Source organism: Sorex araneus, chromosome 3, assembly GCF_027595985.1.
Source record: "Sorex araneus isolate mSorAra2 chromosome 3, mSorAra2.pri, whole genome shotgun sequence".
Lineage (NCBI taxonomy): Eukaryota > Metazoa > Chordata > Mammalia > Eulipotyphla > Soricidae > Sorex > Sorex araneus.
The window spans coordinates 218,213,519-218,285,607 of NC_073304.1; the positions used below are offsets into that span (position 1 = coordinate 218,213,519).

A 72,089-nucleotide genomic window follows, 5' to 3' on the forward strand; every position below is an offset into this window, starting at 1 on the left:
TTGATCATGGACAAATGTTGTCATGATCCAAACAGTGATAACTAGATTTGGACCCTGCTAGGGGGAGGAATGATTAATCTGGCCTGAGTGCTGGAGTCTGAGTCTGTGGCAAGATGTTGCCAAGAGAGCTGCTTTGCAAGCCTCAATGTATCTCTTGCTATGTCCATGCAAAAATAACTAGTATTAAGATGTTAATGAGTGTTTGGAATGAGAGGAGAAAAAATCCTTAAGAGGTATCTTGCAAAGGACTTTGGAATGCCTGGCTCCAGGAAGGGCTTTCTTACGTTGATTTTGCTACCTGGCTGGGGGGTGTAGCCTAGAGGGCAAGGTGGGAGAGACAAGTAGGAAGAGAGAGAGAGGGGATCCAGACAGGCGGCAGTAGATCCAGAGAGAGGACGGAGCTGGGAGTGTGGGAGATGAGAAAGATGGAAGATTGAATAAACGGTAACTAATCAGCAACCAGCTTGGTCCTCGATCTTCCTTCACCTGTCCTTGGCCAATAGCCGTCCTGATCCAGCCCATACACAGCGGTTCCAGAGCACCAAAAACGGGGGGGTGAGACAGAGCCGCTCGGAGAGCCTGCAAGTGCACATGCCCATTGGCGAGCTTCAGTTTTTTACAGTAACCCAAACATGAAACCTTGTAACTATCTCAGTGATTTAATAAACATTTTTTTTAAAGGCATACACTTGTTTCAATTTTGTTCAAAGTCTTAATAACAGGTGAAAACATTGGTGGTTTGAGTGCTCAGACCTGGAATGAGCTTTGAGTCAGCTGAAATATTTTGTTTCTGTCTCTCCAGTAACCTAGTTCAAATCTCCTTCAAATAAGAAGCAAACTGAGGCTGAAGAGACAGTCCAGAGGGCATGTCACTTGCCTGGCATGGGGCTGACCCAGATTCTATCTCCAGTACCCCTGAGTCCTGCCAGGAGTGACTTGAATGCAGAGCCAGGAGTAAGCCCTGAGCACTGTTGGGTGTAGCCCCCAATGAAAAATAAATCAGTAAATAATTTCAGTAAAGAAGTAAATAACTTCAGTCAGAGTCATCCAGTTGGTACAATATGGGTTGCCTTAAACGCAGTATTAGGACATTAGCATGAGCTGATGTTGGAAGGGACCCCAGACCTGACCTGCTCAGTGTCTGCATTTTCAAAGTATGTCTTAATGCCTTGCCTGCCTATTGAAGTTGGAAAAGTGTTGTGTGCTTGCTTAGTAGCTCATTGGCTGGGCTGGTGTGTGGGTGGGCCAGGGGAGGCATTCACAGGACAGAAGCTTCTTGGAGAGACTGGGGAACCGAAGATTCTGGAGTTGTGGTCTCCAGCGGGGCAGCGGCTGCCTTCCCAGGCAATGTATGACAAATACAGAGTCTTGGGCCCTGAGTCAGAGACTGGAGCTCGGACACAGCCACCTGTGCCTGGGAACTTCCAGAAGATTCCGGTGCAGGCAAAACTGGCAAGCAGACGTTTCCGCAGGGCGCACATTGCAGTTCAGTGTTCGCTTTTGTGCAGCGGAGCCCAGTGTGGGCTCTGAGGTTCTGTAAGACCTGGCAGTAAGTCATGCTGCTCGAACTGTTGGCTCTCTGTCAGTTGAAACACATTCATTTTCTTTTCCAAGGTAATTTGGACAAGAGAAGGAGGCAGAAAAAGGCACTCAAACATCACTGGAGTGAAACAAACTGGGAGCGAGGAACTCAGGGCACTGCCCTTTGGAAGGCATGCCTCCCTTCCATTGGTGCAACAGTGCTGACAGTCTCATCTGGGGCCACACCTGCATCCAGAAGCTGCTGTTTCTTATCTTCAAGCGGCAGTGGGGCCCATGTTCTACACTCACAACCCCTCCGGTGGCAGGCCTGGGTATTCAGGATTCCCAGGATTCCCAGCCTTGCAGGAGAAGCGGACCGACCAGTAGATTTAAGTCCGTGTGCAGGGGCAAAGTGGAGACACAGAGGAGTGGATGACACAAGGATGGAACTCAAAGAAGCCCCGGAGTAGCCTGGATGTGGTCACACTCCCGAGCAGCATTCAGGGGAGAATAGATTGACTTTCCAGGTCACCCCAAGAAGCAGCTCAGGGGAGGTAGCTCTGTGAGGGAGGAAAGTGAAGGTGGGTGGGGGGCGGGGTCTGGTTGAAGAGTAACTGGCTGGGCCTCTCTGGAATGGTGGGAGAGGGACAGTTCAGGGCAAAGGATCAGGAGTGAGGGTGGGGGAGAGTAGGGGATGTGTGGTGTGGGCTAGAGCTGGAGCTGAGGGAGGAGGGAGAGTGTGGGGAAAGGTCAGAGTACACAGAATGACTCATCTCTCAAGAATGGGTGCTGATACTACTTTACACGTAAGGAAAGTCCTGCAGTTTGTTGCTGAGTGGATGATGAGTCGGAAGTGTGCCCCAGGGGTGCCCATAGGACTGGGAAGGGAACACTGACCAGTAAGACAGTGGTGAAGTGTCACTCGGGGGGGGGGTGCTGGAAGGGGGTGAAGTGCTGTATATGAGGCTCTAAAGGAGAAAAAAAAGTGCCTGCTACGGAGGCAGTCGGGGGAGGGAGAGGAAACCGGACATTGGTGGAGAGAAGCGAGCATGGGTGAAGGGATCAGTGTCGGAACTTGGTATGGTTGAAACTCATTCAGGAATAACTTTGTAAATCACAATGACTCAAAACACACACACACACACACAAACACACAAACCCCAGAAGAATGGGCTATGTTAACAGTGTCAAAGTGGTTAAACTGGATCCTGGAGGAATCTCAGACAACTTAAAGAAGTTAGTCCAGGAACCTGCACTGTAGCACTGTTGTCCCATTGTTCATTGATTTGCTCGAGGGGGCACCAGTAATGTCTCCAGTGTGAGACTTGTTATTACTGTTTTTGGCATATTGAATGCACCACGTGTAGCTTGCCAGGCTCTGCCATGCTAGCGAAATTCTCTTGGTAGCTTGCCGGGCTTTCTGAAAGGGACAGAGGAATCGAACCCGGGTCGGCTGTGTGCAAGGCAAACACCCTACCCGCTATGCTATGGTTCCAGCCCCCAGGAACCTGATCCTTTGAAATAGGTACATGGATCATACTTCATAATCTCTGATTTTAAATGATCTCCCTGGCTTTCCAAGGATTTTTTTATTGCAATCTTTGAGAGGGTAGGGTAGTATTCTTGGGCACACAGGCATGTAGGTTTGCACGCAGAGAAATTAAACTGAGAGCGCTGAAGAATAGGCACGTGTGAGGGCTCAGAGTGAGGCCCCTAACACCTCCCAAGTAGAGGAGTTCCTGGGAGCGAGGAACTCAGGCAGCCTGGGACTCGGGGCTTCAGCATTACATGGGTCCTGGGGCTGCCCCATCACTGAAAGCCTGAGAGCCTTGTGCCCTCCAGTATTTGCCTCACCTGCTCTCCAGGACTCCCCTAAATATACAGCAGAGCAGGGAGCTAGCTGGGGACTACCGCTATTGGGGGGCAGAAGCAGTCTTTGTATCCTTAGAACGAGACCCTTCAAGTCTAGTCCAAGACTTGGCCTTTGTCCTCCAAAGATCCTGAACAATTTCTCTGATGTCTAAGTTTGGAGGCACATTAACCACCAGGCAAAGGTGTTGTGTATGACAGACAAGGACAAGTGACAAATGACAGAGTCTCTGATGAGTGGGGTCTACGACACTCGCTCCTTCAGCTCTTGCTCAGTCGTGAATACACTGGTCACATCTCTGAAATCACATCTCTGAAATCCTGGACCTTTGTCAATGGAAGTTTTAGGGTCCAAGAAGCAATGAAAGGCACATCTTGAGATCTCCAGCCCATCTCCTCCATAGTAAGAACAGGGGCATTGAGTGTTTGCCCACAGCCCCAGGCACCAATAATCTGTTAAGGAGGTGCTTTAGCCCAGCAATGCCCAGTGGTGAAACCCCCAGAAGGGCCATCTGAACAAGTGGTTGGAATACCCTACGCTCAGAGCACGTCTCAGGGGAGGCTGGCACCAGCATCACACAACCCATAGACGCTGGTTCATAATGAATGTAGGAAGGCCTAGAAGCGTCCACTTGTGTTGGATTCTAGTTTTAAGCATTTTAGGCTTAACATTAGGTTGCCCTTTCTTCCTCCTGCAGAGAGCTCAGGTTAATTGAATTACACCCACTCTAGTGCTCCAGTGGGCACACCCAATTCCATCGGGGCACTCCCAATCCTTTGCGTTTAACTTTAACCTCTCCTTTGTGTTCTACTCCCCTTGTTAGTCACAAATACCTCCAAATCAGACACGGTAGCTTGTAAAGTCTAACCTTCTGATGGCTCTGGATTTTATACATGTAAGTGAAATATTGCCTTTCACTTTCCTTTATGCCCTTTGCATATTTTTATTTTAGAAAAATGTCCTTTTTGTATAGACCAGGAAGGCAGTCCTATGCTTTTGTAATATAGGAATTATGTGACTCTAAAATATTTACTCCCAGGCATCTGTCACATTTACTTGACTTAAGCCTCAGTTGCCCTTAGATTGACCTTAGTTCCTTCCCTATACCCTGAAATGTAGGTCCTGCCGAGGTACTTGAATAGACCTGGGGCAAGCCGTAAGCTACTTTGGCTTTGACATGGGGCAGCCTCAGGTGCCTTATACTTACTAAGTATGTAAGTTAAGAGCATAGTTATGGAATAAACTCTGAGAACCCAAATAGAAGTAATTGGATATGAATTCTGTTGAGGTGAGGAAAAACTAAGCTGGCCTGAGAACTGTAGTCTGGGAAATATAGTGAGATACCCCCAGGAAAAGCCACCCTTTACCATAAGTCCAGAGACCACTTTAAGCTTAATCTAGGGTATAGATAAGAGTCTACATCTCTTACTGTGTTTATACAATATGATGAAAAATATTGTTAGGAAGTAAATTTAATATGATTGTTTAAATGGATTTTGATTCGTCTCTCCCTCTCAGAGAGCCCGACAAGCTATCGAGAGTATCCCTCCCGCACGGCAGAGCCTGGCAAGCTACCCATGGTGTATTCGATATGCCAAAAAACAATAAAGTCTCACAATGGAGACGTTACTGGTGCCCTCTCGAACAAATCGATGAGCAATGGGATGACAGTGACAGTGACCGTTTAAATGGGTTACCAGTAAAGGAAAGGAGAAAGCAATATGCCCTTTAAGAGAATTCTGCTCTTGGGCAGATCTAGAAGGAATCTGGAGTGCTGGAGCCCCTAGTAGAAATCCCGTCCTTGGGTGGATTTCCTAGGAGAATTCCCCCTGAAGGAGGGGCTTTATGTTTGTTCATTGTTTATGTTAATGTTCAACCACACCTATATGTAATTGCTGCCCCCTAACCCTTCATGACTTCTCTATGGTAATGCTGATAAAGTTGAATAACATGCCACGGGTTACCAGCCTGTGAACCCATGCCTTTGTTCATAGTGTGTGTGGAGTGGGTGGTGGTGGTGGGGGGTGGAGAGGCGAGGAGGGGGTGGGGGGGTGATCATCAGCTCCTGAATGCACCAGGGGACCCCTGTCACCATAGGATTGTGACTCAGACACACTTGATCTGCCTTTGATGAGAAAGGAAATGGTTTTATCATTGTCCTGAAACATTCTTCTGCTTTTGATGCTATGTGTTATAGGTGAAAATGTCTCTTGCCACATTCCTCCATTGAAATAAGAAATCTATTGGTACGTTTCTGCAGGCAAATTATATAAAAGAATCACCTCCTAGTGGCTCTATTCTGGGGAAGAAACAGCTCTGTATCCCAGAGAAGTGGACTTTCATGTTTTGTTTTGTTTTTGTTTTTGTTTTTTGGTCACTATTAGCTCGTTTCTTTACTTTGATATAAATGATAAGATAGAAGCTAAGAAGCATCTTTTGGATTCCATGTTTTGACTGGAAAGAAGTATTTCTTGGCTTCTTACTCCCTCTGCTGGACGCTCAGCTTTCTGATGGGCTTATAGAATTTATAGCTGGAGGCCTTTTCTTTTTTCCGGTAGGTACTTGAAAATCCCAAACCTTTAACCTTCAGATTAAAGGGCCTTCAATCCAGCGTTTCTATATGGAAGCTGCATGCTGGACTCGGCTGGAATCATGGGGTAGGGGAAGTGGGGGGCAGAGGCTGGGATCAGGCTGAAGGTCTAGAAAGTAATTCCAGGGTTTGCTGGGTTCAAGGTCATATCCTGCAAGACAGCCTTTGGTTGCAGTGCTGGGACTCAAAAGCGACAATGACATGTGTTTTCAGCTTTAAGTCATCAAGGACCCTTTAAGGCAAGTGTCTCAGTACTGGGAAGTCTCCTGACCTGGTCCCTCAAGTGAAACAATTAGAATATGCCTCAAGGTCCTTTCCCTTATTACTGTTCCACTTCGAAGGCTCGCTGCAGTTCCGCATGCTTCTTCTCCTAGAGCTGACTTTCCCGAGAAAGGAGCCCGGAGGGAGCTTTATTTGAGGATCCCTTATAGTCACAAAAGCCAAATTCACATTCATTTTACTGCCAAACCCACACAGGAACAACCTGGAGGTCAATTACCTTAGTATTCAGAGCCTCTCCTTGCCAGAGGAGCCATCCTGAGATTGCTAGCCCATGTATTTGGTGTTTTTGGTTGTTGTTTGTTTTGATTTTTGGGCCATGCCAGGCAGTGCTCAGGCCTGCGTCCTGGCTTTGTGCCCAGGCATCACTCTAGGGAGGTCTCAGGGGACCATATGTGGTGCTGGGGAGGTCAGTCGAGTGCCAGGGGAAATGCCCTATCTGCTGTACTATCACTCCAGTCCACCAGCAGTTCATGTTGTGTCTGTCCTGGGGCTCATCCCGGACAGCCCCTGGACCCAGGATCCTAGTCACGGCTGGGGTCTGTGGCTGCTCCCCTGTGAGTTCTGACTCAACAAGCACCCCAGCTTACTAGGGCCTTAGAGAATGAGAAGATAATTGTGATCTTGATTTTTAAAATCTTCTCTTTCTAGAACTGCTTTTATTAGGATACCTGGTATCCAAAAAGGAAAACATTTAGAAATTGGGATGCATCCCATGGAGCAGAGCTTCTCACGTGATGGAAGATTTGGCTGAAAGGAATCTGGAAGCAGCTCTAGGAAACGTTGGGATGTTGGGGTCTCTGTGCTGGGTCCCAGGCACAGAGTGGTCCATCATGAAGGGAGGCCTGGCCTCCACTTCACATTCTCAGGGTTTCTGAACGCAGTTTTACCCAGGTTGACCATAGGAAGTTACTGCCATCCTGGGAGATGTTAGTAGAAGATCGGCAATTTCACATGGTTCAGATTATTGCCCAGTCTCCTTGTTTTTTTTTTTCTTTTGTGAAGAGGAATTAAGTTCTTGCTTCACCTATGACAAATCTTTGGGCCTTGAATTACAAAACAAGCAGGAGGGGGCTGGAGGGTAGGGAGAAAGAGGAATAAGGCCACATAAGGACAGTGGTAGAAGGTCACTTTGGTAGTGGCGACGGTGCAGTAGCTTGTGCTTCAAAACCATGCACATTGCTACGATTGCAATCATGTAAACCAAACTATCATAACTCACTAATCTATGTTAAATTGAGACATAAATGTTGTTGTTCATTATGAAACGTATTTGGATTCAGCGAGGCCTTACGGTAGGCTGCAATTTTATTTTTATTTTCAGTGGGGAGGTTGACTTAAGGGAGATGAATTAAAACCTCGGGGTCCCATTTTGCTGATTATTCTTGGTCACCATTCCTGGTCTACGAAGCACTGAGGTCTAAGTTGCTACCAGGTCTGCCAGGCTGGGACTGTGATGACGGGTTCTGTGTTCTTTAAGCACGCTCTGTACAGCAGGGGGCGCTATTGCTCTTCAGATCTAACAAGGACTCGCGCTTCCCCCCAGATCTGCCCCTAGTGAGTCACCCACGTTCTGTGAGTCACCTCCATCTGCCTTCCCACACAGTTCAAAAGAGACATTTTTGCAAACACCAGCCTTACTTCTCGGTGGTTACCAGCACGCCAATTGCCCCAGAAGCATTTGGGACGCTTACAACGTTGTATTTCAAAGCATACAACTTGGAAATCTGCAGAGCAAAAGCGGATTCTTTTGACTTTGGGGGCATATGCCTAGGTTTCCGGGGGGAAAGCTTTTCCCCACTTTTTAAGGTAGGGCCCCTGGTGATCCTCACGTGTGCCACGCGTGTGCTTGGCAGTGTGAGAGGTTGTCTCAGTGGCAGGAAAGGCTCCTGGGGTGTCCCCTTCCTAGGGGACTGTCCCAGTGTTGATGCATGTTCCATGTGGTCGATCCTGCTGTCATCGCTGTCCTTGGTTCCTGCTCTGGCAACTGCAGCTGGGCAGGCACTCATCCTCTTTGGAGGCCTGGTAGGAAATCCTTTAGGCTTCGGGATCTCTGCTTGACATCATACTATCAGCCTCATTAGTACACATGCATGGTGAATGTATGCTGCTCAGAATGTTGTGGTTTGATTTTGTTTTCAGGTCACACCCAGTGATGTTGAGGGCTTTCTTCTGGTTCCATGCTCAGGGGTCACTCCTGCTGGGGCGCAGGGGAACACATGGGTCCCTAGGGATCAAACCCAGGTGCAAGGTTTGATCCCTACCTATCGCTTTCTGCTTGGACATTTGTTTCAGAATTTGACAACCCTTTAATTCATAGATCTGCAGATCTTTTTAAAAAAATCCAGAATCTTAAACAGGTCTGTTATTTTATATTCTTTGGAAATCCAAACTCTTTTCAAATTAATTATGAGCACAAACACAGGAAACCTAGTAATTCTCCCCATACCCCCCACCCCCACCCCTTTCTACCTCAAAAGCAGCAGGTACATTTGCCTAGAAAGCTCAGATTTTTTCCTCTCTCTGAAAAAAGCTAGTAGCCCCAAAGCAAGGAGAGGAGGATAAACGTGCAGGAAGTTTTTCAGTAGATAACACAACCACTTAGAAACCAGTGCTGCTGGAATCGTGAACTTTAATCTTTTCACGCATCATGTCACTTAATTCATATTTTTAAAAGAAAGATGTCACTGTATGAAATAGCAGGCATGGACTGGCCTGGCCTGGTATATCCCAGGAAAATCTGGTTTTAGATTTTTCTAGGACTGGCTCCAAGAACATTTATTTCCCACCACCTCCCCCAGCCCCCCTGCCTTTTGATCTGTTGAAAGATACACCAGATACTGGAGGGCTTGAGGGCAGAGATGCCAACGGGGGAAATCAAACAGACACATTGTCTTGGAAAGGCAGTCCACAGCTTAGCTGGGTAGTCGCCAGGGCAGGCACTGGAGCCCGTTTGAGTTGGTGGCCAAGACTACATACCAGCTCGGACTGGTCCTTGGCCTGGATTATTTCTTCCAGTGCAGGTGGCTTCGAAGGAAACCATGGGAATGTGATTGTTGCCTCCCGCCTTTAGTCCCTCTTCACTCCCTTCTCCTCCCCTCTGTGATTCTCTCCCTCAAAAAGGTTTCTGGGCTGGGACTGACCACGGATGAGAGGCTGGGAGACGTGGCCGGGAAATGACAGGAGTCGTTTACATGGAGGTGATGTTACAGCAATGTAAGAAACACTGACACCAAGCCGATGGTGTGTGTGTGGGAAATCGAGGGGCCCACATTGGAGTGGCCCCCCAGATCTCCCTGAGGTGAAGGTCTAGGAGCACCTTCCAGGGCCGCTGGATCCTGTCAGCATGGCAGAGATTGTTTAGAAAGTCGCTTTCTCAAGGAGTATGGGAGTCAGCTAAGAATCCTGCCCCTTCCACACCCCCAGTGGGGTGAGGTGGAGTGAGGTGGGGTGAGACAGGGTGGATCCAATTTCAAGGGTTCCCAAGAAGATATGAAAGAGCATATTTGTGGCTCAAAGTCTTGATCTTCCAGCGTGACTCCACCCCATGGTTCCTCACGACAGTTCCTTGTCGGGCGGTACCCCGACTTGGGTCTCTGGTTAGCATGAAGGTTTAGTTCTCCCTGGCCTCCCATCCCCCCATTTTTTTTCTCCAGTTACCTAAAGAGTCCTGGAGCCTGTCAGGAGGCTTTGGTTTGAACACTGGACCTCCTGAAGACTGGGGGAAGAGTTGGCAGGGGCGAGTAGCTCCTGGGGGCTCATTTCTTCCCTCTGCTTCCTGTCACGAGGGAGGGGAGGGACTCTGGACTTCTGCTAGTCAAAGGCGTCCTGCTGTCTGCATCACCCTGGCTGACTAAATGGAAGTGGTGGAGAGGGTGAAAGAAAGCTTGAGTGCCGCCATCTCCTTGCATGGGGTCATTTTGGACTTAGATGCATCCCCACCAGAGTTGGGGGCTTGTCATAGTAGAGAGTTCTCTTCCAGAACCTTCCAACCACCTGACATTGAGAGGGCAGGAGAGGTGGCAGTTTGAGAAGCATTCAATGGCCCATGTACCCATCAGTAAGACCCAGGTCTTGGCCTCCTGGACGTGTGGGAATGAGAGTCATTATCTCCTTCCTCAGGGCTGGAACTCAGCAATGTGGAGCCACTTTCAAGCCTCACCCCTGAAGCCACTGCAGTTCATAACTTTTGGGGCAGTGACAATTACCCTCACGTACATTTGCTTTTTTTCCATTCACTGAAAAATGAATCTTCATGGCTTCCTTAAAGATCTGGAGTAAAGTTTCCTTGGAATGCCTTTCTTTCTTTCTTTCTTTCTTTCTTTCTTTCTTTCTTTCTTTCTTTCTTTCTTTCTTTCTTTCTTTCTTTCTTTCTTTCTTTCTTTCTTTCTTTCTTTCTTTCTTTCTTTCTTTCTTTCTTTCTTTCTTTCTTTCTTTCTTTCTTTCTTTCCTTCTTTCCTTCTTTCTTTCTTTCTTTCTTTCTTTCTTTCTTTCTTTCTTTCTTTCTTTCTTTCTTTCTTTCTTTCTTTCTTTCTTTCTTTCTTTCTTTCTTTCTTCTTTCTTTCTTTCTTTCTTTCTTTCTTCTTTCTTTCTTTCTTTCTTTCTTTCTTTCTTTCTTTCTTTCTTTCTTCTTTCTTTCTTTCTTTCTTTCTTTCTTCCTTCCTTCCTTCCTTCCTTCCTTCCTTCCTTCCTTCCTTTCTTTCTTTCTTTCTTTCTTTCTTTCTTTCTTTCTTTCTTTCTTTCTTTCTTTCTTTCTTTCTTTCTTTCTTTCTTTCTTTCTTTCTTTCTTTCTTTCTTTCTCTCTCTCTCTTCTTCCTTCCTTCCTTCCTTCCTTCCTTCCTTCCTTCCTTCCTTCCTTCCTTCCTTCCTTCCTTCCTTCCTTCCTTCTTTCTTTCTTTCTTTCTTTCTTTCTTTCTTTCTTTCTCTTTCTTTCTTTCTTTCTTTCTTTTTGATTTGCCAGCTGATTATTATTTTTGAGAACAGTAATGACAATGCAGGTGTGATGTCTACAAAGCCCCACATTAAGGCAGGTCCTGTCGCAAACCTGCCATTCAGGTAATGACAGGCCGCCTCCTGGAAAAACAAGCTGGGGCCTCTCCAAGGGAGGCTGTGTGGTCACGCAGGATTCTTGAGGAGGTTGGAGTGGCTCTGGGCCAGAGGGTCTCGGTGGGTTTGTGAACTGTGTGGAGTGTGGAGAAGATTTCCAAGAGCGGGAAGAGTTTTCTGGAAGACACGTGTTTTCTTTTGGCTTCTCAGTTCAAATCAAATCACCTTATCACAACAGCAGCCAAGGTAATAATTACTCTGACTCCTCACCCTGATATGGGCAACAGGAACTGCACTTGGGTGAAGGGACTATTTTCTACCTTTTAATTTCCTTCTCTGAAGTTCCTACTTCAAGAAATTCCTTCCTTTGCTTTCCAAAGAGCGAAGGGCTTCAGAGGAGGACCATGATAAGAGCCTAATAGGAACTTCTTGATAGGGCTTTAATTCCAATTTGCATGTGAAATACATAGAAGGGTAACAAACCAATAACATACAATAACATAACATAGGTGGAAACAAAGCATAGGACACCAATAACAATCAGGAAAGCATCTGTCCAAGCTGTTTTGGCTTAATGCGGTATGAGATGTTATTTCATGCCTAGCATGATTGGTGTTTTTCTTCAAACTTGAGCCATTGTTTGGTTCGCTGGATAAAAAAAGTGTTCCTCAAAGAGAATTCTTTTGGGGAAATTTATAAGTGAATATTCCCATACAAATAATGGCTTTTGTTTATGTGTGTTTTAGCTTGTGTTTTTGAGCCACACCTGGTGATGCTCTGGGGTTACTCCTGACTCCGAACTCAGGAATTATTCCTGGGGGGACCAAATGCGATGCCAGGGATTGAACCAAGGTCATGTGCATGCAAGACAAGAGCCCCACCCACTGTACTATCATTCCAGCCTCGACGAATAGTGGCATTTTAAAAACTCCGAATGCAATAAGCAGTGTTGGTCAGATATTCATCATCTGTGATAAACCTGGTTAGAACTTGTACTAGTTCACTGTGGTCAGAAAGAATTTGGGTTAAGGAAGAAAATATTCTTTGCATCCACATGTCATTCATTCTGTTTTCCACACTTGACCAGAAACATCTCCTAAGGATTCTTACAAAATCCATTTGCTTAGAGCAAGACAGTGCTAATCGGATTGTATTTTATTTGGGGGGGGGGGCACACCAGTAGTAATCAGGACTCACACTCTGGCTCTGTGCTCAGAGATCATTTTTGGCAGTGCTTATGGATCCATAATGTGGACTTTATGCAAGCACTTTAACTTGTGTACTAATTCTCTGGCCTGGTAACAGGATTCTAATGACGTCATCTTTCTTGATGCATTTTAATTTTGTTTCAGTGCATGTTAAATCTATTGAGACTGGCTTAGAGCTAAAATATGCAAAGTAGGGGATATGCCAGATTGCTGATGAATCCAAGTCTTCTACACTCTTGTTACTCAAAGTGTAATCTAAGAATCAGCCATCCCAGCATCTTTTGGGAGCTTGTTAGAGATGCAGAATCTTGAGCATCCAACTTAGACACACTGGAAATGCACAATTTGCAAGTCTCTAGGTTATACGCATGTCTATTAAGGTTTAGGATGTACTGATATAGATAAGGCTGGGGCTGGATATTGATCCCAAGCTACTATCTCCTAGGGTGTTGAAAACGATGAATATTGCTTCACAATACGTTTTTATAGTAACACTGTGAATAATATATTTTTAACTAATGACTCGTAAACATGTTTTGTGGAACAGTGGCTCATCTGTCATTACCACCTTTTCTTTCTTCTTCTCTTCCTTTATTGTTCTCTGTGTATATGAGGAGAAACAGTTTTGATAGAATGTAGGAGTGAGTGTGAGGTCTCAGGGGTCCCCAAACTTATTTGGTTGGCACTTCCTTTTCAGAAAATAATGTCACCCCCTCAAAAAAAAACCCTTCTTTAAAATGAACAAACTGAAAATGATCAGCAATTGTATCCCAGGGCAACTACCCCACCTCCTATCATTCCAGCACACCCCTACAGTCAGTATTCCTGAAACTTAGCTTTAAGTAGACAAAGGGATAAGACCACGTGGTTTTGGAGCTTGCTAAGCTTTTCCCTAGTGTTGATTGACAGAGTTTTAGGCTAAGGAAAGTTAAGAAAGCATCTTTATGCACAGCGGATTGAATAGTTCAATGTTGAGGTAATGGGAAGGTAAGTAATTTTCTGATATATTTCTGACACAAGTGCATTATTATCATGTAAATTTTCTCATCCCTAGACTGCCATCAAAATCCATCAGGAAAAGTTTGCAGAAAGGAGTTGGCTTGGTTAGATTAAGCACAACTTTTAGGAAGCATTTTTGACTTTGTATAAGATATAGCTGAAGGAGCCAGGAAATTGGGTACAAATTCCAGTTCCTTCATTTTTAGTTATATGACCACAGGCATATGAATAAATTTCACTTGAACCTAGGTTTTCTCAATTGTAAGGATGAGGAGAAGTAATGCCATGTAGAATTGTGATGAATGTTCAATAAAGTAAGATACCGAAGGCAGAATACAGTCAAGAATGGCTTTGTTAAAATTTCTAGTATTTGTGTATATGTATACCACATCATCATCATCATCATCATCATCATCATCATCATCATCATCATCATCATCATCCCGTTTGTCGTCGAATTTCTCCAGCTGTCTCAGTAACGTCTCCATTTGTCCCAGCCCTGAGATTTTAGAAGCTTCTCTCTACTTGTCCTTCCCAAGAATGCCGCATTGGAGGCTCTTTCAAAGTCAGGGGAATGAGACCCAGCTTGTTACTGGTCTTGGCATATTAATACACTATGGGGACCTTGTGAGGCTCTCCCATGTGGGCAGGAAACTCCCGGTAGTTTGCCAGGTTCTCCCGGAGGGAGAACTAGGCTATAAGATGTCGGGAGCTTCCAGGAACTTGGCTTTAAGTCTCTGGATTCTGGCCATTGATGGAATTCCACGGTGCGAGGTGTGGGGGGGCAGTCCCTAGGTTATAACCGCCTAGCTACTGGGAAATGGGAAATCTGGGAGGAGGAGGCCCAGTCCCAATCTGTGCAGGCTTGGAGGTCTCAGCCCTGGGTCCCACACACCTGGGTTCTTCTGCCGGTACCTTCATGCATGAGGCTCATCCAAATGTGTGGAGAGGGGCCTTGAGCATGGCTGTGGCTAGGCTCCGGAGGTCTTTGGCCGCCAGGAGCACTGCTCAGGGTGGGGAGGGAAACTAGAGCCCACCTCCTCCGAGAGGCCCCGGGGAAGACAGCCAGGCGAGGGGGCAAGAGACTCTCCGCATGTATGTATACCACATACATGGTATTTTGTTGTGCATACACATTTTTAACATTAGCAAAATGGACTTATAGTTTTTACTAGATGATGTCAAATTTTATTAGATATCTCCTAATTTGGGCTGGAGCGATAGCACAGTGGGTAGGGCATTTGCCTTGCACGCAGCTGACTTGGGTTCCATTTTTTCATCCCTCTCAGAGAGCCTGGCAAGCTACCGAGAGTATCTCGCCCGCAGGGCAGAGCCTGGCAAGCTACCCATGTGTTTTCAATATGCCAAAAACAGTAACAACAAGTCTCACAATGAAGACGTTACTGGTGCCTGCCCAAGCAAATTGATGAGCAACAGAATGACAGTGATACAGTGATACAGTGATCTCCTAATTTAAATTTCAAAGAGAAATTTTGGTGAGAAGCATGAGCCACGGGCCACGTATTAGAATGATTAGCAAATACACATTCACATACAGTGTTAGTTCTTTGGTAAACTGAATTAGGTCATCAGATTGCAAAGAATGTCAGAAACACTATCTTCATTTCCTTTTTGCATGATCTCATTGCAAATATATTTTAGAAACTCTCTAATCCTCTTCAGAAAGCTGGTGACATGGTGATGAAGCAATAGGATAAATGAGATGAGGAATGATGCACACACATGGGAATGCACTGAGGTATGGAGTAAGTTAGAAAAACCCCACATTGCTATGATACAGACGTAACCAACAAAACATTGGAAGGCTGTATGTAAACAATAAAAATAATAACAGTGCTTATTGATGAAACGTTGTGGGAAGATGAAGTAGAATCATGGGATTTTGGAGAATGATTTAGAATTTGCAGGAGTGACTTAAAATTCTAAGCTTTATAACTAAAAGCTCCCTGATAATGATACAGTCATCTTAATTGGTAAAGGCCTTGTAGAGTCTTGGTTAAGTCTCCATACCTACAACCCATCCCTGCTTACCTCCATTGAAAACAGGTCACCTTTCAGCGAAACTCTTGATGTGTGATATGGTAAGCATAAATATTTATGAGGCGTCGTTAATGTTCCTGGAATGAGGAACTTAAAGGCAGAGTCAAAAAGAGTCGAAACTCAAGGATAGAAGGAGATGACTTTATTTGGGAAACAAAAAATTGCTCGGATAAAGAGCCAGGGATGACAAGAGGGTGATATCTATCCCTTCCTCAGGACTGTATAGGTCCCCATTTGTGAAGAAGCAGAGAGGGAGCTGAGGCCACATACACTCAATGGCTTGTATCTTTCTCTTTTTGAAGAGCAATGATCATGATTGCTCTCTCAGGAACTTTGGTGCTTCACCTATGGTTATTGGACCAAGGTTATCCACTTTGGTGTTAAAATGACTAACAATCTAGTCAAAAATTTGGTAGTTACTAATGGACTTAAAGCAACTATTGTTTCTGAGTAAATAATAGACTTGTCTGTCAAAAACACTAACACTCCGTTTTGCTTATTCTGTTGCTGCATGGAAAAAAAGAAAGCCCTCAAACTTACTGGCTGAAAACAAGAACCATTTAATTTGTTTCTAGTTCTGTTAAGTGAGGATTTTGGATTTGCGATGTGGGGAGTGGCTTGATTCTGATCCTTGGTGTCTGGGGCCTCTGTTGGGTTGATGCACTTATCTAGGAATTAGCTGGAATGGCTTGATCAGGCTTATAGTTTTGGAGCTTCAGTTATGGCTGAGAGTTGGACTTCTCAGTTTTATGTGGCCTTTCTATGTGTCCAGTTTAAACTTCTTTGTAGAGGTGGTCTCTGAATAACTGTACTTCCTACATGGTAGCTATTTTCCCAGGTAGGATTTTCCAAGATAACCCAGTAACTACAACCGTAGTGTCCATGCATTTATTAGGTCTTTGCCTTTTCACTCTTCTCAATGTTTAATTTGGCCAAATTAACTCCATGGTCAAACCTAAAGTAAATGTGGTAGAGACTAAGAAAATGCCTGAGGACAGTGGTAAGGATTCACTGGACCAACCAATATCTACTGCACACTTAGAAACTAATACCATTATTTGATGTTCAATCTCCAGTTTGAGATTGGACACCAATCTCACTCAATAGGCATATGTGTAACTATGACATAGTATTGCTTATCATCCAAAAAGAGTTTTTAGGATTATGTTTTTTAAAAGCTGGCATTAATTTTATTGGAAGGAGAAGTAGAAAAATGTGAAATATGAATTTCCAACACAGGAATTATTTATTTGGCATATACGTGAAATCATTTTATTTTATCTCAAAGAAATGCCACGCTATATTATTTGACTAAGAACTTTTCTGCAGAGGTTGCTACGTGATATTGCCTTCAAAAAAAATCCAAGAGATAATGAAAAGAAGAGGTTAAAACAATACGGCAAATTTGCACCCTGAAAACTCATTACTAAAATCTAACTCTGGAAAAATATTTGACTAGGCATCTGAAAGAGAAACTTGTTAACCCGATGAAAATAAGGTTGCAGAGATTTTAATATTCATCTTACTTCTAACCTTTTATCCAGTTGTACTTCCTGGAAGTAGTTCTCTGTACTTAAGTGAAACAAGACAATTTGCAAGCATTTGAGAGAGGTATGAAGGAAGTCCTTGTGAGAAGTACTAAGAAATTAGTTAATGGGGGAACACATATGTAAATACAAAACACCTGAAGTTACTATAGCAGTGTAGTTTCTCAAACTTGACTGTACATTGTAATTACATAATTACGGTTATATTGTAATTACTTGGGAATCTCCAAAATGCATTGATGCCTAGGTCCAACCTTCAAAGTGTTTGATTTAATTGGTCTATAGTGTAGCCTGGTATTGGAATTTTAAATCTCCCCTGGGCAATGGAATATTAAAATCTCCCCAGGTGATTCTGAGCTGAAGCCAACACTGAGAAAGTTGTGTTTGAGAAAAAGTGAATCCCTTCTTCTTATCCACCATAAATGAGTTATTGCTTAATGGCCTTGTGCCCACTGCCCTCCCCACACACAACATACAATTGTTACATGCCTCAATCATGAATTTTTATTAAGTTTAGTTCCCAATTAAACACAACATTAGAAGGGCACCTATGTAAAAACTTAAAGGGGAAAATGAACATTTAGTAAAGACATGTGTTTGATGAAACTGAAAAACATTAAATAGATTTTTCTTACTGTTGGAAGTATATTGACCTAAATATTAAATTACAAAGACGTACATTATATGCCTATGATTTAACCATTTATTTGTTTAATTGGCATTTGGGAATGGGATGATTGCCCTTTACCTAAAGCTACTTATGTAAAGTTTCTATATTGAAAAAAATAAATTTATTATGGTCTTCTTTATATAGATTGAGGGCATATTGCCCAAAACTAGGTCTCCAAGAAAAGTTATTTGGTTATTATGCTCTTGAAATCACATACGCAAATTCATTTATAGTCAATATTTTGAAAGACTATTGAGCTGATTTAGATGTGGGAGAGGTTTTTCTGTGTTCCCAATCGCCCAAATTCACACAACTGTCTCTATTCAGGCAATTTTTTTTCCCCTCTTGATTTGTCTTTTAGACAAATAAAGGTGCTGTGGTTGTCTGTATCTCTGAAAACTTCATTTGTTGAATTACTAACTTCTAAAGTTATGGTACTGGGGCTGGAGTGATAGCACATCAGGTAGGGCATTTGCCTTGCATGCGGCCGACCCAGGTTCAAATCCCAGCATCCCATATGGTCCCCGGAGCACCGCCAGGGGTGATTCCTGAGTGCATGAGCCAGGAGTGACCCTTGTGCATTGCTGGGTGTGACCCAAAAACCGAATAAAAAAAAGTTATGGTACTGGAACACTTACAGGCCATAAATATGGTCCTTCATGAATGCGGACCATAGTCTAATGAACCATTACAGAGCATCCAAGTCCACTTGGTTATATACCAAAAAGTGGCCCATCAGAAGAGTGTGACAATGCTGGAGCCCCCCCAATCATGAGAAATAAATTTATGTGGTTCATAAGTCTCAGTATTTTGCTACAGCAACACAAACGAACCAAGGCAAGAGTGCTTCTTTATAGTTAGGTTGTCCAGTCTCCCCATTTTGCTTGGTACAGAGAGATTTCCCCAGCAGAGGAAAATGAGTCAGTCGCCTTGGCTGATTCAAGGAAAATAATAAGGCCTTAGGGAGCATTTAGGTTCTTGAATAAAAAACTGTTCATATATATGATTTATTGTTACCAAGTTACACATAAGGTATGATGGTAAATTAAAAATTAGTGACAATTATTTTTCTTTCTTTTCTTTTTTTATTGAATCACTGTGAGCTACACGTACAAAGCTTTCATGTTTGAGTTTCAGTCATACAATGACTGAAAACCCATCCCTCCACCAGTGTACATTTCTACCACCAATGTCCCCAGTATCCCTATGCTCCCCCCCCCCCCCCCGCCTCTATGGCAGACAACTTCTTTCTTATTTTTTTCTACTTTGGGGCATTATGGTTTGCAATACAGATACTGAAAGGCCATCATGCTTGGTCCTTTATCTACTATCAGCACACAACTCCTATCTCAATCGGTCCCTCCAACCATCATTGACTTAGTGATCCATTCTCGATCCTAGCCGCCTTCTCTCCCTGCTCATAAGGCAGGCTTCTAATCATGGAGCAATTTTCCTGGCCCAGTTTCTACTGTAGTAACATTTTTCTAGTTCTAATAGTATAATTTTCCCTCCAGTTCGTCCTCCTTTTGAAATGTTTTTCAAAAGATTTTGCTAGCAATGCATAAACTTCACCTAGGTAAGGTGATGATATTTTATACACATTTTCAGATTTCAAGCAGAGTTCTTTTAAAAAAACAACAGCAGTCAGTTAATGATACAGTGTAGAAAAAATTATTATTATTATTATTATTTAAAATTTAATAGTTTATTTTTAATTAGTGAGTCAACGTGAGGGTACAGATTTGTACATTTTTGTGCTCATGTTTCTCCCTTACAAAGTATGATAACTCATCCCTTCACCAGTGCCCATTCTCCACCACCAGTAAACCCAACATCCCTCCCCTCCTCCCCAGTCCTGTCTCCCCCCACCCCACACTGCCACTATGTCAGGGTATTCCCTTTTGTTCTCTCTCTCTCTGATTAGGTGTTGTGGTTTGCAATAAAGGTGTTGAGTGGCCATTGTGTTCAGTCTCTAGTCTATATTGGGCCCGCATCATCTTTCCCCCACGTGACCTCCAACCACATTTTACTTGGTGTTCCCTTCTCTGAGTTGCCCAGAATGAGAGACCAGCCTCCAAGCCATGGAGACAACCTCCTGGTACTTATTTCTACTATTCTTGGGTGTTAGTCTTATAGTCTATTATTCTATAGTCCACAGATGAGTGCAATCTTCCTATGTCTGTCTCTCTCTTTCTGACTCATTTCACTTAGCATAATACTTTCCATGCTGATCCACTTATATGCAAACGTCATGACCTCATTCTTTCTAACAGCTGCATAGTATTCCATTGTATAGATGTACCAGAGTTTCTTCAACCAGTCATCTGTTCTAGGGCACTCGGGTTTAGAAAAAATTATTTTTACATATTCTCTGAATCTGCAATATCCTCTTAACAGAAAGAAATTCTCAGAGCAAGGTAAAACATACTAAATAACTAATGAACTCTAATAGTTTTATTCTTCCCCCTAAACATAAAAGGCTTCCACAATCCTGCACAAAGAAAACTCATTAGAGATGTTTGTATACTTGTTAGTTTTGAGATTCTTTGAAGCGATCACATTTAAAATTTTACACTAGAGAATGAATGTATTTCAGTGAAACTGGTAGCACATTTTGGCATTGACATGTTTATTTTGGACCCTTTTTTTTCTCCAATTTGGGGTTGGGGTTCTAGTCTTTGGAGATAAAAAAAAATTGGAAACACCCGTAATTACCTTAAAGGGAAGACAGATGCAGTTTTAAAAGATACCTGGTTAAAGAAACTCTGGTACATCTACACAATGGAATACTATGTAGCTGTCAGAAAACATGAAGTCATGAAATTTGCATATAAGTGGATCAACATGGAAAGTATCATGTTGAGTGAAATGAGTCAGAAAGAAAGAGACAGACATAGAAAGATTGCACTCATATGTGGAATATAATGTAACTGAGAAGTACAAGTTGGCAATGATGCAACTTCTCGCAGATATATCTCTGGATTTAGTTACTAAAATACTAAAATACAGAAACCCCAAACCGTGAGGCCGCTAAGTGTGGTCACTCGACCTCATACCTCTTTATTCTTAGCAATGGAAAACAAATTATCTAATGCTTCCTTTTCAGCAGGTCCGACTTTAGGGGAGAGACTCTCCAAACAACAATAGTGAGTTTTGTTGAAATATTGAATGCAATCAAAGTGAAAGTAAAGTGAAATTTATTAGTTACACAGGCGGGGGGGCTAAGGGTGGGGGGGCTCAGGGCGTGGGGGGGGCTAGGGGTGTGGGGGTGCGGGGTGGGGCTATACTGTGATTCTTGGTGGTGGAATATGTGCACTGGTGAAGGGATGGGTGTTCGAGCATTGTATAACTGAGACTTAAACCTGAAAACTTCGTAACTTTCCACATGGTGACTCAATAAAAAAGTTTAAAAAGAAAAAAAAAGATACCTGGGTCAGAAATGATTAAAAGAACTATGTTCCAAGAGATTTTTAAAGCACAGAGAAAAAAGCACACTGAGTATTGCCACTGTGTAGAACGACAATGAGCCAAATCCTGCCCACATTGAGTTCAGCAGTTCTTGTGAGAACAATAGCAAAAGAAGCTGCAGTACTCCAGCGAGTGTTGGGTAATAAGTAGCTTCATCCTCTGGTCTCAATTTACCTATAAAATGGAAACGTTTGACCACCTATTTCTTTGCTCCCTTAAATTGTTAATATTTGATAATTCCATGTGCAACATTGATGTTGTCTTAATAAACTCATTTTATCTCTTCTTTTCCTACTGCTGGCTCCTCTAAATCTGCCTGGGAACAAACGTCCACAAAGTTATAATGAGAGAAAAAGGCAGACATGCCTCTATCCTTTAGCCTCTACAACAGTCCAAAATAATACTCTGGATCCCAGTATTCAAAATTCAGATATTGGATAAGTCACTTCCCCTTTTAAGGTCTTTGCATTAAATTTTTTTTTATTGAATCACTGTGAGATAGTTACAAGCTTTCATGTTTGGGTTACAATCACACAATGATCAAACACCCATCCCTCCACCAGTGCACATTCCCCACCACCAATATCCCGGCATACCCACCCTTTCCCACCCTCCCCCTGCCTCCATGGCAGATAATATTCCCCATACTCTCTCTCTACTTTTGGGCATTATGGCTTGCAACACAGACACTGAGAGACCATCATGTTTGGTTCATTATCTACTTTCGGCACACATCTCCCATCCCGATTGATTCCTCCAGCCATCATTTTCTTAGTGATCCCTTCTCTATTCCATCTGCCTTTTCCCCTCCGCTCATGAAGCAGGCTTCCAGCTATGGGGCAATCCTCCTGGCCCTTGTATCTAAGGTCTTTGTATTTGTAATGAGGATTCATACCCCCACTCCCTCCAACCCCCCCCCCCCACACACACACCTTGAATTTCCTTCCTAGATTTAACTCTTTAAAGGCCCTTACGATTTAATTTTCACTTTGGCCATCTCACAGGCTCAGTGTGGATTTCTCAGACCCCAATTTGGATTTCTTTTTCCCTACCTACTGTCCAGTGTGAGGAGCATGGGACAGAGCAACAATTTTTCTTACTGTTTGGCTGTGCATATTCAAACACTTAGTTCCCTTTGGTCTTTTCATGAACAACAATCCCAGGACCCCTTGTGAGAATAAGACCTTGTCTTGACTTACAACATAAAAAAAGACAGGGTAAAGTAGGGTAGAATTTTATTGGTTACAAAACAATGCACAAAACTAAAGCCCTCTGAAGAATGCTTTAGCCAAGGAAGGCTTTAAACTCATCAGCTCAATCTTTGATTCCAACAAAAATACAACAGTACATTAAGACCATTAGGGAACAGAAGATTCTGACTTTGATAACCCCAAGAATGTCTTAGGATTCACCCATTCGTGTCTGGGCAAAGATGATGCATTGGAAGAAAAAGTTTTTACTTAAAAAAAAGTTTTTACTTTCAAAGGCAGAGGCTTTTGCTGGCCTCAGGAGTGCTTCTGGATCTCATTCACTTGGGAAAGAATTATTCTTCCATTGACGCTTTCCTGCATGATGGCCTTGATCGTTGGGGCTGCAGGTGGTGAGGAAAAGAGGAAGAAAGAGTCACTGCTATGTCTTTGCTCCCACGCCCCACCTGCATGTACCCATCCTTTGTTTCTTTCTTTGGTATTGATTGGCAGGTTCTCTGTACCTCCGATTGATCACCAAGCAATGATCGTGGTGAGCTCTGTGGAAAGTGAAAGTGATCTCTCACTGCAGAACGGACTTTTCTAATACCTTCCAGGAAGCAAGAATAACTGAATAGGGTCCTCAAGACCAAGGTCTTTATCCAGGCCTGTCTAAAACAGAGTCTAGTCTGCTTATGTGGGCCTGGTAGCACTTGCCCCACAGTTTCTAGGAGTTTACATGCTGAGCTCTTCATTTTAAGATCTGAAGAAGAAACCATGTGAGAGCTAAGTGAGATGCCAGGGAATCTCTCATAGGCACTTTCTCATGGGCACAGTTGTTTTGGTTTTGTTTCAATCTGGTTTGTTTCAATATACACCCTTTGCCATATCGGCAAACTGACTCTAGCCAAGAAGGAAGTATGGGTCCTTTAGTACATTGTGCCACCCTACGAATGGGGTGGAATCTCCAACACCACATCTGGGTGGGGAGAGGCAAAGGTACCATTTGTTTAGACAGAAATTAGAGCAGCTAATCTGTGGTGTTTTCTCCAACTCAAATTTCTCCCTTCCTTCCTTCCTTCCTTCCTTCCTTCCTTCCTTCCTTCCTTCCTTCCTTCCTTCCTTCCTTCCTTCCTTCCTTCCTTCCTTCCTTCCTTCCTTCCTTCCTTCCTTCCTTCCTTCCTTCTTTCCTTCCTTCTCTCTTCCCTCCTTCCCTCCTTCCCTCCTTCCTTCCTTCCTTCCTTCCTTCCTTCCTTCCTTCCTTCCTTCCTTCCTTCCTTCCTTCCTTCCTTCCTTCCTTCCTTCCTCCCTCCCTCCCTCCCTCCCTCCCTCCCTCCCTCCCTCCCTCCCTCCCTCCCTCCCTCCCTCCCTCCCTCCCTCCCTCCCTCTCTCTCTCTCTCTTTCTTTCTTTCTTTCTTTCTTTCTTTCTTTCTTTCTTTCTTTCTTTCTTTCTTTCTTTCTTTCTTTCTTTCTTTCTTTCTTTCTTTCTTTCTTTCTTTTCTCTCCCTCTCTCGTTTTTGGGCCAGACCTGGCAATGCTCAGGACTTACTCCTGGTGGGATTGGGTTGTCAGGAATTGAATATGAATTCCTGACAGTATGAAGTGTCAAGAATTGAACCCCGGTCAGCTGTGTGCAAGGCAAGTGCCCTACCCTCTGTAGTATCATTAGGGCCCCCAAACTCAGATTCATTTGTGGCCCCCCACAAATGAAAGTGTTCCTTTCCCCAGACTGATTTATTATGACTCTTACCTGAGATGTTAAAGGCAGTCTGAGGAAATAAGGTTTATACTCAAAGTAACTTAAGAATATTGGGTTAAACAAACTGAAAGTTTTCTTCTTGCTTGCTCCAATTCCCACCTCTACCCAATATCTAAAAGACTAAAATGTGACATGACAGTTCATGAAAAGGGCGGTGATGTATGGTATTTCCAAAGGTATCTGACAGAGAACATGTCTTTCATAATCCACAATTAATATCTCATGGAACATTTAGTGTTCAACAGAATAGTTTTGGAACTGAATGTAAAATGACTTATGACTTCCCCATAAGTTAATGGGATATCATTATAGAAATGATAATTTTGTTCAGCTTTACAACTTGCAGAGCTTTCACACATATTGTTGGGGACAACCTTGAAAGCACGTTTTATTCTATCATTATCTAATTTGTCAAATTAATTCAAACTCCTGATCATTGGGGAGCAAAATAAAAAATGAATCCAGGACATTTGGGAGCATATTTAGGATTATACATGCTACAGAATAGATAAATGTGCTGATTCATTAAGGAAGAAAAGGTAGAGTCAAACTGTAAAAGAATTTTTTTTTACCTTTCATGCTTGACTTGGATTTCTCCATTGTCCTATAAAAGTGATAAATGTTAAAGCTCATTTTATTGTTAGCAACGATCATAAAAACATTTCAACTTCCTTTGACTGCTTGTAAATTCCTAGCTCTTCAAGAGGGTACTTGTCCAAGATCAGCAATCTTGGGGTTATGAGTTGCTGGGGTACCTTCCAGGACACTGAGACTCTGATGCTTCCTTCTCACTAACTCTGGGGTTGGACAAGTCCTTTCTCTCAGCTGATTTTACCTCCACCAGATTCTTTCAGGACGAACCACTTGTGCACTTCTCCCATCAGACCATCGAAACTTTGGCCTAATAACATTTTATTTATGTATTAACAACAACAACAGCCTATGAGTTAAAGAACTGTATCTTGGGCAGTAAGGAGTTGAACTGTATCTGGACTCTCTAATCTTTCCTTTAGGATAAAAGAATGCATATATAACCCTTTTTTGTTGGGGACAGATATGGCTTCTTTTCTAGATGCTCAGAAATACAAGACTGAATATCTTGACATCACAATCTTCTACAGATTTTTTCCTGCTTTTAGGCAATTATATATATATATATTTTATATATATATAAATATATATATACATATATATTTTGTTCCCTCTGCTCAGCAGAGCTTGCTGGATTTTATTTTTTTTAATTATTTAAGAATTTTTTAAATTAGTAAATCACCATGAAGTACAATTGCATACTTACAAACTTCCATGCTTGCATTTCAGTCATACAATGATTGAGTACCCATCCCTCCACCAGTGTCCATTTTCCACCACCAATGCTCCCAGCATCCCTCCCACCACCTCGACCCTGTCCCCACATCCCACCTCACCTCTGTGGGAGGGCATTCCCTTTAGCTCCCTCTCTCCTTTTGGGTGTTGTGGCTTGCAGTAGAGGTATTAAGTGGCCATCATGTTTGGTCTATAGTCTACTTTCAGCATGCGTCTCCTATCCCGAGTAGATCCTCTTAGCACCCTTTACTTGGTGATCCCTTCTCTAACTGAACTTAGGCAATAATATTTTTACACCCCATGTTCACCCCCTATTTTGGTTTGGAGCATCAACTGTATGCATTTACAATGGAAAATACCCAGTCAAACCTCTATTATTATTTCTTTCTGGAGATTTTAACATTATTTTTTCCTATTCTATTCTACGTATCTATCTTTGGGCCAAACCCAGCTGTACTCAGGGCTTATTTCTGGCTTGGTACTCAGGGATCATTCCTGGTGGACACAGGGTTGGGGGCTCCAGATGGGATCTGGGGATCAAACCCAAGTTGACTGCATGCTGGGTAAGCACTCACCCACTGTACTATTGCTCCAGTTTCTTTAACATAAATTTAAACTGTGTACCTCAAAGCTCAGAATTCTAGTAGGAGTAGCTGATTCGGTCACACTCACTGTATCATGAAATACAACTAAATCTTAGTCTCCTCTGGGGCAACTCAACTTAAACCTTTCTGGTGAATGCCCAGATGCGAGCTGTTGCCCATGAATCCTCATCTCTGCCAGTCCCCATCTTACCCGTCTCCTTCTCCCTCCAGGAGCTGGCGGTAGGTAGCAATTTCTTGCTCTAGGTGGGTTTTGATGCCCAGGAGGATCTTGTACTCATTGTTCTGTCGCTCCAGGTCATGGCGGAGCTGCCGCAATTCCTCCTCATAGTGGGAGATGATGCGTTGCATGTCCTGGAGCTGACATGAGTATCGAGACTGGGTCTCCGACAGCATGCTTTCCAAGGCAGATTTCTGAAAGAGGAAAGGACCTTTCTTTCATTGCTTGGTTGATGGTTTGCTGGATGCAAGAAGAGGTGATGGTGGAGTAGCTAGAATAGGCCGAGCTGGCTGGACTCACTAGTGAGCACCAATGGTGTGAAATAGGGAGATAATACCCACCACATAGGGCCTGGGTAGCTGCCAAGATGAGAAGCAGAGCAAATTTTCAGGTTTCAGGGCTTGAGCCGAGCTGTGATGGGATTTTGAAGCCTGATTTCTAGAGAGGAAAACTTTGGGTCTGGGAGCTCTTGGTGGATCTGGGAGTGACTTAAGAGGTGCTTTGGGGACTGGGCCTCAATTGCCTGATCCTGAGTTCCTCCCACCTCTTTTCTGGGGCTACACTGCTTCCTCCTGCAACAAACAGCAGTGGAACAGTTTCTGGCCTCAATGTCTTCAGAGATGGACTAAAGGAGGCTGCCGGATGGGATGGAGGGCACCAGCTTGGATTTCTAGATTTTTCTTTTTGCCTGAGCACATTATGAATATCTCCCTGATACTGTACAGGACACACATATCCTGAAAACACATTGAAGTTTATCTGACATTCAGGTTTAACTGGGCCTTTTGCTTTGGTAAAAGAAGCCAAGCAGGACTTCTCAAGCAGTTCAGTTCTTCTTCTTCTTCTTCTTTTTCTTCTTTTTTTTTATGGCAATGAGAACAAATGGTTCTTTCAAGAACTGTTCAAGAATATTCTAGAATCTGTGCCATGAAGTTGCTGGGCTAGGAGACAGAGGAATGCAGAGCAAAGCCTGGTTCTATTTGGATTTTCCACTTGTATTTATGGAATAAAACCTGTGTTTTGTAAGTGTGTGTGTGTGTGTGTGTGTGTGTGTGTGTGTGTGTGTGAGAGAGAGAGAGAGAGAGAGAGAGAGAGAGACAAAATTGTTTCTATTGAAAGAAATTTAGAGAGATGTGAGGAAGGAAACATGGTGTTCTATAGAATGGAAAAAAACTAAAACCTGCATTTTCAAGAGTGTCTCATGCTGGTGCTGGAAACTCCTATTTTCTCCTGGCTCCTGACTCTCAAGGGCTCTAACCCTGCCTGGCCTGGGAACACATTTCTCTAGTTTCCTCACTTCCTGTGTGCCTAGAGGGCTATTTTATCTCTCCCTCTGCTTTTGAACTCCTGATCCCTCTTATCCCTCAGCCCAAGGCCTTCCGGCTTTGTTGTTGAGAAAATGGAGACCTTCAGGGAAGACTCTTCCAAGACCTTCTTTGGAATATTCCCACCACCCCCCAGAACCCATATCTACTCATTTATTCTTTGTTGCTGCAAAAGAAGCCATTTGTGCTCCCTCTCAGCAATTGTCCATTCACCACTCAGTACCCTCTTCTCTCCTAAATGACTCCTACCAGCCTTTATACAGAAAAATTCCACCCGCCTTAAGAATTTTCTTCTATAGTCACATCTACCTCCAGTGGTTTCCAATTTCTTTGCTTTCTTTCCCCATACAACCAAGCTCCTCAAAATGTTGTCCTGTACCTGCTGTTTCAAATTCCTCTCGACCCTTCACTAAAGCTCAAGGTCATGCAGTTTCACACTATTGTGATCCCGTAGCTTCAACTTCTTTTCCCATCTCTTCTTTAGCTGTCTCTCTTTCTTTGTTCTTTTGCTCACTCCATGCAAACTCATTGACTTCCCTGCTGTCTCACCAAGCCATTGGGCACACCTGGGCCTCACTGCCTTTGTCTGCTGTTGGCACTCGAAAACGCCTCACACAGTCATCCAATATAATTCCTTTCCACTGTTAGGACTTTGCTTAATGGTCACTGAAATAGTGACATCCTTTTCCGAGCACTTAGCTAAGATGCCAAGTATTCACCGTGGCTTGCCCTTGCTTCTATTCTTTGAACTCTTTCATCATGTAACATGGTGACTACTTGTGCCTTTACTGCCTGTAACATAGAATGCAAATACCTATGGGATATACAATCTTAGGGAGTGAAAGTTTCTGTATTGCTGAGTCCTCAGGGCCAAGGGCCGCATCAGAGGGTAGAATGCATAGCAATGGGAATGCACCCTGCTGTCCTCACAAGGTTGTTGTGAAATACTTTGTTAAGATGTTTTGAAAATGATCCAACACTGTAATTATTTCTGTACTCAGGGTTATTGCCTCGACAGTGCACATTTTGTCTCTATCATTACAGAGGCCTAAAACATAACATTAATTTACCACAGGCACCTGCCACAAAAGGAACTCATTATTTTCTCTCCAAGACCTAGGACCGAGTAGCACTGGGAATTCTATGAATGAATGAGTGAGAATGATAAGACTCAAATAGGCCACACAGGGAATCAAATGATTGATCATACTAAATAAGTTTTGAGTGCCATGACACTCATACAAAGTGTTTAAATTATAAAATACAAAAGATAACAAAAAATGACTTTGACTCAAGAATTTATAAACTTTCTGGGTGACGAAACACCTACATAATGCATAGAGTGGTTCTTTGAAGCCAGTCGGGACACCACTTCACAGTAGCAAAAATTTCTCTTATTTTGGATTTGGGGAGCGCCCTGATTGTGAGTACATAGAATAGTGATAGAGAAAATGGGACTCTACAGCTGCTCCACTCACCAAATACTGCCCAATTACCACTGACCACTTACTAGTTTTGAGACCTTGGCTTACTCAACTATGGAGGGGTTTGGTTCCCTTATCTCTAGAATGGAGACATGAGGACCTACTTGTCCTCTTAGGACTGATGCCATTGATGAACTCTCTAGTACACTGTCTGGTACAACATGGATACTCGGTTTATCACAAAAAATTTGGCAGGAAAGTGGGGAGTGACAGAGGTTGCATGGGAGGAGGATGCTTGTCTGATGAGAGGTTGAGGAAAGCTGGGTGAAGGAGGTTGCACCTGGCACATACTCACCCTGCTGTATTGTGCCTGCAGATCAATCTCCAGGGCCTGGAAAGTGCGTTTCAGCTCATGGATGTCATTTTGGTTGCTTGGCACAGTAGTTGGACTTGTCACCTCCTGGGCCATGGCTGCTGACTAGGAGGCCAAACAAAGGACAAAGGGGCCGGCAAAGGGATGGCATTGGCATGGGAGTCACATGAAAATTAAAGCTTTGGGAGGTCTAGGAATCTTGTTTTTACCTGCTCCTTGTACCAAGCATCTAACTCTTGGTGCTTTTTCTTTATTATAAGCTCATATTCGTGTCTCATATCTTCCAGGACTTTAATTAGATCTTCCCCCGGGGTTGTATCTATCTTCACATTGACCTTGAAGTCACTTGGCACCTGCTGTTCCTCCATTTCCTGCTCAATAACAGATAAAGAAAACAAACCAGTGGTGACAAAAGAGGACACAAACCTGTTTCACCTTTCTTTCTTCTTTCTTTGTTTCAGCTGTTTCTACATTCAAACAAATAGTTGGTTGCTATTCTTTCACTAGTTTACTCAAGTTTCTCAGCTATTACTTGTGGATAACAAAACAGGTTCCCTCCCTCCTTTAAAGTAAGTTTTTATAAAATCAAGATTAGTGTCAGACAGGTCTCTGTGATTACCGACTTAATTCCTGGTTGGAGACATTTCTCAAAGAACCATGATTCCTTAGCATGTCAAAAATTCTTTGGCAAAAGTTCTTGGGAAATGATAACACAATTGAGCATTTCAGCTTCTAGACCAGAGGTCTGGGAACAAGTTCAGTCACCCAAAGTCAAAAGTTGTAAAGGTTTTTAAAATCTTTGTCAAGGCATTTTAACTTTATAGGACTGATATATCATAAAAGCTAAGAAACCACAGAAAAGTTTAAACTCATAATGAGTCTAACCAGCTGATCAGAAAGTAAGATTTTTTGGTGTTGCTTAGCAATGTGATGGACGGTAACTTTATAAAAGTCAGTTAAAGGCTTCTGGAAGTTAAGAGTTTTTGTTTGTTTTGATTTGTTTTAATGACTCTTGAAATTAGGATTCTTTGTTTATTTTTAAATTTTGGGAACATACCTGGTTATGTTCAAAGATTATTCCTAGATCTGTACTCAAAAATAATCCTGATGAGGCTTGGGGACCATATATAATGCCAAGAATTGAACTGGGGTTGGCTACATGCAAAACAAGTGCTTTAATCCCTTTTCTATCCCTCCAGACCTGGAAATTTGGATTCTTAATGTTGCCTCTAGTCATATTTACCTTGCTCAGTGGAAGAGTCTTTTTTATTCTATAGACCCCCAATTTGCAGCATATCAGGCTCATGAAGGAAGCTTAATCTCACACATTAAGAAATATCATGTTAATAAATGAGTCTTGGCAAACATTGCCTGTTCACAAAATTGTTGGCCAATTTATTGTCAATTGTGTTTTGACTGTTGTATGTTGATGCGTGAGTCAAGACACTTGAAGTTGGAAAAATGAGATACTCTTGTGGTTCCCTCCAACTTACTGTTTGAAGGACTACAGCACTGGAAATCTCAGAGGTGGCTTCCTGCATGGTTACTGCATCAACTGAGCTGGGCATATCAGCAGCTGTGCTGGTTTTCAGGGGCGCCTGAGGAGACTTACCTGCTCATGACGCTTCTTCATGAGGATGAGCTCTTTCCTCATTCCCTCAACCTCCTGTTCCAGGTCAGTTGTGACAATGGTTAGATCATCCAAGTTTTTTCGGAGAGCCTCAACTTCAATTTCCAGGTCTTTCTTGAAGGAATGTTCATTTTCATACCTTTGGTCAGAAGGAGGGGATAAGAATAACTTGTTTGGGAAGGGCTTTGCAGGGATTCATCTCAGAGATGTGTCTCATTTTTAGGGCTTGGGGAGTAAATAAAAACATGTTATATATCCTTTGTATGACTGTTACCTGCAGTTTTTTTCCAATGGTGGTGGCTCAAATTTTATTTTAATCAAGTAATAGTCATGTACCCACTGCTTAGATTCAGTAACTGTTGTCATTGACTTTATAGATAGTATGCCCTGTATTTTATATAAAGTAACTGATATACATTATATTTGTATCCCTAAATACTTGAGAAAAATGTATTTTAAGAAAAAACTATTATAAATGAATATAAAAGTTATCACCCCTAAAAATAATGAACTCTTAAATATCATCTGATTCTTGCTTCATACATAAATCTGTATACTATTATATTATACTGTTATATTCAGTGTTTGAAAACCAGCCATGCATTATTATTATACATTTATAGTCTCTGTTAGTAAGTTTTACAAGGGTAATAGCAGGATAAATTTTCCTTCTGCAAATAAGGACAAAATCAAAGTTCAAGAGAGATAATGCAGCAGGTAAGGTGCTTGCCTCGCATGTGGCTGATCACGGTTCTATCTCTGGTACTCTAAGCACTACTAGGAGTAACTCCTGAGCACAGAGCCAGGAATAGCTCCCAAGAACATCCAGCTGTGTGATACTTATCCCAATCAAAGATAAAAGAAAGAGCAAACCCCCAAACAAAACCAGCCCCCACGGCACTATGATGAAGTTGCTTACTTGAGGCTGAAGTCATCAACTGCCATCCTGGCATTGTCGATAAGAAGAATAATATGCGCGTTGGTCTGCTTGCCATCCACTATCTGAAAAAATAGGCACCAGGAGTCATTTCTGTTGGACACACTCCCAGAGAGCTGCCTTTCTGTGCTCTAGTCTCTGGGATATAGGACCATAATCTCTGTTTCTGGCAGCAGCACAAGGAACCATCAAGTTCCTAGCATTTATTGAGCACATACTAAGTGCAAAGACTAAGAATCACTTTACCACAGGGATGAGGTCTTTGACCAGTTCCTCTGTCTTTTCTTACACTGGGTTTAGCAGACAGAATTATGCTGTGTTGGACAGGATGGCTCACAGAAAGGAGGAGAGATAGGATGCAGCAGGCCTCTCCCTGTTCAATACAGGCCTGAATACTTCGCTCCAGCTCCTCCACTGCTGAAGATGTTAAACGGAGAGTCTGACACTTTCCTTGTTGTGAAATTAGTCTGGCTCTGCTAAAGCGCAATAATTATTTCAGATGAACATAATTGTTTCCTGTGATAGCATTTGTGTTTCTGATCAGTGATAAAGAACAAAGTATCACTGATACAAAGTCTCACAGATACAAAGTATCACTGACATAAAGTATCACTAACATTAGTTTGTCAGGTGAATTTTTAATGCATTTTATAATAGTCATCACACACCATCATTATTTTCCTACCCAAAGTGACTATAGTCAGACACAGAACTCATAGGCATGCATATGTTTTTAACTTATGCCATAATGAGATTGTCTCAATTATAACTATTAAAACATTAGCTGATATAATTATTAATGAAACTGCTTAATACATTTTATGGCAAAGCCTCCAGTTAAAGACTTTCACTAGATCTTTATCAACTTTTTAAACATTATTTATTTATTTATTTTGAAGTAAAAACAGATTTTTATTTGGAGGTGTTTAGGAAGGGGAAGGAGGGAGAGAGAGAGAGTGAGAGAGAGAGTAAATCGCTTGTTAGAGAATTCGGGGAGAGCCCCCCCACACCCCAGCAATAGGAATGAAAGCATGAAAGTACACATCTCAAGAGGGGACATGTGGGTGACACATGTGACACACTGGGCACAAGCAGCACCTGGGCTCGGGCATCTTATATGCCAACTTTTTAAACTTTAAAAGCCAAAGGACCGTTGGAAATTTCCACCTGAAAATTGTGTGGACATACATAATTCACAAACACTTTTAGGTAGTTTTCATCAGAGAAAGAGTGCACATGTTTATCACTGTTCTGGAAAATGAGGTGGAGAGGTCTCAGTGTCAAAAGTACAAAATGATTTACGTGCCAAGTATCGCTCTCCTGAGACCTGCATGAGTTCCTTTTACTTCTAGTAACGGATCATCAGTGTTCGCTTGAGATCTTCACTCCAGGATGTGGGCTTCAGTCTCTGCATTTACTCAAGAAGGGGTTTACCCTAGACACCAGTGACCTTTGTGGACCTTGCTCTAAACGTCTTTAATTTAACTGGAACCAGAGAAGCTTGTGACATTCCCATGGTATTTACATAAATGATCTCTTTATTTAGAGAGGATTTTTCTTAGGACAAAGTTATGCCTTGAGACAATGGCTCCTTTTAAGAAATCAGATCCTATTTCAGCTCCACTGACTGCAAGGAATCTGGGATCATGAATGCACAATAGCAGGACTTAAATAACTTGCTGTTGGGTCAACACTGAGTCTGGAATTGGAGAACAGGGTCTGGCCTAGCACCCAGGAGCTGAATGGCGGAAGATGTCTGTATCACAAAAATTCCAGGGTTTCTGTGGTGGGATGCATTTTATTTTTATTTTATTTATTTATTTATTTATTTATTTATTTATTTATGCTTTTTGGGTCACACCCGGAGATGCACAGGGGTTACTCCTGGCTGTACACTCAGGAATTACTCCTGGCGGTGCTCAGGGGACCATATGGGATGCTGGGAATCGAACCCCGGTTGGCCAAGTGCAAGGCAAATGCCCTACCCGCTGTGCTATGGCTCTAGCCCCGCTGTGGTGAGATGTATTTTAAACTCTTGCTATTTAAGCTGGGAGACTACTAAACTGTTTATCCCTGCCAAATTACTTTCTCTTCCCTGGTAGATTCTGAATTTTACTAGGACTACCACGTTGCTGTGAAGAAAGGATTCTTCGGGTACTTCCTGATCATCCTTCTTAGTGCTCTCTATGGGACTTTTTATTATTGTTATTATTATTATTATTATTATTATTATTGAATCACCATGAGCTATTGTTACAAAATTTTCATGTTTGAGTTTCAGAGTCATACAATGATTGAACACCCATCCCTCCACCAGTGTACATTTTCCACCACCAATGTCCCCAGTATCCCTCCCCCACCACCCCATTCCACCCCTCTTCCTGCTTCTATGGGAGACAATTTCCCTCTTACTCTCTCTCTACTTATGGGTATTATGGTTTCCAATACAGATAATGAGAGGCCATCATATCTGGTCCTTTACCTACTTTCAGCATACATCTCCCATCCCGAGGCATCCCTCCAACCATCATCTATGGGATTTTCTTATCTATTTCCCCAGAATCTTTATTCTTGACATTTTCTAAACTTACGGGAAATGGGAAATAGTATACTCACTAAAGCCTGGGGCCTCTTGAAACTTATTCTCTGACATATGTACCAAGGTATCAACTGTGCACTCAGAAAATCCAAACCATGCACTGTTGGCTGATTAGATTTTGCTCTAAATGAAATTAATAATTTAACCATTGCAAAGTCCACCTCAAGCAAGAGTCTGATTCTCTCAATCAGCATTCTCATAGCACCAAGTGGTGAGTTCAGAAATGCAGGTGAACCACTGTATATTTAAAACCTGAAATTATTTCCCACTTGTCAGGTTACAATATTAAGAAGCTGCTACTACTTCCTCGACATAGGACTAGACATGGTCAGCTTGAGAAAGAATGTACAAGGCAAGGGTTTTGCATAAATTATGTTGTCATGAATCACCGGGGTTCTCCCTGAGGCTCCAAGTCCATACTTTTGAAAGGATTGAGTTGGATTATTAGTACAGTCTCATTGCTCCAGGATGTGTAATATCCTTCTAGAAAGAGGAAAACAGAATTTTTCCCCCTGCAAACTTGAATGCCAAATATAGTGCCATTGAGGTTCATTCTGATATCCTGATATCACAGAGCAAAAAGTTCAGTTCATGGGGCTGCTAGTGTGGCCTCTTGACCTCATATCTCTTCATTCTCAGCAATGGAAAACAAATTATCAAATGCTTTCTTTTCAGCAGATCGACTTTAGGAGGGAGAAACTCCAAATCAATAAAAGTGAGTTTTTTGTTGAAATATTGAATATAATCAAAGTAAAGTGAAATTTACCAGTTACACATGTGGGGTGGGGGGCTGGGGAAGTGGGGGGAAGGGAGGAAGTATACTGTGATTCTTGGTGGTGGAATATGTGCACTGGTGAAGGGATAGGTGTTTGAGCATTGTATAACTGAGACTTAAACCTGAAAGCTTTGTAACTTTCCACACGGTGATTCAATAAAAGAATAAATTAATTTTTAAAAAGTTCAGTTCAGTATTTCAAAAGGATTGGATTTAGTTTTGAGCTGCATTCTTGAAATCTTTGAAATAATGTTGAATGTCCCTGGAGTGTGGGTGTGTAGGATTTGCTTTTTCTACTGAGAGCACTCCTCAAGGCCCAGGAACGGGTCACCCAGGGAAACTGGAGTATTTCTTTGGTTTCCGTGTATTTACCTCTCCACAGGGGAGACTGGATATACGGTCTCAACTCCAAAAATTTCCTCAAACACAGAGGATTCATAAGCCAAAACAAGAAATTCATGAAAGAATGTAATTCAAAGCTGAGACACGTCTTATTGTATGTCAGGATCCAGGGCTGCCTTGGAGGAGGGCAAAATGCTCCTCTGTTGTGTGGCACAACCTCGTTTTTCTCAATTATGTTTCCAAGAAGTTAGGGTATCCCTTGGTCTACTCATCTATAAATTGGGGGTGGAAAAAGACCTATTTGGGTCTGGAAGATTACTCATTAGACCGGAGCACATGCACTGCACACAGGAGTCCTGGATTTTAACTCCAGACCATATGGTTCCCTGAGCACTACTGGAAGCAACTCTTGAGCTGGGAGTAGCCCTTGAGCACCGAGTGTGACTTTAATCCAAAATATCCCCCCAGAAGACTTGCTTCACAGAATGGCATGATGTATATGTACATGTACTACACATTAAACAGTGAAACTAGAAAGCATTATTTTTACTGATAAATAAATGTCATTTGAAAATGGGGTCAACTCGTCAGCGCCGTGCTCTGTGGTAATTATGAGGCCACTGGAAATAGACCTGGGTTGAATCTTGACTTCACCTCTTGCTGGTGCTTTGGACGCGTATCTCACATTTCATCACTTTCATATCTTTACAGGTTTATTGTGAGAATTGAGGTAGATGTGCTTGGACCACTGTAGAAAGTATGGGACACCATCGATTCAACCCCCGCATTGGCAGTTGGTGTACAAGTGCTCAATCAGCATTTCCCTCGCCTTTCTGCTGTCTGTTAATGAATTATTTCATCGGGTCTAACTTACATTCTTTTTTTTTTTTTTTTTGCTTTTTGGGTCACACCCAGGGATGCTCAGGGGTTACTCCTGGATCTGCAATCAGAAATTACTCCCAGCTTTGCTTGGGGGACCATATGGGTTGTAGGGATTGAACCTGGGTCAGCCAAGTGCAAGGCAAATGCCCTACCCGTTCTATATCAAACTGGCCCCTAACCTTACATTCTTATAGCGGTTGTATTCTCAGCCAATCATTTAAAAAATCTTTCTTTTCCATTCCAAAACAAAAGAAACTTTATTAATAAAAAACACTGTGGTGAAGTTTGTTGAGTCATTTTTTTTAAGACAACCAGGTACTATATAGTTAAAGTAATTACACAGTCAGTTATTAGGTTGATTATTCAATAATTAGGGTTCATTATGAGGACATATTTATATTATCTTGATTGGTTCTTCCTACATTCAAGCCAGGCTGATGGAACATTGAGAAATATTATTCCATAAATATTGGAAATCTGTGCTGGTCTTTCTAGAATAGGTGAAATGCATCTTACAGGGGATTTTTCAGGAGTCACTTTATAGAAGAAAAAAGCTATTTAATTTTGAAACATAACCTACAAGATGACTGGTGTTCATATCTTTTAGCCAATATAACTGGGTATCTCAGAAGGGAAAAGTCTATGTTTAAAAACATTTCATTGAAATTTTATTTATTCTTTTGGCCAAAGTCCTCATAATCCAACATAACTCTAAGGGTCCAAAATAAGGCTAATATTATTAGAATTCTAATACTGTTTTAATTATATTATTATTAGAATTCTCCCCAGCAAGCTATTGAGAGTATCTTGGCAGAGCCTGGCAAGCTACCCGTGGCGTATTCAATATGCCAAAAACAGTAACAGGTCTCACAATGGAGATGTTACTGGTGCCCGCTCGAGCAAATCTATGAACAACGGGACGATAGTGCTAGAGCAATCAGTCTGAGTTGTGAGTAGCTGGAACTCACAGCTTCCAAGAGCCCGTGAGAGATCTGTAGGGGCATCACAATGAAATGGCTGGCTGTGGGGTGACAGCTCATCAAAACAATACTATTCAGTTTTGTGATGGTGGAGGATCACATGTCTCCAGAATGACATGGGGGTGAAGAGCGGCAGGACTGAAGTACAGAGAAAGCAAAGGCTTCTGCACTTGGTACTCTGAGCACGGATGTTGAGCACTGACCCAATCGTTTCTGTTACATCACTGGGTCAAAATGATCTTGCAGAGAGGCTGGAGAGATAGTTGTGTGGGTAGGTCACTTGTCTTGCTTTCAGCTCACCGGGACTTAGTCCCTGACATCCCATATGGTCCTCTGAGCACTGTCAGGAGTGCCCCCTGAGCACAGAGGAAGCCCTGAGCATGGACAGGTGTGGCCCCAATCCCCCCCCAAAAAAAGCACATACAAAGAAATAAACAAAATCCTCAAAAAATGAATTAATGGGGATGGGTGCGGGATGCCACAGCCACAGCCTTTATAAACAAACAGCAACCAGCAACAACTAAAAAGATTCTTCATGGAGGCTGGTCCTCAGATATTATTCAGGGGTGTGTGTGAAAAATCAAGAAGCTTATTTTGAAAACCCTCTAAAATGTTTCTGTATTTTCTACTGTCTTCATCTACCCCATCATTCATGTATAGAAATACGCATATACATAACAGACTTTCCCAAGTCCAAATGGAAGGCATAATAAGAAAAGATCCTTAAATACTGGTGCACAGTTCTTTTGAGCTTTTTGCCATTTCCCTGAAAATTGTCTTTTGCCCAGCCTTCTCTCTCTCTCTCTGGATCCCAGAGAAAAGCAGCCCTTTTGCAACCCTTTAGAATCCTCAGGGCTACCCGGGATCTTACCTGCTCCTGCAGGCGGCTGATGTTTTCCTCGTACTGGGAGTAATCTTGTTTATTGTCGCTCTCTCTCTGCTGGTGCCAGTTTAGGATGCGACTCTCCAGCTTCGTGTTGGCCTCCTCCAGGGCTCGTACCTTGTCCAGGTAGGAGGCCAGACGATCATTGAGGTTCTGCATGGTCTCCTTGCCATTTCCACCTAGAAGGGACCCGCCTTTTCCTGACCCCCACGGCCCCCCAGGGCGCAGGCAGCTTGGCTGGGCGAAGGAGAGGGAGATGCGCACGCCCCCGGCACCTCCATGCACGCTGGGAGGCCGAGGGTAGCAGCTCCCTGGCCGGCCCCTGCTACCTCCTGCGCCGCTGGGGAGGGACCCCGAGGGGGTCTGGCTGAAACCGCGGCTGCAGTTCATGGTCCCATCTGTGTGTGGGGCCGGGCTGGGCTCTGCTCGGCTCCCTGGCACCCGACCGGCTCAGTGAACCGCCCCAGACTGGCCCGGATGGTTTTATGCCCTTTGCTGTGGGAGTTCCCTTCGCTGACAACTGTACCAACAAGATTGTATCTTGTGCAACATGTGTTTCCTCTTGGTCAATCCCGAAGCGCCCCTGGGCCTTCACACCCCGTGTTGTTGTTTAGGGCCCCACTGGGCAGCAGCTGTGCCCAGGAGGCGTGGGCAGCTCCTGGTGTGGGCAGCCCAGGAGGCGGGGTAAGGAGTGTCCGGTGTCCTGCTAATCTCTCCCTCGTGTTTTCCCATTGGCCACCGAGCTGAAAAGGGTCAGGTGTACACACACACACACACACACACACACACACACACACACACACACACACACACGAATCCAGAGCCCTTTCCCTGCTCCTGCAGCTCGAAGGCAAGGGTGGGAGCGACCCCGGAGGAAAGGGCCAGAGCCGCCCAGATTCTCAGGTCCCAGAGAGGAAACTATCCTGGGAGCAGGTTCCTGAGCATCGGCTGTCTCAGTGGCCGTCCCCTGTTTGGTGGAAAGTACTTTCAAAGGAATCATGCTTGAGAACAAGCCCTCAATTATCAGTAATTAATGAACGGCCTGAACTTCCAGGATGCCTTTCATCCCCGCACTTCGCTAAAACAAACACGTCCTGCCTGAGTTTGGCGGGACTGCCCCTGGCCGGCAGCCCAGGACTCAGAGCCGGCTGCCGGGTGCCCGTGCCCTGTCACGGGGCGGGGGGTGTGCAGAAAAACAGGGATCAGGCTACCTACTGGCTAGCTAATTCATGAGCTTCAGGAACCCTAGGCTTTGCCAAGGGAAAGGTGAGCAAGTTGGGGGCGGGAGCCACGTGCTGGGGGCTGGCAGCTGGGACTTAAAGGGGACTTGGGAAGAAACTGTCAACATGAAGGAGGGTTTTAGCATTTTTCTGTCCATGCATGAAGTGCAGGGGTATGGAAAGAAGATATGGAGGTGGGCCATGCACAGGTGGGATTCTTCCATCACTCGGACTCATCCTCCTGAGAGCGAATCCTGACAGTCTGTTCAAAGCTTCTTTTTCCTAAAGGTAAATAATGAGACTTCCTGGTAAATAGAGCCCTTTGATATTTCTTCTTTATTCCACACAATACCCTTGAAAAAGACCATTATTTGCCAGGAATTTTTTTTTAATTGAGGTAAAACAAGTCTCACAATAGAGTTGTTACTGGTGCCCGCTCGAGCGAATCGATGATCAACGGGATGACAGTGACAGTGACAGAGGTAAAATTAGTTTATAACATTTTCAGATGTACTTCATTCTCATTCTGCATTTTATTTAAAATGTCGAGGGTTATTATATATAGTAATGTACACTGGTATCATGGGTATTATGTGTATATTATATTGGATATATTCTATGTCTACATTTATTCATTTATTAGTTAGCTTATTTAAATAGAGTTGGTGAAGTGTTCTTAAGAAAGACTTGTGTTCATCACTGGAAGTCTGGCTTCCTTCCTCCCCCCAAGTTTGTCCACTTTCTTCTGTTTGCTAACCATCACTTTTTCTGTAGCACATGCTTTCTTTTCATTGTCATTTATTTATGTATATTTTTTCTTTTGGTTTGTGGGTCATACTCAGCAGCACACAGGGTTTACTCCCAGCTCTGTGCTCAGGGATCACTCTGGTGGAGTTGGGGGACCATATCGGGTGCTGGAAATTGAACCTGGGTCAGCTGCATGCAAGGCAAGTGCCCTGTGCTGTATTATCACTTTGGCCCAATTTTGTTTATATTTTTTATCTCCCACCTATGGGTGAAATCATTTAATATATGTCTTTGCTACATAAATTAAGTAACCATCTGACTTAATTCACTTAACACAAGTTTCTTAAGGCCCATTCCTGTTGTACCAAACAGGAATACTTAATCTTAAAAATAATAACTGAGTACTAGGCATAGTAACCCTCATTGCTAAGTTCAAGGGCAGCCTTTCTTAAATTCTGCTGTGTGGGTTGGTTAACTCATCTCTGAGGATACGACTCTTTAGATCTCAGGATCCTCTAGGACAAACAGCTTGTCCTCCATCCCCTTCATGGCCGTGCCCACCTACATCCTGCACTTTAGCGGGAGATCTACCCCTATTCTTAGACTGTAATTATTTTTTTTTCTTTTTGGGTCACGTTCGACAATGCACAGGGGTTACTCCTGGCTTTGCACTCAGGAATTACTCTTGGCGGTGTTCAGGGGACCATATGGGATGCTGGGAATCGAACCCGGGTCGGTCGAGTGCAAGGCAAACGCCCTCCCCGCTGTGCTAACTATTTTGTTTCATTCCTCTGGAGCTGCCGGGTTCTGGAAAAAAGTGGTATTGGGTTTCCATATTTTAATATGGAAGTGTGTCTCCTTCTAAGCTTTTTGTAAATGAGTGTTCACTCAGTTGTGAAGAGTTTTAGAGTTAGGATTTTATTTCGAATCCTCCACCCCACCCCACCCCCACCCCTTTGAGATACACTGTGAAACCAAGAAGCCTTTTTCCAAGGCTGAACTAGATAGCCACCGAGGCAAACCCATTCCTCATTAGTAATAAAAGCAACAAATCACTAATGTCTCTGTCGGCCACAATCTCAAAACCTTGCAGACGCGCTCTGCACTTGCCTCATTACACTGTGTGGGCAAAATATGTAACTTTAGTGAGGACTAAAAGAAAACTGGGTGGGGGAGGGGTAATTCAGAGGGAGAGCCCATTGGAAGCGGTCAGTGGTCACTTAGCTCTTTGAGTGTGAAGAGAACAAAAGGTTGACAGGTGAAAGTAGAACAGATGAAGGCAGCATGGACACTTGGCCCAGCGATGTGCAAGGAAGGTGCAGTGCTCTAGCGAGGGAAAAGGCTCAGAGGTCTGGGGTGCTTGCTATGCATGGTTTCTCTTTTCTTTTTTAATTTTGTTAAATCACCGTGAGATTGTTACAAGCTTTCATGTTTGGGTTACAATCTCACAAACACCAAACACCCATCCCTCCACCAGTGCACATTCCCCACCACCGATATCCCAGGTATAACCCCCTTTCCCACCCTCCCCCTGCCTCCATGGCAGACAATATAATAACATCACATGAGGCTGACACCCGAGGACAGTAGATACTAGGGCCAGGGGGACTGCCCCATAGCTGGAAGCCTGCTTCATGAGCAGAGGGGAGAAAGCAGATGGAATAGAGAAGAGATCACTAAGAAAATGATGGCTGGAGGAACCAGTTGGGATGGGAGATGCATGCCGAAAGTAGATAATGGACCAAACATGATCACCTCTCAGTGTCTGTGTTGCAAGCTAAAATGCCCAAAAGTATAGAGAGAGTATGGGGAATATTGTCTGCACGGTTTCTTTGCCCCACATTCAACCCCAATCATCACTAGAACCAACCACCCATGCACTGGGCTGGGAATAGTCCCCCAGTGCCCCAAAGTGTGGCCCCCAAACCATAAACAACTAAGAAGCAATGCACTGTGGGAGATGGATGGCTCCGGATCACTCGTCTGGACTCCAGGTTAGAGTCTTGTCTTGTTTGTGTTCCCATGAACCCAGCCTCATGGCAGAACATCCTTTACTAGGCTGTAGGACATGGGGACTGAGGGGGGCTGAGGTGGCTCAGTGTATCACAAACTCTGTGTCTGCCATGGAACCAAGCATTTCTCCCTCTACCCGGCCCCCAACCTCTTGTCCCGCTCATTTTAATTGAGCATTCCTGCTCCTTAGGGATTTGTCTGCAGTGATTCCATACACTTGGCTCATTGTCTTGTTTTGCATCAGTGTGGGGGAGTTGAACTTACAGGAGCTAACCTGAAGGAAAATGTTCCTTACATCTCAGCAGGTACAGAGAAGGGAAAGGAAAAATCATTGTGGGGAAGGGAGAGAATGGAGGAGAAGTAATAGCTTCTAAAATGATTGTTCATAGATTTTCCTTGTTCCTCTGTCTGTCTGTCTGTCTGTCTGTCTGTCTCTCTCTCTCTCTCTCTCTCTCTCTCTCTTTTTTTTTGGCTAGTGTGGTGCTCATGGGCTACTCTCAGTTCTGTTCTCAGTGTTACTTAGAGGACTATTTGATGTAGGGATTGAACCCAGGCCTCTTGCATGCAGAGCAAGTGCTCCAGCCCTTGATGCCATTTCCAGGTCCCTTTCTTTTTAAGTTCTAATGAGTAGAATTCCTTTGCATTTAAAAAAGAAAAGGCATGAATACCTGTGTGCGGCTGATTTTAAAAAGATATATGCTTATGATGGGGGCTGGAGCGATAGTACAGCGAGTAGGGCGCTTGCCTTGCACGTGGCTGACCCAGGTTTGATTCCCAGCATCCCATATGGTCCCCCGAGCACCGCCAGGAGTAATTCCTGAGTGCATAGCCAGGAGTAACCCCTGTGCATCACCTGGTGTAACCCAAAAAGCTAAAAAAATTATAAAAAAAGATATATGCTTATGATAAAATAAATTCATAGGAATATAAGAAAATATTTGGGAGAGAGGTTTAGTTTTTGGCCACAACTAGCAGTGCTCAGGCCTTACTCTTAGCTCTGTGCTAGGTATCACTTCTAGTGGAACTTGGCCATACACAATGGCTTGTGGATCAAACTGGGGTCAGTTGCATGTAAGTCAAGTGTCTCAGGCCCTAATGGGGGAGAATATATTTTGGGGTTTTGGTCCATATCTGGCTGTGCTCACTCCTGAACCTGTTCAGGGACCACTCCCAGTGGTGCTTGGGGTACCCTTTGCTATGGGGATGAAATTGGGGTCCTCTGCAGACAAAGAATACAAAAGAAATGAGCCTTTCATTCCAATTTTAAAAATGGGAACAATGAGCTGCAAATGCCAATATTTGTGGAATTAGAGAACTGGAAAGAAGAGCCAGTTGCATGTTATTTGTTGCAATTTCTTACCGCAAGGTAGTTCACTACAAGATGCTAAGTTCATTTGAAATTATCTTTAAATATCTCAGGGCTGAAGGTGACATTATCCATCGAAATCCAAAGATGGAAGAATTCTTTTGGTCATTGAGCATTTTACTGGCCAAACGGTTTCAGAACTTCCTGGGATGCTTTTCTGGAGTTCAAATTGTTCAGAATTGAAATGGTCCTTCTTTGCATGACTTTCCAGCTGAGGGATTTGGTCATGTTTACATTCAGCTCATTTCTCTGATAAACAGAGATGGTGTCATTAAAAGGGGAGTGTGTTTTTCAGGAGAGGTTGGATGGGGCATGAATGAATAAGAGAGCATGTGGGTGTATCAGGGATCAGAAGCGAGCTCTGTCGACAGCTGTCATTAACTGGGAGCACAATTTGTTTGTGCTTTGAAAGACAGTCACCCCAACTCTGAAGTTCTGCAGATATTCTTTTCTTTATAGCGAGAGGAGGTTGGACAAAACAATTCTCAAACAGACCTTTTAACTATGCACAACATTGCAGTTCACATTAGTAGTAGATGGTCAGACAAGACAGCCATGATTTTGAAGTCCACCTAAGATGTGATGTTCAGAAAGAAGACACAGTCTCCAGTGTGAGCCCACACCAGCCATTTCACAAGCACTCACACATATCCAACTGTGACCACATAGGAATAAAACTTTTCAGACAAAAAGTAAATCCAGCTACCCAATTAGAAATTTCAGGGAAAAAATAAATCTACCCAATGAGAAGTGAAAATCCTAGAGTCAAAGATTTTATTCATAAAAATAGCAAACCTGTGAGTTCTTCTGAGTAAAACCACATCAAGTCAAATGAAATAGTCTCAAGTTTAAGCAGAAATAGCTACTGCCTTACAAGATAGGCTATCTTAAGATCGCATGGTGAGTGTTTAAATTCTCTACAAGAATTGTATGTACTGTTAGTTTTCTTCCAAACATAAAAACTATTTCAAAAATTAGCAACGCATCTTATTCATATTGTTTGTAATTTACTGAAGATATCTTCTGACTTGTCACTTCTATTTGATATTTTAATATCTGCTATGAGGAACAAAACAAAAGATTTTGGGTTCTTAAAGTTTACCTGTGATATGAATTTTCTATCTTTGTATTAAAAATACAGATTTCTAGGGAAAAATGCCAACTGATAGGAGACAAAGGAGCTATTCTAAGTATCTCAAACTTGGGGGCTGGAGCAATAGCACAGCGGACAGATTGTTTGCCTTGCACGTGACTGACCTGGGTTCGATTCCCAGCATCCCATATGGTCCCCTGAGCACTTCTAGGGGTAATTCCTGAGTGCAGAGCCAGGACTAACCCCTGTGCATTGTCGAACATGACCCAAAAAGAAAAAAAAAAGAAAGAAAAGAAAAGGTTCTCAGACTAGGAATCAGGGAAAAGACAATTTTAAATTCCTCCCAAATAGTCTCTGAATGTACTGAGTGACAAACAGGGACAAAAAAGAGACATGCACAGACAAAAGGGCTTTTAAGATTACAAAAAAGAGCTTTCTTGAATCATAAATAATGAGATAATGGTGTCAGGAATCTTCCTTAGACTGATATTTGAAAGTAAGAAGGGCTTATAGATGAATGTCTTGTAAGTGATCTCAAGCAAACAAGATGGAATATCTTCAGAAGGAGTGTCAGAAAACTCATAGAAAAAGAGCCAACAGAATGAAGGCAGAGAAATGAGATCTGTCTTTGCAGAAATCAGAGTCAGTTCATGTTTCTCAGGGCCCTAATCTGTGTGAGCATATTACGAGCGACTTGGAACATGCAAGAGGTGAAACGCATACTTGCTGGCTTGTTTGCAGACAACTGCCTAGGGTTCCAGCCCCACACTTCTGCCCCAGGAAGCTCATCAGCCCAGGCTGCGGGTGATGAAGCTTTAATTCCTCAATACCTCTAGTTCCTAGGGGCCTTGGCAGGCCCTTCACCAACATTTGCTGGGCCTGGTCTTGGAAAGAATATAAATCGCAAGTTGTGTGGAATAGACAAGGTGAGTCGGTAATGAGAAAAGAAGCCCTCCAAAAGCTCGAATATGTTTAAGGACATTTGAGGCTAGAAAGGAGCATGAGGGCCCAGTTATCTGAGTCAGAAAGCTTAGCTATAAAGGAAAGAAGATCCCATAGAATGTCTTAAACTTTGTATTTTGCTCATTGCATCCCACTTCTATTTCTATTTCTCTGGCCCTGTAGTTCTTTTTAGGTAGTCTAGAAGGTAGATCTAAATGTTAGATTTGTTAGATTCAAGTCTGGTATTCAGGGAAGAGTTTGTGTCCTGTGTTCCTGCTGTGACAAAATGTCTTTCTACAGACTTTTCCCGATCAGATACTTAAGCTTCTATACCCACAGGGGAAATTTCCCAATTTGTAGGGTGGGGTGGGGAGGTGGGAAGACAATTTGGGAGAGGAGGAAAAAATTAGCAAACTATTACTTTTTTTATTTTGGTTTTTGGGCCACACTAAGCTGTGCACAGGCTTACTCCTGGCTCTGTACTCAGGGATAACTCCTGGCAGGGCTCAGGAACCATATGTCATATCAGGGGATAGAACCTGGGTTGGCCTCATAAGAGGCAAACCCCTTACCTGCTGTGCTATCTCTTTGGGCCCCCCCAATTTTTTTTTAACATAGCTGACCATTTTTACAATTAAAAAGCTGCTGGGATCAACATCGTATGACTGCACAAATGAGATGAGCCTAAAGGATCATCTCTGTGAATTAAAATTGAAATTCAATTAAAGATAAGGTTGTACAACTGAAATTTAGTAGAGAGACTTTAGAATATTGGTAAAAGCCCTTACACTATGCAAAATTGTTTCTATACCTTCATAGGTTCACATTCCTGAGGGAGCAGTTACAGTTTTAGCGTTTCAAAGAAGTACAAAAATAGAAAAAGTTAAAATCCAAGGATGTGGAACATCAGAGGTTCTTTCTTTTTGTTGCCTTGAGTTGCCCTAAAATCTATTATTTTTTTAAATTTTATAAGATCTTAATATTAGACTTTGAAGTGAACCATATTTATCATCTGTCTCATATCTGTCATTTTATAGACTGGAAACCAAAGAAAGGGGCACCTTTCCCTAACCCCAAGCCTAGAGCAGCAGAGCAAGGCTCAAGACAGAGATGGTGCCACAGTATTGTTAGAGAGCTCCTAATAATCTCTACTTTCTTTTTTAAATTCAGAGATGATCCTTTAGACTCATCTCATTTGTGCTGTTGTGTGATGATGATCCCAGCAGCTTTTCATTGCACAAACGGTCAGCTATGTTAAAGAAAAAACCATTTGAGGGGACCAAAGAGATAATAGGTAAGGGGTCTGCCTTGCAAGTGGCTGACCCATGTTCTATCCCCTGACATTACATGTGGTTACTGAGCACTGCCAGGAGTTATCCCTGAATATAGAGCCAGGAGTAATCCCTGAGCACTGCTAAGTGTGGCCCAAAAACCAAACCAAAGAAATATTAGTTTGCTATTTTTCTGTCCTCTCCTAAATAATGCATTTTATCTCTTACTCCACTACTAAAGTGTAAAGTCACAAAGAATTCAGATTCAAAGTCTCTCATCTTTCCTCCCTCCCTCCCTCCCTCCCTCCCTCCCTCCCTCCCTCCCTCCCTCTCTCTCTTCCTTCCTTCCTCCTCCCCTTCCTCCCTCCCTCCCTCCCTCCCTCTCTCTCTTCCTTCCTTCCTCCTCCCCTTCCTCCCTCCCTCCTCCCCTCCCTCCTCCCCCTCCCTCTCCTCCCTCCCTCCTTCCCTCCCTCCCTCCCTTCCTTCCTTCCTTCCTTCCTTCCTTCCTTCCTTCCTTCCTTCCTTCCTTCCTTCCTTCCTTCCTTCCTTCCTTCCTTCCTTCCCTCCCTCCCTTCTCCCTCCCTCCCTCCTTCCTTCCTTCTTTCCTTCCTTCCTTCCTTCCTTCCTTCCTTCCTTCCTTCCTTCCTTCCTTCCTTCCTTCCTTCCTTCCTTCCTTCCTTCCTTCCTTCCTTCCTTCCTCACCTCTTCTCCTGAGTTTCTGTTTTGAGGGGTTGTTCTCGACAGTGTTCAGGAGATCATGGAGTATCAGGGATCAAGCCTGCCTGCAAGTGTGTGCTCAGCATCTGTGTTACTGGACCATCTCTTGGGCCCCTTGAACTATTTATTTTATCGTGAATTTAGAGATACTCTGATTCTGGGACTAGGCTAACTCCTAAGACTCAACTCCTGCCTTCAAGGATCCTCGAAGAGAGGGTGCTTTTGTCTTGTTTTGTGCTTTGTGCCTTTGCTACTTATTTCATGCCAATTGACACAACCAGTTGTGTGAGGGTCTGTTTTTGGGTGCTTAGGTCCTCAGCTGCTGATCTTTACCCATTTATATCTGTAATCCAAGTGGCTTCTTGTCAGGGACACAGGCAATTCATAATTGTTCATCCACAGAGAGCCTTGTCATCCTGGTTGTCAGGATCTTTTCAGCTGGGAACATGAAATCATCGTTATTTGAGTGACATACTTGTTAATCCATCCCTTTCTGTCAAGCGGGTCACTGGGAAGTGACTTTTTTATCACTCCCTCTCCCCTTCCAGAAAATAAAGCTATTTCCATCCTGTTTATTTCAACTTCTTCAGTAGGCTGACATCAAACCTTTCTAAGAAGGCAAGAGATGTTCCAGCCAGATAAATTCTTTGAAGAGTGCCAGTACAATCTGGCTTAAGCTTGGTTTTAGAAAGATCCTTAAGTATTTAAAAGATTTTTTAAAAACTGCTTTGGCATGCCACCAGGTCTATGGGGTGGTTTTATTCATGTCAGGCTACAGAAGAAAAACAGATCCTACTCGTGGGTGGGGATTGCTAGTTCAAGATGGAAGTGATTTCACTCTTCTTTTTTCTCTCTATTATCATCTTAATCTCAGGAACATGATAGGCAATCAAATAAATCCCTCATACAAAGGCTGTTGTCTTTGATAATCCTCCAGTGAACCCTCACATTAGCTTTCGTGCTTGCTGGGCGTCACTTTCTGTTACCATTTAAGGAGATAGTTTGAGTAAGTAGGTTGGTTTGCTGAGACATCAACTCAGGTAAGTTGCTGTTGTCTTGTCCTAGAAGTGTTAAGCCTGGGATTATAGGGTCCCAAGCAGTGAGATGGACAGAAACACGAACTCAATAATGCAAAAGCGGTAGTAGGAGTTTTATTCCCATATACTGGGGTCAACTATGTCACCCACAGAGTGGTCTCTTGATAGTGACCCCAACTTCAGACAGCAAGCAGTTTACATGGGGCTTGATTACATAAACATATGTGCCTTATTGTTTCAGAAAGAACTCTTACTTAGTTACCAAACAAAGATGTTTTGGCAAGTGTCTAGGGTAGCAGTGGTCAGGCAATAGTTAAACAATAGTTTCTACTAGTGGTTTATGGTCACATATGCGACTTATTCTTTTAGGGTTAACAAAAGGCAATTTCTGGGGCATTTTGACTGGGCATAGTGATTGACTGAGCCCACTTGCTGGACCCAGGAACTTTCCCAGGTGGGTCCAGGTTGGCTAGTTACACACTGTTTCATTGCTGGGAAACCCAGACTGTTTTAGTTCCATAAGGGAACCTGAGGCCTAGCTGATTTTGTTGATTTCTGCTGCCTCTCATGGCGTCAGTGTCACCCTTGTAGATGGTGTTTCTTTTTTCTTTTCTTTTTTCTTTTTTTTGCTTTTTTGGGTCACACCCGGCGATGCTCAGGGGTTACTCCTGGCTCATGCACTCAGGAATCACTCCTGGTGCACTCAGGGGACCATATAGGATGCTGGGAATTGAACCCGGTTGCCCGTGTGCAAGGCAAACGTTCTACCCGCTGTGCTATCGCTCCAGCCCCACAGAAGGTGTTTCTTTTGGCCTATGGTGGTTCATTAGTGATAGGGTCAGTGTAGGGAGGGTTGTGGGAAGGTCCTGGCACCCCACAAATATTTTCCTTTAGATACTGGTGTCTGACATTCAATCATTTGTTAGTTTTTTTTTTAATCTATCTATCTATCTATCTATCTATCTATCTATCTATCTATATATTTAATTAGAAAAATCTTACTATGTTGCTTACCTTCCTATCCATCCATCTGCCCATCCATTTGTCAATCCATCTGAAGTCAGTGGGCCGCCACAGATGGCTTATGTGAGGCAGAGAGGAGACAATTATTTTCTCCCGTTCCACCTCTGCCACCCCAGGACCTGCTGGTGAAGCTCTTTGCAGGAAAGGAAAACCTGTCTTAGACTTTACCCAGCCTTTACAGGCCTTTGTCTTTCTTCACAGCAAAGAATTTCAGGAGTAGACAAGCAGTGAAGTAAAAATTTTATTTGGAGGTTTTGAGGAAGTGGAAGGAGGGAGAGAAAAGTGAGAGAAATGCATTCATGTTTTTTTAAATTATTATATTTTTGTTTTTTTTTGGGGGGGGGGAATCACACCCAGCGATGCACAGGGGTTACTCCTGGCTTTGCACTCAGAAATTACTCCTGGCAGTGCTCAGGGGACCATATGGGATGCTGGGAATCAAACCTGGGTCGCCCGCATGCAAGGCAAATACCTGCTGTACTATCATTCCAGCACCATGTAATGCATCCAAGAGAGAACATTCTCTCCAAGGATGGGGAGGGCCCCAGTATGCATCTCAAGCGGGGAGATGCAGGTGACACATGTGCTCCTGTGCTTGGGTACCACATGTGCTTGACTATGTGGGCACAAGCAGCACAGGGGCTCAGGCAGCATATGTGTGTGCTTTTATAGGGTTTTTCTAACCAGTCTCATATACATATGGGACTTTTACATGGATAAGAGTCCATTGCTACGGTGGTTGCCAAGTCAGTAGTTGGCAGTGGTCAATGGTCCTCTTTGAAATTCCTTTCCTTGGTCTTTGTTTCCGCTGGAGCTTGGGGAGGTCCAGCCATCTCTGGGTCTGTTGGCACCAGGTGAAGTTTTATCAGCTCGCAAGGTGTGCTGTTTCCATCCTTGGGGCTATTGGTTTTATTACTTTCCAAGAATTTCTTTGCTATAGGGGGACCTTTTCTATCTACCTGCCCACATCAGATCCACCCATTCAATTCTTTATTGAACACTTCATCTAAGTGTCTGGAGCACAGAGTGGTGGGTAAGTAGGGAGAGATGCAGTTGCTGATGCAGTATGTGGATCGGATGTATATGATGTAGACACTCTGGGCTTTCTCACTCCAGCGAGTATTTTGACCTTCAACATAAGAATCACAGAAAAATCACAGAAAGGTTCTAAGTAGGGGAGTGCTATGTGGTGGTCTCATTAGGGCTTTGTGAAGATGTTTTGTAAAAGGCGAAAGATTTATATGATCTGAAGAGAATCCAGAGTATGATGTGCTGGACTGGGGGCAGAGGGAATGAGGGAAAGCAAGACCAGCAGGAGCTCAGCTGGGAAGCTAGCGCAGCTACCTGAAAGAGAGAGGCTGAGAGTAGTTTATTACTGTCTGTAGGAAGATGATTTCTAGTAGACACATGCATTCATAGTAATACAGGATAAAAGAGCAAAGGCATGTTCATTCAAGTTTTTGGTTTTTTTTTTGGCCATAAAAAGAATATTGCACTGTAGTCCCATTGTTCATCGATTTGCTCGAGCGGGCACCAGTAAAGTCTCCACTGTGAGACTTGTTGTTACTGTTTTTGGCATATCGAATATGTCATAGGTAGATTGCCAGGCTCTGCCGTGTGGGTGGGATACTCTTGGTTGCTTGCCAGGCTCTCCAAGAGGGACGGAGGAATCAAACCTGGGTCAGCCAGGCAAATGCCTTACCCGCTGTGCTATTGCTTCAGCCCCTTTATTATTGATTCTATATACTACAGAAGCTATAGTATATAATATATGCTCTATCTCTTCAACCATTTTTATTACACCTTAAACTGTACATACTTGAGAATTCTAATTAATTTGCTATAGATACACACATATATACATATATGTACGTATATATTGTCTTGGGGCTACATCCAGCAGTGCTAAGGGCTTATCCCTGGCTCTGTGCATAGGGATCACTACTGGCGGTATGACCATATGTAGTGTCAGGGATCAAACTGGGGTCACTTGCAAGACAAGTGCCTTAATACTGTATTATTTCTCCTGCTCTTAGATGGAATCTAATTATACATTTTTTCTGAAGTATTTTTTTTGTATGTGTGTGTTCAAGACTGTGTTTTGGATAAATAGTTACTATGATGGATTCATTTGTAAATGAGAGAACTAAAGCAGTGAGTGTAGAGAGGTACCTAAAACTGATCAGTGACAATAGCACATGTGCATGGAACCAGTCCCAGGCTTCATAGTAGACCCATGTATTATAGTTGTGTCTTGTGTCATAATGGTATTATTGCAGATTTATTTCTAGGCTTCTCCTTTCTATATTCATGGGTAACATTTTTCTAATCTGCACACTATGTATGGTTTGGTGTTTAGTTTGGAACAATTAGAGTTTCCCTGTCTATTTTTCCTTTCTTTTGGCGAGAAACAATTACGTTTTTCAACTTTTGACTTTCAAAGGATGACTCTCCCCCTTTTTAAAGACCATATTGAGGTTGCTTTACCCTTTCTACATCTTGTTACAGTGAAGATTATTGGAAAGGACTTTGGGTTGGGGGTAAGATTACCTGTCCTGTTATTAACCTAGTGGGTGATCTTCATTGAGCTGGTCTCAATTTTCTTATCATTTAAGTGGGACTAAAACCAATCTTCCCCATAATTAATAGGTCTGTTGTGGGGCGGAAGTGAGCTAATGCACACCAATGTGCTTTGTAGTTCATATGCAGGCCACATACACAAGTTATGCAATATGCATGTAATATACACGTTGTGAGCGTCAACCTCAGTGTGCACATAAGGGCAAAAGCGACAGATGATTGTAAGCACCCCTGTGTCCATGCTCAGTTATGATCCCACCGGTCGGGAGAGAGAGGAAATCAATGAAGTTATGTTAGGAGACACAGGACTAGATTAAATCCTGGCCTAAAAGGTTTATCTCTTGTGTCCGTGTGGCTTGAAAGAGAACCATTACTTCATGGGTTCCAGTACTACAAAATAGAATCCACGCAAAGGTCCTTCCAAATTTATGATGATAAATGGTTTTTTTTGGGTCACACCTGGCAATGTTCAGGGGTTACTCCTGGCTCTACACACAGGAATCACTCCTGGCAGTGCTGGGTGACCATATGGGATGCTGGGAATCGAACCTGGGCCGGCCATGTGCAAGGCAAACGCCCTACCCGCTGTGCTATCACTCCAGCCCCGATAAATGTTCTTCTTACTATCTCTGAGATTATATTTCTTCTGCCTTCAGCTGAGCTCTGTAGGCCTCAGTTCCTATCACATCTGAGATCAATGCTCGCCCCTGATTGGAGGAGTTACTTTACTAAATGAGATGATCCATGCCTTCCACATAAAAGTGCTCAAGAGTGCTATTATTAAATGTGTGTATAGCCAAAATATGGAAACAACCCGAGTGGCCTAAAACAGATGACTGGTTAAAGAAACGTTGGTACATCTACACAATGGAATACTATGCAGCTGTTAGGAGAAATGAAATCATGAAATTTTCTTATAAATGGGTAGACATGGAGAGTATCATGCTAAGTGAAATGAGTCAGAGAGAGAGGGACAGACATAGAAGGACTGCACTCATTTGTGGAGTATAGAATAACATCACATGAGGCTGACACCCAAGGACAGTAGATACAAGGGCAAGGGGGATTGCCCCATAGCTGGAAGACTGCTTCATGAGCAGAGGGGAGAAGGCAGATGGAATAGAGAAGGGATCACTAGGAAAATGATGGCTGGAGGAACCAGTTAGGATGAGAGATGAATGCCAAAAGTAGATAATGGACCAAGCATGATGACCTCTCAGTGTCTGTGTTCCAAGCCATACTGCCCAAAAGTAGAGAGAGAGTATGGGGAATATTCTCTGCCTAAAAGGCAGGGGGTGGGTGGGAAAGGGGGATATACCTGGGATATTGGTGGTGGGGAATGTGCACTGGTGGAGTTTGATCATTGTGAGATTGTAACCCAAACATGACAGCTATTTCATGGTAATTCAATAAAATTTAAAAAATTTAAAAAATGTGTCTTAGTATGATAAATTAATGGCAAATCAATAAAATTTGATTAAAATTAGGTATATTTTGGGATGGACATTTGTAACATTCTGAGGAAGTTACCAAAACATTCTGCTATATATGTAATTATATATAATAATAGGAGTTTAGTGTACAATGAAATGGTCTTATATCTCTTTCCCTAGACAGTTTGAATTTCTTTCACCTATTTTTGCATAGGCTAAAGCAGTCTCGAATGACTTTGATAGACCTCAGTCCTTTGGCTTGTCCATCTCTCTGTCTTCTTTGTTTCTCCCATGCACTATGACTCTTTCTTTCCCCTTGATTCTCTCCTTCTTTACCCAGAATTAGAGAGGTACAGGAGAGTTGCAAAAATTGATCATTTCATCTAGTTGCCCATTTTCTTTAACATTAACACATCATAACACATTCCATTAGAAAATACATTCTTGAAAAATGTATATTGGCTAAAGGAAATAAAAAGATGCAAAGTATGGAATCATACAGACTTGGGTATGATTCTTGGCTCTGACATCAACTATCCAAGTGATGCATGTAAATAATGAGTACCTTCTGTCTCCGGTTCCTCATGTGTTAAGTGAGTGGGTGTGCAGAAAATGCACACTGAGAGCTCTGAACACTTGAGGCATTGGAAGCTCTCAGTATTGTTATTGTAGCTATGAAAAAAATTGAGCTACAGAAGGTTATTAAGTGCACTGGCATCTTTAAATTGAACTTGAAGTAGAGAGATTATCTCAAGTTATTTATGTGGACTTGACATGTCACAAATATCTTTAAGAGGTGGGAGAGGGAAGCAAAAGAGTCACTTGGCATTGGGAAGAAAATGTGATGAAGGGTGAGTGAGCAGTCAAGAAACAGTTTTGAAGTTTTGACTTAAACCAAGGAATCTAGGAGGCTTGAAAACTGTATATAAACAAGGAAACAGATTCTTTCCCAGGACTTTTAGGAAATATGAGTTTTACCAATACCTTGATTTTAGCCCAGTGAAACCTATGTCAGACTTAAGAATTATTAAACTATAGCACCATACATATGCCTTGCTTTGAGTCACAAAGTTTGTGTTAATTTGTAACAATGGTAATGGAAAATTAATATAGCAAGAATGTATATGTATAATATACAAACAGGAACTCTAGTGATTGACTTTTTCTGAGGGTTAAATTATAGTAAGTATTGTTGGTGAGAGAGCCCGGCAAGCTACCAAGAGTATCCCGCCTGCATGGCAGAGCCTAGAAAGCTACCCGTGACATATTCGATATGCCAAAACAGTAACAACAAGTCTCACAATGGAGACGTTACTGGTACCGCTGGAGCAAATTGATGAACAATGGGACGACAGTACTACAGTGCTATTGTTGGTGAAAATATTGTCTGAGTCAGTCTCTGTGGAAACAACATGGCGACCAAACAATTTGGGTCTTGGCATCTATCCCAAGAACACAAAAATACTCATTTGAAAAGATGTATGCACATTCATTGCAACATTAGACATAATAGAATATGGAAATAACCCAAATTTCCATTGACAGATAAATGGATTAAGAAATTGTGGTACTGTATGAGTGAAATGCAAACACGAAAGTTCATAAGTTTGTAACTGTACATCACAGTGATTCTCTAATAAAAATTAAAAAAAAAGAAGTTGTGGTAGACATATACACAATGAAATACTACACAACTCTAATAAAATTTGAAACCCTGCTCTTTGCAACTGAATGGAGGGTATTGTGTTATGTGAAATAAGTCAGAAGCAAAAGGACAAACACCAGATGATTTCATTCATTGTGGTGTATAGACAATGTCAAATGATTACTAACTCTTGCCTTTGGTTGCAAAACTGAGATTACCAAGCAGCAGAGGAAACTGGAGACGGTGGAAGGAGTATATGGATTAGAAGTGACATAGAGACTGTGGTGTAGGATCTTGAGTACATTAGTGGTGGTGTGGTGTAGGAAATTTGTACATCAAAATGATAAATATGTGCATCAAAATCACTAATATTTATTCTGTTATATAAACTGTCATTAGAAAGAATCTAAATTATGTGTTTGCAGATGAAAGGAAAAATTCAGGAAATAGAACATTTTTATATGTAATTTATAAAATATTTGCAGTGCAAACATGCAATGTGAAATCTTGAATTATTAGCATACCAGTTAGGATGGTGGTACTGACTCCAAACTGTACATTAGTTAAATTACACAACATTTAACTAATTTTATTACTTTGAGGAAATTTGGGGGCCATGCCTGGTATATGTAGGGTCAGCTCTCAGCTCTGTACTTGGGGAGAACTCCCAGTGGTGCTCATGGAACCATACATAGTTATGTGTCTGGAACCAGGGTCAGCTGCAAGCAAGGCGAGTACCTCCACCCCTGTATTATCTCTCGGATCCTCCAGCCAGACTTTTAACTTGGAAATTAAGATATTTACTGTACTACACAAAAATGATAGCATTTAAGTCTCATGGAGTCAAACATTTCTCAAATTACTCTAATGGAGAAGCAGAAAATTGCATAAAATATGCACCTGTACATTCATTGCAGCACTGTTCACAATAGTCAGAATCTGGAAACAAACTGAGTGCCCAAGAACAGATAATTGGTTAATGAAACTTTGGAACATCTATGCAATGAAATACTATGCAGCTGTCAGGAAAGATGAAGTCATGAAATTTTCCTACGTGTGGATAATCATAGATAGTATCATGCTAAGTGAAATGAGTCAGAAAAAGAGGGACATATATATAATGACTGCATTCATTTGTGGAATATAAAATATCATGAAACTTAACACTGAAGGACAGTAGAGACAAGGGTCAGGAAGATTGCTCCACATTTGGAAGCCTGCCTTATGAGCTGGGGGAGAAGGCAGCTGGGATAGAGAAGGGATCATGAACTCAATGATGGTTGGAGGGATCACTCAGGATGGGAGATGTGTACTGAAAGTAGATAAAGAACCAAACATGATAGCCTCTCAGTGTCTGTATGGAAAACCATAATACCCATAAGTAGAGAGAAAGAGTGAAATTGTCTGCCATAGAGGCAGGGGGAGGGGTTGGACGGTGTGTGTTTGTGTGTTTGTGTGTGTGTGTGTGTGTGTGTGTGGAGGGATACTGGGGATATTGGTGGTGGAAAATATACTGGGGGGGGATGGGTGTTCGATCATTGTAGACTGAAGCTCAATCATGAAAGTTTTGTAACTGTAGCTCTTGATGATTTTTGGTGGTGGAACGTGCACTGGTGAAGGGATGGGGGATTGATCATTGTATGACTAAGACTTAAACCTGAAAGCTTTGTAATTTTTTTCATGGTGATTCAATTAAAAAAAGTTTCTTTTTAATTAAAAATTAAAAAAAATCTTTTCCTTATGAAAAAAAAAACCCAAAAACCTCAATAAAATGAATGCCTCACCAAGAAAAAAAAAATCAAGATTTTTCCTGAAGACTCAGGTCACATAGGTTGCAAAGGGACAGTCCATGCTTGTCTCCCTGCTCTGTGGGCCCTCCCCTAAGACAGAGCTGCCTCAACCATGGGTTTCTCCATCGCTAATTGCTGTTTACGACAAACACTTCGTATCATTAGTGGCAAAGGACGGTGCTCTAAGTGGGACATTGGACGTGATGCCTGCGGATGGGTCCCTCTGGAAGGTCTGCTCTGTTTGGGCGAGTTCCAGCTGAGAATTTGCCATTTATTTCCTCTCATTCTTTTTCTTTCAGTGTCTCCCTTAATTTATGGTCATGCTGCTTCAGCTTTCACTCTAAGCTTAATATCTTTTATTTCACTTCTGATCAATACCCCTAACAAGCTGTCACTTTTATGGGAATAAAGGTGGGAATAGATGTTTGGTATAAATATATATTTTTTCTTTTTGGGATCACACCCGGCGGTGCTCCGGAGTTACTCCTGGCTTTGTATTCAGGAATCACTCCTGGTGGTGCTCAGGGGACCATATGGGATGCTGGGAATCAAACCCGGGTTGTCCGCATGCAGGGCAAAAGCCCTACCTGCTGTGCTATCACTCCAGCCCCATTGATATAAAATATTATCATCCTTTTCTCTGTTAGTTTGGGGTTCTGGGAGGCTCAGAAGCAGAAGATGCCCTACAGCACCCCACAACATCTGGGGAAGCCACAAACCACTTGTTGAAAACACAAATATCTCACAGTACCCCTCCTCCTTTATTTTGATTCTGGGCTCAATTTTACTATGAAGAATATTAAAAATGAGATCCCAAGGGACTTTTAGGTGACAACTTGCAGTAACCTAACTCTTGAGGGCTTGACAAATAAGCAAGAATGCAAATGTGTATGTTGAATATGGAGAGAAGATCCCTTCATAGCTCTAAAGCTCTCACCGGCAAAGGACCTTCTTTGCTGTCCTGGACATTATGATGGGTATGGTTTTTTGGAGAAAGCGGAAGACAAAAAAAATGAAGGACTTTGATTTGGGGGGGCTTTGTGGGGTTGGGTGGGAGAGGAGACCCTCCTAAGGAGAGCTCAGGGGGATTGGGGCCACTCCCAGAGGTATTCAGCTCTGCTATGCGGGTTTGATGTTTCAGCACTCAGACTGATCAGTGCTCAGAGACCACCAGGGCTCCACCTAATGATGCTGGGGGAGGGATGTCTGGGTGCCATGCAGTACCAGTTACTGAATTTGGGGCCTCATGTGTGCCAAAGCTATATTCCAGCCCTCTGATTTATCCCTAGCATTAAAAAGTCATGTTTTAAGGAAGGAAGCCCCAAGTGGGAAGGTCAGGATTAGAGTGACAGGATGTAGTAGTAGTAGTAGTAGATTGGAGTAGTCAGGGTGTTACTGACTCTGATTTGATGCCTGGCATCCCACAGGGTCCACAGAGCACTGCCAGGAGTAGTTCCTGAGTGCAGAGTCAGGAATAACCCCTGAGAATCGCCAGGTGTGACCTCAAAAGCCAAAAACATTTCCCAAAACAAAAAAAAAAGGAAAAGAAACACCCTGAAGTGTGATGGTTGACAAGCTGTGGGGCCATCCTTCACAACAGAGCTTCATAGACTTCTGGAAAATAGAAGGGTTGGACTATGGGCAAAAAATTCTTTTACCCTATACCTATCAAAACACCTCGAATTCTATACATTTTCTGTTAAAAACTAAAATTCAAAACTGGGGTCACTGAGCTAGCACAGAGGGTAATGTGCTTGCCTTGTTTCACAACTGAAACCCCCGTTCAACCCCCGCCACCACGCGTGGCCTCCTGAGCACCGCTAGGAGAGATCCCTGAGCAGAGAGCCAGGACTAAGCCCCAAGTACCATAGGGTGTGACCCAGATCCCATCTCCAATAACTGTCATCCCGTTGCTCATCGATTTGTTCGAGCGGGCACCAGTAACGTCTCTCATTGAGAGACTTATTGTTACTGTTTTTGGCATATCCAATACGCACGGGTAGCTTGCCAGGCTCTGCCGAGCGGGCTCAATACTCTCGGTAGCTTGCTGGGCTCTCCGAGAGGGGTGGGGGAATCAAACTCGGGTCAGCCTCGTGAAAGGAGACCGCCCGACCGCTGTGCTATCGCTCCAGCCTACCTCCAATAAAATAAAATAAATTAGAAATGAAAGATTCCATCCTTAGGGTAGCGCCTTCATTGGTTGCCAGGAGGACCCTGTCTGACTCGTCATTGCCAGCCCAAGAGAAGCATGTCAGCAGCTCTCAGGTGACTGTTTTGTGGGCTGCGTGTAAGACTCTTGCAACAGCAGGATGAGGTCATACTCAAGACGGTGCTGGGCGCCAGGCACGCTTTGAGAGCTTTAATCATTGTCATCATCAAAGCCCTCTGAGGTGGATGCTATTCCTAGCCCCGTTTAAAGGATGAGGAAGTGACACAGAGGGTTAAGGAACTCACTCAAGGGCTTGCAGTAGGTAGCAGGACCAGGAAGCAGACCCCGCAGGCTCAGTTACAAGGATCTGTCCCTACGTGGCACCTCTCCTGCTTCCTGACTAGAGGCGGCTCCAGTTAGACAGTGACAGTGAGGGAAGAAAGCACAACGATTTTATTTTCTGGTGGGTCTGTGGAAATGAGCTGACAAACCCAAATTCCCCACTGAGAGAAGCTGGAGAGAAACAGTTCTCTGTAACCTTCTACATGCATGGGGAGAAATTCAACCCCAAGTATGGTCTCTTTCTACATATTTTGGGCCAGTAAAGTTGCTTCCCAGGAGCCATTAGAGCAAGTGGCTAGCGTAATACTGCTCAGGGCAACTTTCCAGCACCTGCTAGACCCACTGGCCCACCATAAAGAGTCATAATATTGGAGATTTGGGGGCCCTGATTTAGAAAAAAGTTCTTCTTGATTATTTTGTCATGTAGAGAGATACAAAGAAGGGAGTTGAAAACCTGCTCTCTTTCTTAGGAAATTGTAAGAGAAACTGTGGTCTCAGATAGTTTTGGTGGGTTCTGCCAGTATGCTAACCTTAATTGTTATACTGTAGTGTGAGAGAGGAGAAGGAGAAGAAGGAGAAGGAGAAGGGGAAGGAGGAGGAGTAAGAGGAGGAGGAGTAAGAGGAGAAAAAGGAAGAGGAGAAGTAAGAGGAAGAGAAGGAAGAGAAGTAAGGAGAGGAGAAGAAGGAGGTGGAGGAGGAGGAAAAGGAAGAAAAGTAGTAGTAGGAGGAGGAAGAGAGAGAGGAGGAGAAAGAAGAGTGGAGGGCCAAGAAAAACATGCTGAATAATGTTGCTACTATTGACACTGTAATTGGAGTGTTTAAAATATTGGCATTTTATGTGCATGTTAGTGGTGGCCTGTGACGATTGAAAAGCATCACCTAAGAAAACCCTCCGAATACAGTACTCAGTCCCTGAAATGATAATTAGCCTATATCTTTTCTTTGTTTCCAAGTAGGGCTGTTCCCATTTGACCTTGTGTGTGGGCTGTTCCTGTGAAGACTGTGAATCATGCATGAACACACAATGGCCAGTAATTTCCAGCCAGCCAATAGCCAAAGGATTTCCTTTGTACAGGAGACAGAGTGAGACAGTGCATCCAGGCCTGCTGGTACCAGAACTCCCTGTGACACGGTGACAGTGTGTTGACTGCCTTGGCCTAGAGACTCTTCAGAGGGATGGAGCTATTCTCTCTTCTTAATGAAAACTTTCCTTTCTTCATGAATATTATTTTAATCTCATTCTCCTTTCCTGTCATTTAGAGTGTTTTCTTTTAGAATGCATTGTATTCAAAACTTCAATTTAAAACAGTAATAATGACTACACATGACCATTAGCATCTAAAGAAATTAAAGATATGATTGATAGCATCTAATTGCCTTCAGAAGACATCAGAGAGAGGGGATGTTGAAGGATGTTTTTTCCTCAATTGCTGTTTACAGATGCAGACAATACATTCTACAGATCTGCTGCCCAATATGGTGCCTCTAGATAACAGTAGTATTGCTCATACAGGTTCCATGAATGGTTTCTCATCAGAAGCAGAGACAAATGGAGAAAGGTTCTCTGAAGAGTTCAAAGAGAATCTGTTGCTACTGGGGATTCTTTTTCCTTTCTTAGAGACTGATGAAGGTATCTAGTGCTATTTTGACTTTCCTAAGGAAATGAAACTGCTTACAATTAAACTTTGCAATGGACCATTGGATGAATTATGTTTCTCTGTTTGTTTCCTTGTCTGTAAAATAAAATATAAATATAAATAATAATAATGATAGCTATATCAGGTGATTTTGTGTGGATTAAGTAAGTTATTAAATGAGATACCTACTAATGAATTGACTAATCCAGTCTTATAAGTAGATGGATAGATACATAAAGAAGAAATTCTTTGCAAAGGTGGTCATCTAGCTAGCTGGTGTCAGAATCTCAGAGCCTTGAAAGGCTTTTAACCATCCAGAACTTTTAATTAAATAGAACTTATCAATTTAAAAGCAGTGGAATTTTATTTTATTAAAATATCATTGGTTTTAAAATGTCATGTAGGCTTCAATAGATGTAGCAATTTATATATTAACCTCTGTTTATGCTTAGCAACAAAAATCTGGTTCCAATCAACAGTCATACAGTTGACCCTTTTAAAAAACCCATCTTATCCACCCTATTTCCCATTTCCATTCTGGTAACGACTGTTTTCTTTCATAACACAAGATTTTGTTTTAATTTTGTTTTATTTATTCAGTTTTCTAAAACTTTTATATGGTCTTCATTTTTCTTGGTCTGACTTATTTCAATAAGAGTAATGCCCCCCTGGTTCATCTATATTATTGAAATGTCAGGATTTTAGCTTTTTAAAATTTTTTATTATATTTTTTAACATTTTTTAAAATAGAAAAATGGTATTCCATTGTGTTTGACTGTGGTATTCCATTGTGTTTGACTGTGTGTGTGTATTCTTGTGCGCATGCACTTGTCCCCACAGACCACACCATTTTTCAATTGATTAATTTGCTGATGAGCACTTAGTTTGTTCCCAGAACTTGGGTTTTGTGACGAACGTGGGTGTGCATATATCTCCACACACAAGAATCCCCTTCTCTCCCCATTTTCACTAACACTGAGTTTCTGATAATAATTAAACAGCTACGTGATAGCTCATTATGGTTTTAATTTGCATTTCTCTAGTAAGATTATGAACATCTTTTCATTGACTCTTAGCCATCTGTTATCTATTTTGGAGAAGTGCCTTATCAGGTCCTCTGTCAACTTTTGATACAGTTGTTGAGTTGTAGGAGTTCTTTATATAGTTTAAATAGTAACCCCTTTTCTGATATATGAGCTGCATATGTCGTTCCCATACACTAGGTTCGAGCAAATCGATGAACAACGGGATGACAGTGATACAGTGATACACGAGGTTGCCTTTTCATTTTTATGATGGTTTCTTTCACTTTGCAGAAGTTTTTTTATTTTATTAAAAAAATTCTACTTACTTGCTTGTTTTTGGTTTGGGGGCTACACTGGCAGTGCTCACAGCTTACTCCTGGCCATGCACTCAGGGCTCACTCCTGGGGGACTTGGAGGACCATGTGGGATGCCAGAGATCAAACTCAGGCTGTTCACATGCAAGGCAAATACCTTACTCACTGTACCATCTGCACTGCTTCAGCAGAATTTTAAAATTTGAACCGATCTTTTGTACTTACTTTTACTTCCTAGTAGTTAGTTGAAGACTATCCACAAAGACACCATTAAGGCTATCGTAGAAAAGCTTGACATCTGTGTTTTCTTCCATGTATTTTAAGATTTCAGGCCTTCTATTTCAGTCTTTATATTCAAAGTTTATAGTTCATTTTGAGCTAATATTTGTATATGGTGGAACATAGCGAACATAGTGAATATGAAACTTTTATTCCCTTACATGTGGCCACCTAGTTCTCTAAACGCCTCTTTTTAAAGATATTTTTCTTACAGCATTTTATGCTCGCATCATCCTTTGTCATATGTTAGTTGTCCATTTTGTATGTTTAGTTCTGAGCCACCAATCTGTGTGTACTCTTTTATATTCGACTACCATGCTGTTTTGATAACCATTGCTTTTTAATTATAATTTGAAAGGGGAGTGTAATACCTCCCATTTTATTTTTTCTTTCAGATTGGTTTGGAGATTTCCAGTTCTACTGTTTCTTTGGGCTCATCAAACATTCTCACCATTTCATCCCTGAATTCTTTATCAGAGAGATTGTGTATGTGGAAATTCTTCATTGAGACTTCAGGGCTCTTTTCTTCATCCACTCCTCGTGGTGGGGATCTGTACTGTTTCCCCATGATGCTGAGGTAGTCTGCAGGTGGATTCTTCTCGTTCACTATCAGTGTCCCACTCTCACTGCCAGGGAGGACTCCAGGTGAGCTTGGTAGGTGGTGGTCTTTTACCCCTTCAAGAATATTGCCTTCCTCTTTGGTGCTCCCGTGTGACTTGTGTGAGGATTGTAGCACTGATTCAGGGGACGTGTTTTTTAGATTGAGGTTGTACAGATTCTTATGTTTACTGCTATTTTGTTGAAGTTGGGGGGTATTTTAATATTGATTGGGATAGGCTAGTGGATTAATGAACTAATGTGATTGGGGTAGCCAGGCAGCCCTCATAAGAGTTTGATAATAGAAGGCTGAGATATGGGTCCAATGCACTATGAGCTCTCCCCACTTGCCCCCCCTCCTCCCACCACCACCACTGGTGTGGGTGTGCCTGTGTGAGGGAAGGCCATGCATTGGTGCAGATCCTGAATTACAGTTTGGGTCCCACTTCCAGCACACTTCTAAAAATGCAGATGTCCCCTGTTGCCTAGGTGCTCACTTGGGCACCTGTGGCTGGAGAGGGGCCTTCCTGTTCACGGTCGCTGCTTGTCAGGCTGCCCTGGAGGCCATGCCACTCGTTTTGGAGATTTCTAGATTGGTTTGACATATCTTATAGCTTTTCATTTAGCACACAGACTTCACCTAAGAATTTTGTCGAAATTTGAAGTGCTATGTCTCACCTGGAGAAATGAACACAGGTGATCTGGGATGTGGATGAAGAATCTGAATCTTCCACATGCCCCAGGGAATTTGGATATAGAAGACTTGGATCAACTAAAGAAAACCTAGTTGGAACTAATGAAAGAGGTTGTCATTAACCTCACTCTAGACGAAAACTAAACCAGGTGTTTTCTAAGCAGAAATTAATGATGATATTGATCCTGTTGGATGAAGAAGAGAAAGTCATAGGCCAGGCAGAGTGGACTGGTGAGGTAGTTAGAGCTAAGAGGCAAAGGGGAAACAAGAAGTGCAACTCTCCTGTTCTATATGTTCCTTTTCATGCATACTCTCTCTCAAATAGAGGACTCTCTCTCAACCAGTTTCTAGGGAACTATATCTCCAAATCCCCCATTTGGAAATGTAACTTTGGAACATTACATGTGTTTGAATGTCCCTTTTCCTCCTGAGATAGACTCTGGTCAATGGAAAACCATCTAGCTCCGTAGAACTGATGCTCTGAATGAATGTGTCTCAAGAAGATTTTATAGACTTTTGGAGAAAGACCCCTGCCATCACCACCACCTTAGAGAACAGGAACTTGTAGAACCTCTGGTTTCAAGCATCTTTCATTCAGCCTAGTGGCTAAAAGTGTAAATTTGGGCATCAAAAAGATTTGGGTCTGAGTCCTGGCTCTACTGCTTTTATTATTTTTATGTTTTTATAGTTTTGATCCACTTAATTTAATTTTATTCATTTTTATTGAGATTCTATGGTTTACAATGCTCTTAATAATGGTTTCTCATGCATTTATTGTACCAATCTCTGCTGCATTTTAGGGGGAGAAAGGTACTCAGCCTGAGACCCAATTCCATCTTACAAAGAGAGTGTAACAAGAGCTGCCTATGGGGTGGGGCTAAGGACTAGAGCCCATTGTGCTCTGAAAAGGTCAGTATAGCCCTGGTGCACAGTAAATGGAAAATGTTCAACATGCTACAGCTGTTATGTGTAGTTGTTGGCGTTATTAGTTCTCTGCAATATCTTCCTTGCTTCCAAAATACACACTGGTGTTACATTTGCACTACACTACATTTACACGCATTTTAACTATTCACATTTATTGAGTATGTGCTAATTTTCAGACCTTCTTACCAGTGCTTTCACATTTCCCATTTGTTTAATTCTTCCAATGATCTGATGGTCGGGACTACTCTTCCCATTTCACAGATGGGCAAAGCCAGGCCCAGAAAGATTTGATAACCAGCTTGAGATGGCACTGGAAAACAGAGCTGGTATCCAAACTCTGTTTCCTGGTTCATAGATGTCTTTTGAAATGTGATCAAATTATGTTTTAATGAAATCCTCCTGTGTCTCTTCATCAATCCTTAGCCTACCCTAGCTGCAGGCTTATTTAATACAGAGGGAGTTAAACAGTGTAAAATAATCTGTTCAACTCCCGCCTGTAGCTGTACAAAAAGCTGATTAAGCTTCCTGGTAAAATTTCAGACGTAGGGAAGTTAAAAGACTTGACCCTTCACTTAGGATGTCCAGTAGATGGTTTCATATTTCCCTATATAGAAAAGATATTTAAACCTCTGTAAACCCTTGAGAGGTCAAACTCCTTCCTCATCATGATGCTTGCAACTTATCTTTATCGTGGGAAGCACTGGAACCTCCTTTGCTTTGCCCTGAATGGAAGGAAGAGGTCCTATTTCTGGAATAAATTATGAAGGTTGTTACTGCATCAGCCCATAAGTAGTCTGAGTCCAGTGAATGTTGGAATCCGACTACAGCATTGGTTGTACAGCTTTGACTTCTCGTTGGTTTCCTAGTTTATGTAGATGGCATACGTGGGATTTTCTGAAGTTCAGAAATAAAGGAAGAAGGTAGGAAAAAACAATCTGACTGGCCTTTAATTCCAGAAACAAAATCTCATTCTGCCTAGCATTTTTCAGTTTCCAAGACCCTTTCTCCACTATTATCCCATTCAACCCTTCCAGTTGAGTGCTGGCATGACTTACATCGTCATGTTCCTTTCACTCACCATCACTCGCAGAGACTATGTTGAGCCAGTCATGGAGTTACTTCATCTAATCCCAGATTCTTTCCACGTTAGCATCTTCCTGTCCGGGAAAGACTGTTACCAGGAAACTAGATGCATCTCAGCACTGATCAGAGAAGTCTGGGCAGTCAGGTAAGAGAGAAACTATTGATAGAAAAGAGCTCCTTCAGGGTGTTCTGCATTCCACTTGCAGGGTGTAAGTTGCTACTTATCTGGAGGAAGTGGATTGCTGAGCTGAGTTGAACAATTAACTTAGCTTTAGTCTTTGATGTGGGCATTAGTCCTCAGCTGATACCTGAAACATACCCTAAACTTTACAAGTGTCTGATTGAGCAGGTTGTGGGCTTGATCATGGGCAAGCTTGTTCTATTTCTATCCTCCATTCGTTCACAAGCTAAACAAGTGGGGGACTCCAGACTCATGACTGTATAAGTACACTCACGAGGAAAGAATTTTAACCTGAGACAATAATGATGCGATTAGGTCTAGGACTGGAGCGAAAAGCAAAGCTGATATAAAAATAACTTTGGGGCAGTGTTTTTCCATGAACAAAGTAGCATGACATAAACAGTTTCATTTGATCTTCAGAAGAATCCTGTGAAGTAGGCATGCTCCTTCTTTAACAAATTAGGAAATTAAATTGGATGAAAGCTAAATATTTTGCCCAGGTAGTCACATTTAGGAGGTAGAAAAGTTCAATCTTCAGTCCTTTTGAATTTACTGTGTCTGATTTGGAATTACTTTGCTAAAGGCTGGAAATTTCCAATAATTTTTGTAGAGAATGACTCAAACACCCTATTCCAACCTGTGAGAAGCGAGGGAGCTATGAGAAGCTCTGACCATTGCTGGTGTGTAAATGACCTCTTCTTCAGTGAGAAATTGGAGTTCTTCAATGGAAGCAAAGGAGGTTGCCTTGAACTTGCAAGCCACAATGAATAGATGATTTTGGAGGGTACAAGTTGTGAATATCCTGTTCATTTCTCCCTGATGGATAGATCGGAGTTATTTTGATTTTTGTTTATCAATTCCAGATAGATGAAGGAGCAGGATTATAGATAGAGTTTCAGCAACATGTTCTTTTCAAACCATCATCAGTCCCTGGAGATCAGAAAGAGAAATATCGCACATTTAAATAAAAATAAATAAAATTTCTTAAAATGCTCTGAATTAACTCCCCACAATTATTACATGAAAATATTTGGAGAGCCCAAACGCTTCATCAAACTTTGGAATATAGTGTGAGCATCCTTAAAAATATCTTGGGGAAGGTGAAGTAGGTGAGTGTGAATAAAATAACTCAGACAACAGGACTTATACTTGTGACTATCCATTCCAGAAACTAAATCAGAAAGATATTTCCTTTGTCCATGCTGCTCCCTGATAGAATTTTTTTCTATACTCCAAGAAGGAGCTTGGAAGGTTTTAGATTTTTCACTTTTATGTTCCACAGCCAAAAACAATCCTAGAACTTGTCTGACTGGCTCCAACGAGGAATGTAAGTAAACAAGATCTGAGTAAACAGAAGAGAAACCTGCCCATCATCTGTCATTTAATGTAGGTCACCTTCCTGGGCACTTAGAAGTCACCGCCTGTCCCTTTGATAAACATGCAATACGCTTCCAGAGAAATATCATTTGTTATTATGTTGACATCAGTAACTTAGGGGAGGAGCAGAATGAAAGATTTTCTATCTAGCCACGGAGACCCACTGTATTAGTAAGAAACTAAGTACCTTAAGGGACTGGGGAGTTCTTAAACCTTTCTGCAGGAACAAGTATTGGCCTCTTTCATGCATGAGGGTCATCACCTTGGGATGTTAGACTTTGGCAGATCGAATGATGTAGCACGGCTGCACATGCTCGTGAGAAGAGATGACTATTCCATCCTGGATCTCCTCAGTGATGGTGCAGATTTTAACCAGTAACCGGGACAGGGCTCCATAGGCACAGGAGGGCTCGCACATACCACGGGGGGCTGGAACTGATGTATTAACAGGGGCTGTGCACTCCATGACTCTGGCCTTACTGTGCATGCAAGTGGGAGGCTCGCATTTGGTGGCACACGGATTACAGGGGAGCCTAGGAAACAACAGTAACAGCAACAGCAAACAACAACATAATTTTACCAGTCATAGAGGGAAGGGAACATACCTTTGGGGAAAAAAATGATGGTAGTGATCTTTTCAACAGGTATCCCTCCAGACAAGTACTTAGACAAATGCTTACTCATGTACATTATGGAAGAAAATGAATCAGAACAGAGTAATGGGAAAGCAGCAGGTTAGGCGTAGCAATATTAGATTATGTAAACTGCCATTATAGTCAAGACCATAGCGTTATGGAGGAGTACCATGCCAGGAGTCAAAGACTGGGAGGAACCCTATTGTCATTGATCAGATAAATGGCTGGCCACTTCGGTCTGTTAACCCTCTGAAGCTTTAGTTCTTCATCCTAGGATGATACAGTGAGAATTATACTCACAGGATCAATCGTGATGGGAACCAGTTTAGGGGATTAAAATTAATATTTGAGGAAAGGAGGATAATGAGATACTTTGCTTATTAGAGAGTCAGTCACAATTCTACTTATGATTTAAATGAAGAGGAGTCCTCAGTTTTTTTTATTTCCTTTTTTTTTTTAAATCTGGAAGTTCCAATGTGCCTAAAACTCCTTAAAGGACTGAAGTTAATTATTTTTCTTGGAAGACTCAAGATATACTGGTTCATAAAGTTTTACAAAAAAGATGTGAACAGGGTTTCACATTCAAAAAATGTGAACAGGATATTTTGTAGAAGCCAGATCTATATAGCAATTATAGCTAAGTTTGGGTGTTAGTTTGATTGCTTCTGTCCCTGGTGGGCTGCTTGCCATATTATCTTTTTAAACATGCAATTTTGATAAGAAAGACAGAAACAAATGTGCACAGTAAGGAGCAAGTGGCTGGGGCAGGTCTAGGAGTTTCATCCCGAGTAGAGAGTTTCTCCAAAGGAAGCAGAATTTGCCATTTTATCTCACAAAAAATCCAAATTCAATGGACTTCCCACGAAGTCATGAGGAGGTGTTGATTTGTAAGTCATCAGGAATAGTCATTATTGGGGAATACCATTTTTCCCTCTAGTAACCTTTTGGACGAGCTTCACTCATGAAGGGACCAGCAGAGGAACCAAGGTGTGCGGGACCCGGGACTACAAGCCTGCTCAGATTGGGACTGTGCCTTCTCCACCCAGATCCCCCATTTTCCAGTAGCTTGGCAGCCACACCCACAAACTGCCCCTGGCCCCATGTAATCCCACCAACAGCTAACAGCCACAGACTATAAGACCAAGTCCCCAGAAGACATCTAATAGCCTTGTTCTCCCTCTTGGAGAACCTGACAAGCTACCAAGAGTCTATTGCCTGCACAGGAGAGCCTTGCAAACTCCCCATGGTGTATTCATATCTCAAATACAGTAAAATATATATACATACCTCTCGGAGAGCCTGGCAAGCTACCGAGAGTATCCTGCCCTCACGGCAGAGCCTGGCAAGCTACCCATGGTGTATTCGATATGCCAAAAACAGTAACGATAGGTCTCATTCCCCTGACCCTGAAAGCGCCTCCAATAGTTGGGAAAAACAAGTAAGGAGAGGCTGCTAAAATCTCAGGGCTGAGTGTAATAGAGATGTTACTGGTGCCCACTTGAGTAAATCGATGAACATCGGGATGACAGTGATCCAGTGACAGTAACGTTTAAAACTCTAAGACACTAAAGAAACTCTCAGGTATTGACTTCCCGTTGGCGCTTCAGAATAGTTCAGTTTAGCTAATCCCTCTAAGCTGGTCTGGGTGGTCTTCACACAGCTTGAAAAAGTGTAGAGACCTTTTCATCTAATTCACCATCACCAGAGAGATCAAACTCCGTGTGACCTTTGCCATAGCAATACATACGTGTGTGCGAACTTCTTTCTCATGGAAGCTTTCAATTTTACATACTTGCCATCCGAGTTCTCCAGAAGGCTGCGGTATGTGGCAATCTCACACTCCAGCCGTGACTTGACATCCAGCAGAATCTCATACTCTTGGTTCTCTCTTTCCAGGGAACACCGGATCTCTGCCAACTGAGCCTCCAAGTTGTCAATAAGGCACTGGAACTGGGCCAGCAGGCCTGTGTAGTGGGCCTCTGTCTCAGTCAGGATGCATTCCTGGGAATCTCTCTACCGTGGGGGAGGAAAGTAGAATCTATAATAATTATCCATTTATTTATTTATTTGCTTTTTGGGTCACACCCGGCAGTGCACAGGGGTCACTCCTTGCTCTGCACTCAGGAACCACCCCTGCGGTGCTCAGGGGACCATATGGGATACTGGGAACTGAACCCGGGTTGGCCACATGCAAAGCAAATGCCCTACCCACTGTGCTATTACTCCAGCTCCTCATTATCCCTTTAGACTCAGTTCACTGTTTAACTGAATCATTTTGAACAATGGATTCCTTGTGACATGTACTAATGAGTCTTCAATCCCTCTTATTACCTCCTCACCAAATAAATCTGAAAATAATATCAACAACTATGCTAAAGCATGCTTCTTTTTATCCTCTTTATTTTTTACCTCTCTTTAAATGTTCACTTCTTCTCCTCTTTCTTAATCTGATAATCCCCTACTACACTTTCTTGCCTATGAGAGAAAAATAATTCCCAAGTATTCAAATCCAGACATTAAAAACTCATTAGCATGACTCTTCATCCTTAAGTTATATCTTAAGTTGGAAAAGAGTAATAATGCTCAGACATCAACAATTCCCAAATTAATTTCTTTAGAGGTATGATATGAAACTTGAACTCCAGTGATTAAAGTTTTTCCTAATCTACCATTTTGTAAGTTTATGACTATGGCTAATTTTCATAAAAATTATGAAGTTTTATAATTTTCCCAGTATTTTGTTGGAGAGAAAATGAGATTCAAGAGGTTAAATTAATCAGTCACATGCCCACCTGGGGCAAAACCAGTTTGGGGACAATATCTTTCTAATATTATTTAGATTCACTGTCACTGTCATTGTCATCCCATTGCTCATCGATTTGCTCGAGCGGGTATCAGTAACATTTCTATGTGAGACTTCTTGTTACTGTTTCTGGCATATCGAATATGCCAGGTAGCTTGCCAGGCTCTGCTGTGTGGACGAGATACTCTCGGTAGCTTGCTGGGCTCTCCGAGGAATTGAACCTGGGTCTGTCGTGTGCAAGGCGAACACCTTCCCTGCTGGAGTGATAGGGTGTTTGCCTTGTACGCGACTGATCCGGGTTCGATTCCTCCACCCCTCTCGGAAAGCCTGGCAAGCTACCAAGAATATCTTGCAGCAAGAGAGATCACATTATTTAGATTAGAGTATTTAAATAATTTCCTATTTTAGAGAGGCAGTACAATGAGATGGAAAAGACTTAGGAACCTAAATTCCTGCTTGTGTGTGTGTGTGTGTGTGTGTGATTTTTGACAGTTGTTTGAAGTCTCAGGACCTAGATGAGATGAAATTCCTCATTGGATTTGGCTTGAGAAAGTCACCTGATTTCTGAGAGTCATCTGAAATTGACTTAATAATTATGCCTTATTCCTTATAATATGTTAGAAATATGTACTATTTAGTTTGTAAAAATACTTTGCACATAATAAA

The 72,089-nt window shown here is 42.5% G+C and overlaps 2 protein-coding genes across 2 annotated transcripts in view; both read right to left on the reverse strand.

Moving 5' to 3' along the window:
* Nucleotides 1-22,725: 22,725 nt before the first annotated feature.
* Nucleotides 22,726-38,893, reverse strand: KRT23 (keratin 23). Its single transcript, XM_055133420.1, has 8 exons — nucleotides 38,492-38,893; nucleotides 32,025-32,107; nucleotides 31,088-31,244; nucleotides 29,685-29,846; nucleotides 29,458-29,580; nucleotides 26,327-26,547; nucleotides 24,778-24,809; nucleotides 22,726-22,850 (listed from the first exon to the last, which is right to left on the reverse strand). Exons 1-8 carry the CDS (start codon nucleotides 38,891-38,893, stop codon nucleotides 22,765-22,767), a joined length of 1,266 nt encoding a protein of 421 aa, XP_054989395.1. The 3' UTR covers nucleotides 22,726-22,764.
* Nucleotides 38,894-68,256: 29,363 nt separating this feature from the next.
* The window catches only part of KRT39 (keratin 39), a 7,737-nt gene continuing 3,904 nt past the window's right edge, over nucleotides 68,257-72,089 (reverse strand). Inside the window, exons 6-7 of the mRNA XM_004608761.2 lie at nucleotides 70,413-70,633; nucleotides 68,257-68,518 (exon numbers count right to left, since the gene is read on the reverse strand). Of these exons, the coding sequence (XP_004608818.1) occupies nucleotides 68,257-68,518; nucleotides 70,413-70,633 (483 nt within the window). The remainder of the gene's footprint in view (nucleotides 68,519-70,412; nucleotides 70,634-72,089) is intronic.

Coding starts and splice junctions, on each gene's coding strand:
- KRT23 (XM_055133420.1), bottom strand. CDS start 38,893: ATGAACTGCAGCCGCGGTTTCAGCCAGACCCCCTCGGGGTCCCTCCCC. Junction 32,108..38,491: donor TCAGCCGCCTGCAGGAGCAG/GTAAGATCCCGG, acceptor CTATTTTTTCAG/ATAGTGGATGGCAAGCAGAC. Junction 24,810..26,326: donor CTGGAGGGAGAAGGAGACGG/GTAAGATGGGGA, acceptor TCACTTTTATAG/GACAATGGAGAAATCCAAGT.